A 72,089-nucleotide genomic window follows, 5' to 3' on the forward strand; every position below is an offset into this window, starting at 1 on the left:
TAAATCGTGAGAGGGAGAAATAGAGTAGTAATTGAACACTTGAAGATAGACCAAAATATAGAAACAATAAAGAGTAGAAAGAGTAATCCACAAACTACTTCTTAGTTTGTGAGAACATATTGTTCAAGTAATATTATTGTGAGTTGTAAGACATAAAAGAGTGTTGAGTAGTAGTCTTTTTACACTACCAAGTTTTTCATCAATATTACTGTATTAGTTATTCGGGAATCATATTTACCTCATTTAAATATTTTGTGTCGTTGTTACTCTCTTCCTATTGCTATTTAGTTTGGATATTATCCTGGGTGTAATTATCAGTTTGTCCAACAAGCTTCATATGTGTTTAAGAAAAACTTCTTGTTTATCCTCAAATGCCAAGGTATATTTGATTGATTTTTGATTTTTTTTCTTTCTCTTAGTTTATAATTTGATGGGTTTAATCCCACTAAGAAATTAACACCACTATCTAAATTTTAAGCCTTTAAATGTATAAACTTACCCAACTTAGAACTGTGTATTAGTAGTGACTGGGCAAAAATTGGGCCTATTGGCTTTGTGCTGAAGTTTGCACAATATTTTAAGAATGGTGCTCTTCACAAGTCTTCTAAGTGTTGGTTTTATCCCATTTGTACATCTCAAAGCTCTCACAAGGTTCGTGGCATTTATAACCAATAGAACTTATTTCCAACTCTAGAAGAACTTTGAAGAAGTATCACCCCTGTTACTCCTGCTTTCTTCTTGCTAAGCTAGTTTTTTGCCTGATAACTTTGCATGACTAGAAGTAATCATTATGTGTACTTGTTGATTTACATATTGACCTGATTAACTAGCATTGATTAACTAGATTTAGCTATATTGAGTATGGATTCTCATTTATAGAGTGTTACTCTTGTCTGATTTGATAATCTTCTTGTTCTGATAGGACTTCTTCAAAATTCTTTAACTCAAAAGAACCTGCAAAATTAAACACCCATTTAGCGAAAACATTAGCCAGAGCATTCTTTTTCCTTAAGAAATGTTGTACTCTCACTAATATAAAATATGTAACACCTCGTATTCTAGACAGACTATAAATGCAGAACTCCAAAAGTTGCAGGTGCCGCCAACAGTGCTACCTACTCATAGCCCCTCTGTAGAATGCCCAAAAACATTTGCGAAGTCAAGAAGCACGCTACAGACCTTAGGTTGGAACATGGTTCGTTGTCTAGGTCCATCGTTAAGACCCCCCAATCTCATTTTCTGAAGCCAAATGACGGTTGACCAGGACGAACTATAGGTCCATCCACGGTCCGTCAGCGGTCAACCCGTTGTTGGCCACGACATATTTAATTCAGAGTTTGTTTTGTCTTTTTTCCATGTGTTGGACACTTAAACTACGTTATTTAACACCTAAAATACGTCCTTTTGGTCAGCTTTATCCTAGTAACTAAATTAGAACTTACCCTAATCATGTAATTCTCTAAAATTCATCAAAGTTGAACAAAAAGGAGAAGAAAGCATTGACCAAACCCTCTCAAAGAATACGACAAGGTTTCCTCCAATTCCATCCCTAAAATCAAAAGATTTCTCCTTGAGATTCGTCACCAAGTATGTAAAATTTCACTAAAGGGTTCCTTTAACCCATTAGGTCTCCTAAATTCAGTTGGATTTTTCATTCTCTATATCATGTTTAGACCTAGGGTTTCTTAAACTTTAGAAAGGTGTTGTGATTCGTCTATTAGATTAATCCAAATCAAATTATCATTTTTTCAGGAATTGTTGCTTAGTTCCTTACATGAAACTGAGAAGTCTAGTCGTGTAAATTCCTTTAGTTCATGAATTACACTTGTTTGGTCTGTTTATTTAGATTTACATGCCCTGGTTAAGAATATTTCATTATCACTACAATAATGTTAAATTTTCAGTTAGCATATCAATGTTTTTAGATTTTTAGTATTACGTAAATTCAGATATAATGTGTTATTTAGATATTATGTTGGGAGTAGGCTTAACACCGACTGGACTAGGTTCAGTAGCCCTCATAGTCCCAAAACTACATGCCCCCAAAGCATAACTCCCCTTTGTTGGTAAAATATTTGGTGATCACGCTAGTCATGCCTTTACACCACCAGTATGGCACATTGGGTCTTCTCGATGGGGCATAAACATCGGACTTACAGAAAGCTCTCGTGGTTTTATGTCGGTTAATAGTAACTCCCACTCTAGTGCATTGAACAGGTTACCAATTACAGTTCAGTATTCTGTCTAAGCATGTTATGGATCAGTTCATATTATATCATTGCTCTTATCACTCTATTCAGTTATGTGTATATTGTTTAGCTTTATCCTATCCTACATGCTCAATACCTTTTAAGTACTGACACATACTCTACGCTACATCTTCTCATGTTGTAGTTTCATGTCCTCAACATTAAGATCACGAATAGATTGGTTCCCAATCTCTAGTTCAATATTATTAGTGGTGAGTCCTCATTCTTCGAGGACGACATACATGTTTTCTTTTACTTTGAATCTTTCGGTTCCACTTTTCTAGAGTTAGTTGAGGGAATTTCCCGTTATCAATAGTCAGTTAGAGGCCTTTTATTGAGACATTGTGAGATTCCATTTTAGATTTGAGTTTGATCTTTCAGTTGTTATTGACTCTTAGTCTTTTATATATTCAGATTTAGAATTGGCATTCCCCATCAGTTCATTTTATATCATGTTTAATCTTTCAAACAAAAAAATTAATTTAATAAATCTTTAAGTATTCTCATGATATGTCAATTCAGGATTACCTTGGGGTCACTCATGATCATCGGTCTTATGTTACTTCTAGGGGATATCCTCAGGACAGGACATAATGTATCGTCATAATAATAGAGTAGGCCTCTATTGTAACACTCCAAGTTGTTTCCCAAACTCCTTAAATCATATTCACCATTGCTAGGGAATCAAATTCTATTATTGTGTGGGAGAATTGATTCTCTAAAATGTATTTCACTCCTTCTCTTATGGCGATCGCTCCTGCAACTAGATTAGTCGAATCTGGAATTTTCATCCCTTTTGCCCTTAGAAGGTCACCATTGTAATCTCTTATCCAAAATGCATCACCACTAGGACCACGATTCCCCTTGAATGCCTCATCAGTGTTACATTTGAACCAACCAACAGGAGGGGAAGACAATCTATCTTTTGTTGAAAACTCGGACTGACATTTTCAACTAAAGATAGAATTTGAAACCAAGTGTGGAATGAGTTCAAATCCCAATTGAATCTTAGCCTGGAAAATTTGCTAATGTTAGAATTGATATAAAAAAAAAATAGCTTCCTCTTTGAGAAATTTCCTCCATATTAACGTAGCATTTCTCCTCTTCCATGTAGCCCATTTGATAAATCTCTCTTTGTCTTGAATTTCCTTGAGCATCCCACAAAATCATCATTGGTTGTCTAACTTGAATTAATAGATCACTAATACAAGCAACCCTATTGTAATACCCCAAGAATTTTTTGAACTAAGACTTGAACCATAATTCGTTCTGAGTAGAATTTTACGAAGGAATTTAAAATTTCTCGAGTGTTAAGTCACTAGATGTAGAATCTTGAGTTCCAAGAAGCACCAAAGAGAGTTCATTCAAGTCATTCTGAAGTTCCTTTAAATGTTTGGTGAACTTCAAATGACCATAATATTCTTTATAGTATAAATTAGGTGGTCCATAAGATCTAAAATAAACTTTCTTTGAATTATCTTTCCAATGCCAATGAGTTTTCTTGTTTTCGAGCTTGAATGAGGGAGAAATGCCCGTTTGAAGTTGGGTTGTCCAATTGAGGAAAGTTACCAATAATAGTGAGAGGTCTTTTGGTATTTCCCTTACCCAATCAGATATAATTCATTTTTAGTAAGATTTTATGTGTCCAAATGATCATTTTCAGTTCTATAATCCTAATATACACCTAGTGTTTTAGTTTAGAGTTCAAGAAGAGAAAATAGGAGCGAATCAAGATGTTCGAGATTCTTGAGTTTTGTTGTGGATTTTCTCCAAGGGTTTAATCCTTTACAGATATGTAAGTTTTCATAGTCTTTGTTTTTTTTCATGCATACACAAAACTTGATTTTCATATTTGAATATGCCCATAAAGATTGCAAGATTTAAGTTCTTTATATGTGTTCTTGAAGTTCATTCTAAATCTTGTCTTTTTTGGGTTTTGATGATTTATTGAGATCAAAGTGTGTGTTTTGAGGTATGTATTGAGTATATTAGTTTGTACCTATGTTTAGTAATCGAATCCAAGTTATTGGGGAAGAAACAGTTCGAATTTAGGAGATCTAGGGTAAGAAAAGGAGCAAAAAAAGTCATCGCATTCTCTACGTTGGGGACTGGTGCCCTACACTAGACAGTGCACCGCAACCACACCTTTGTAGGTAGAGGGTGGTTCCCTTGCACCATTCAAAGCGCAAGGGTTGCCTACTCCCACCAATTCTATGTCGTTTCATCCATTGGAGTCCTTTAAAAGGGTACCTTCAATCCCTATTGATTCTAAAAACTATAAAATACTTCTAGAAAACTATAAATCATTCATAACCTTGAATTTGTAATCAAACTCAAGGTAGAGTTCAGAGATAAGTCTTGAGATTTCTTCCTAACATATTGAGAAAGTCCCTTTGAGTCTTTTGAGGAGTCTTGTACAACTTCTATTGACTTGTTTCAAGACTTGAAAAATTGAGTATGCAAATGATAAAAATGTATTCACGAGTCTAAATTTTCATCACGAGATCATTCGTATCATGAACCATAACTCTTGAGTTGATAGTTCAAATTCAAGAGAGAATTAAGATTAGGGTTTAAGAAAATCTGAGTTCAATTGTGAATGCTTTGAGATCTTCTATTGATTTCGAGCAAAGTATTGAAGAAGTAAGTATGAGAATGAGAAAAATTCTATACTTGAGTTCCATATTGTTAAGGAGACCCTTGATTTGATTCGTTCATGCCCATAAATTCCGTATAAACTCCATAAGTTTAGTATCTTTGAAAGGACCAGTATTTTCGAGTTCTAATTCTTGAGTATTGTGTTCCTAACCCTATTGAGATTATATGCATAATCACAAGACAATTACATATTACCCATGAAGTCCCTGAGTTGAGTAGTTCATGCTGATAATTCAGCATGAACCTTATGATTCGAGCAGTCTCGAGATGAGTATTACCATTGAAGTTCTTGAGTTCCGAGTATTGAGTTCTATATATCATTATTGAAAACCTTGAATTGAGTCGTTCACGTCCATAATTCGATGATAACCCTATTTTAAAAAGTCTATTACAAATTATTTTAAAATTTGTTCTAAAGACTTAAGTATTGAGTTTGAGAAGGATAGAACCGAGTTCATTCTTTTCAAAAAGTTATATGAGGAATAAGTTTTTTCACATAGTAAATATTTTCACATTTATATGAGAGAGGAAACACCCATTACCAAAAGAGATTTTGTGCTAGTTTTTGAGAAATAATATCAAACTACATAACGAGTTATTATTTCAAATATATGAGCTAGTTACATTTTGGGTGTAATATTGACCACCAATATCAAGACGAGTTCGAGTTTACATAATTCAAAGTCTCTATAAACCGTGTAGAAAAAATGAGTAGAAAAGAGTCATACTTTTTAGATGATTCCTTAGCGCTTTTTATCATAGAGTAGTGGATCCACTTAGTGAGTAGGTTCTATACCCCCAACAAAGTATAGGACGGCCTTGACAGCGTGGGACAAGAGGTCGTATAACCTTTATCTTATAGTGAGTAGCTTTGCGATGTCATAGTCTTGGCCCAATATCTTTCTATAATAGTAGAGGCTTCATAGTTAGACAGTAGGGTTTCAGAAGTCTGTTAATTTATTTTGTTAATTTTTTTAAAGACTTAAGTTGCCTATTTTATGGTTATTTAAATATATTATTTTTATGCAGAGTTATTCGTTGGAGTTGAAGATTTGTAATTGATTTCAATAAATTTTACTCAGTTTTAAGGTTTGTATGCTAAAGTTAGTCTTCCGCTTGTAGTCAGTCAGGATGATGGTTCGCTTGGGGACTATCAATGATTCTCGAGTGCCGACCATGTATAGGGCATAGGCTCGGGTAGTGACACCTATTATAGTAATCTCAAATGTTGGAAGCTAGTTCACCCTTTAAAAAAGATGTTCTATAGTTTCTTTGGAAGGGTAGAACTACATAAGAAATCTTGAGAAATATTGGGATTCCAAACTTATAAAACCGTTGTAACATCGACCTTTACAAACCAAACTCTGTAATTAAAAAGGATATTTGAAAAGGAATTCCTCTTATCGAGATCTTTATAAAACATTTATAAGGCTCAAATCTCCTTCTAATAACTTCCTAGACACTTTTGACTGAAATTTACCATAACTAGTCTTAATCCTCCTACGTCTATCTCCATAATCAATTCTCTAACAAAATTCATATTTAGTCTTACAAATTCTACAATGGTGGAAAGAATAAAATCACGCATTGTAACATAATCCCACCCTTCTTCATTTAAAATTGCATCAATATCAGTTGAGGGATGACAAGAATGACATTTAGTTTGTTGCAGGTACAGTGGACCAAACATGGTCAACTTGTCATACCATACACAAGGAGTACTTCCCTTAGGTTCCCACCGTAAATGTTTTTCAATAACTTCTCTACTGTTCACTATATGCTTCCATATTTGTGAACCATTGTTCCATTAAACTAGAGATGGAATTTGTTTCTTGGAACTTTTTTCCAACAGTAGTCAGCCACAAAGATCTTTGTGTGCTATACTTCCACGATAGTTTAGCATGCATGACTTTAGAAACATCAAATGAAGATCTAAATCCCAACCCACCTTCATCATTGGGAAGACATATCCTAAGATACCTAATGTCTGCTCCTACTTGTTTCTTTATTACCCCAAAATTCTTTTGCAAAGACTCTATGTAGTTCCCAGATCAGACAATTAGGAGAAACTATGGCACAAAGAACATGAATAGGTATACTGTGCAATCATAATTAATCAAAACCTCCTTACCCCATACAAATTTCACAACAAACAAAGGTTGCTCAACTACTAGAAAACCTACCTGTAGCAACAATTAAATATGTGTTGTCATAGATACTCATTCGCAACGGTTATAAACTTTGCAATAGACAACTGGACGTAATGAAACACTTTAATAATGAAATTGTTGCATTAGTACTACAAGTGTTGCCATAGTATCTTTATATTGCAACGGTTCTTACGAATCGTCGCTGTAGGTACGATATGGCAACAATTCCGCCAATTTTTTCCCTCCTCTTATTTCACTAAACCAGCCAAAATTTTAATTTTTTAATTAATTGTAAAAGTAAAAGAAACGACAAATATCAGATTAGGTCATTTTTTTCTCGTACGTAACGACGCCAAGGTAACCACGCGATTCTCCCTTAAAAAGAACAAATAATTCATCATTTTCTTCATGGGTTTTTCTTTAACCATTCTTGTTTGACTTTCCTTGTAGGAATCTTAAACTTGTGGGTCTTCTTCTTCGTGGGTTGTACGTTTTTGCAGCTACATGTATGTTGTATTTCATCTTCATCAAAGTTAGAAATTTAATAGAAGCTAGGGTTCTTGACAAATGTGTTTATGTTAAGTTGATGCTTTTTCTAGAGCTTATGTTTATAATGTAATCTTATTGTGCATTTGAGTGTGTATCTCGATTTTGGTGAAGATTGAGAAATATCTGCAAAAATATTTTAGATGGAAACTCTAAGTTTAGGAAGAGTTGATGTTATGAAAGATGAGTTTCGATTATTCAATATGCATGATAATTCTTATCTATTGAAATTTTTTTATGAACAGGACAAACGATTTCTAAGAATAAAATCTTCAATCTGCATGATAGTTCTTATCTATTCAAAGTATTTTTCTACTCTAAATGTCATCGAAGTCGAGCATTAAGGGATTTTGTTTCTCTATTTCGATTATATTTTTTCAAGTTCTATGTTTATGCTTTCTTCCTTCTTGTCTGAATTTCTTAGTGGAAAAACTACAAATTGGTTATCAAGCTCAACTCACTGCTCAAAAAAGAGGTAATGTTCCTGTTTCTCTTTTTGATGTACATCTGTGTGTATGAATGAATCCTTTTTTTTTCTTAAAAAGTAAGTCTTTCCAACATTGAAATAACTTACCTTCACTTAAATGTAATTTGAAGCTACATTTGGAATGTAGATGCATCTGTTGTTTGAATGTTATAATACAATTTGATGGAGTACATGTTTTTGCATGTCTTATCATAGTATGATGTATGAATGCATCTTGCAACATTTGTTTTGAGTATAGACATATAAAATTATGAAAATAAATAGAAATGTAACGTCTCATTTATACAGTTCTGTTGGTGTCTATATTGGATACAACACTCATTTTTGTACCTGTGCTCCACAAGGTGTTGTGGTAGGAAGGAACAGAAAGCTACGTAACCGTAATCACTTACTCACATTTGGCAGTGACCTTCACATTTATTGATTTAATGTTCTAGAGTATGTTAACTTTGATGTAATGTTCAAGTTGGTAATGTTCTGGTTTCTCTTACTAATTTATGTTCGTTATCTCTTATTCATTATTAAATTAAATCATTCCATATGACTATATTTTTCAAATTTAAGGTCTGTATTGTAAGTTTAGAATGTTGGAAAATTTTCACTTTATGCTTTTACTATAAAAAAATCATGATAAATTTTCTTTGTTATGAGTTAAGAGCTTCGATAACCAAATGGTTCATGTTACTTTCTGCCTCAACGAACTCTAACTCGTCCATTCCTTTCCCAATGTACCAATGGAAGAAAGCTATTTTTCTGAACATAGTTTTCTAGTGTTAGTATGTATTCTTCTTGAAATGAAAACAGAAGTCCGAGGTCGTAGATTTTTTAATGATTATGATTAGGGTTGCCAGGTGATTTCAACAAGCATTACTGGTTCATGAATAATTTGAGCAAACCTCGCATCTAGTTGATCATAGAATAAGGCTTTGATTATGAAATTAACATCTTTAATTTTAAGCACCGATTGAAACCTAATATATTGAGTAGTTCTTTGTTTTGTTCTTTGATATCCTTTTTTATGATAACTATAATATTTTCTGTTTTAATATCATTTCTTCTTTTAAAATACAGTGAGTAGATCCTTGGTGTAGTTGAGCACAAAATAAGGCTTTAAGTATTAACAACCTCTCTAAGGCTGCTTCTACATTTGGATCTTCATGTCTACATTTAACCATACATCCAAGTTCTCTTAGTCTGCTCCTTGTCTTTTCTTATAAATTTGAAGTTTTACTATTAAGTTGCTTAGTTTCTTTAGTGAGGTTATTGACTTTGATTTTTTTGTCTTTTCATGTTTTTCTTTTACCTTTAAATTTGTTTAGAAGTCATTAATTAGAGACACAACACCCTCTCTAAGTCTGCTTCTAGATTTTGTATTTTTTATATGAAATTCATTAAATCTTGAAAGTGTTTAGATTTGTCATAATTGTTTGACTTTGTTGTCATGTCATATCATCTTTAGATTGATATTTATATTTTAAATCTTTTACTTTTTTTCTTTTTTAACTTACTTAAATTATAGTAAAATTGATATTGTTAAGTAGATAACTGATTATGTGTAAACAAATAGCTCAAGGAAAACACACATTTAAGTTATGTTGGTACATAAAATTAGATAGAGCCACTGATCAGAATCTTCCTTTTTATGTCTTATCTTGGTAATTTGATTTTAGTTTCATATAGGATATTCTATATTAAATGGATAGTGGAGAGAAAAGTTTGATGGGTCTCCGGAATTCCACCAATGAGTATATATGTGGTCTGAATAACTTTCTTGATACAACTTTTGAACTAGCTTCCAAAGGAGATGAAATATTTTGTCCTTGCAAAAAGTGTGCTAAATGTATGTAGCATCAATGGAATGTTGTAAAGGATCACTTTGTTGTATATAGGTTTGTACAAGGGTACACCAAATGGATTTTTCATGGGAAAAGTATTTCCTCGAGAAATAATCCAGATCATAATAAGGAAGGTTCCTACATGCGTGACAATATTGATGGCCTACTTCATGATACTTTTAGAGATGTTGCAGGAGATTTGGGGCTTGAAGGAGTGAGAGAAGGGTTATCCGAAGATACAAATAAATTTTATAAATTACTGAGGAAGGAAAACAAGAGTTATTATCTGGGTGTAAGAATTTTTCGAAACTGGATTTCACCATTCGATTATTCTTGTTCAAATGCATTCATGGTTTGAGTAATGTTGCCTTTGGAGACTTGATAGACCTGTTAAGAGAGGACTTTCCATTTACTCATATGCTCGAGTCATTTCGCAAAGCAAAAAATGTGATGAAAGATTTGGGTCTTTATTATGAAAAAATACATGCATGTCCTAATGATTGCATGTTATATTGGAAGGAAAATGAGAAGGAAAATAATTGTTCTGTGTGTGGCTTGTCTAGATGGAAGACTGTTAATGATCCCTTGACTAATGAAAGCACCAAAATTCCTGCAAAGGTTTTAAGGTACCTTCCCTTAAAACCTAGGCTTTAGATAATATTGATGTATCATGAAACAACTGCAAATATGAAATGACATGATACTAAACAACCCAAAGATGGGAATATAAGGCATGCGGTTGATGGGGAAGCTTGGAAGAAATTTGATGCATGCTTCATGAAGATTTTACTAGAGATCCTCGTAATGTTAGATTGGATCTTTCAAGTGATGGCTTCAACCCATTTCGAACCATGAGTATAACCATAGAACATGGCCTGTTATGTTAATGAATTATAATTTATCATCGTGGATTTGCATTAAATCGGAGTATATTATATTATCTAAGATCATTCAAGGCCCATCATCTCCAGGAAATTATATTAATTGTCTACCTTCAACCACTCATTGCAGAATTGAAAGATATTTGGAAACTGGGATGGAAACATATGATGTTGATTCTAGCCAAACTTTCCAATTGCGTGCAGCCTTATTATGGACAATCAGTGATTTTCCAGCCTATGTAATGCTTTCTTGTTGGAGCACAAAAGGAAGAAAGGCCTGCCCAACTTGTAATCATGGGACATGCTCTCAATATCTCAAGCATAGTTGTAAGATGTGTTACATGGGTCATCTGGCATTCTTACCTCCTGATCATCCATTTCGAAGATATAATAAATTATTTGATGGTAAAAAAGATCACATATATGAACCTACTCCCTTATCAGGCATAGAAGTATTGGAAGGGTTGCGTGGATTCAATAATGTGTTCGTACAGGGCCAAAAGAGAAAGCGTCGTGACAGTGAGGGTCCATGGAAAAAAAATCCATTTTTTGATTGCCATACTTGGAACGTAACAAACAGACACACACTCTTTATGTGATATACATAGAAAAAATATTTGTGATAGTTTGCTTGGGACTTAGTTTGATGTAACTGGAACATCAAAAGACCATGTTAATTTTTTATATGATGTGCAAGAAATGGGGATACGAAAGGAGCTTTAACCAGCAAAACATGATAATGGAAAAGTTCATTTCGCTAAATCTTGTTTCTCCATGAAACCAGAAGGGAAGAAGTTGTTTTGCCTGTTCTTAAAAATGCCAAATTAAAAAAAGGTTGTGTTATAAATATATCAAGATGAGTGGAAGTGGATGAGCTGAATATATAAGGTTACAAGAGCCATGATGCTGATTTCATAATGCATTACTTGCTCCAAGTTGATGTTAGAAAAGTGTTGCCTAAAACCGTTTTTATAGCCTTGATTGAGTTGGGGAACTTCTTCAAAGTCATAAGTGGAAAGGTGATAAGGAGATCAGATCTTGATAACATGCAGTCTAATATCAATGAGATCATATGTGACCTTGAAAAGATTTTACCCCCATTCTTTATTGATATAATGGTATATCTGCCAATCCATTTAGTAAATAAAGTTAAGCTTGGACGTCCGACACATCTTCGTTGGATGTATTCCACTGAAAGAAACCTATGTTTCTTCAAGGAGCTTGTTCGTAATTGATTTCATCTCGAAGCATCTATACTGGAGGGATTCGTGGCACTAGAGCGCTTGAATTTGTGTTTCAGATACCTACATGCTGGGGTGAAACAAAATCCAGTCGATACCAATTCGAGGATAAGCAGGGAACTAAAACAAAGGGAGATAATTTGTCACATTTATTCCCTAAACTTGGCCATCCCATTGGAAGGGACAAAAAAAGCAAAGGAAATAATTTTCACATGGATCTCAAATTATATCTTGATATACATTAATATGTATTGTTTAATGCTGGAGATGAAAAAATGGAGACCTTATCATGTAAGATTTTTCACTTTTATTATAAGCTTCAATATTTTTTATATGATAATAACTTTGAAACATGCTAATTTGAAATATGCTCGCTTGCAGGGAACATAAGACTGTAATTGACAATCATAGTAGATCAAATGCATGGATTAGAACACAGAATCATAGTTAGGAATTTAGCAACTGCTTTAAGAAGAATGTTAAATATGTTGAAGTGTCTGAACATTTACGACAACTTTCAAAATGGCCTAATACTGCGGCAAAAAGATATAGAACATATTTCATCAATGGGTATTCATTTCATACAATGAAACGAGATTTTTAAGGTAAGACTCAGAAATATGTAGTGACTTTATCAGCAACAACCGATAGTTTTGCTAGTGCTAAAGACCAAAACCCCATTGATGAAGATGTTGTCTATTATGGAGTTATTCAAGATATCATACAGATTGATTATTGAGGCTTCTTTAGTGTTGTGTTATTTAAATGTGATTGGTTTTGTTATGAATTAGATGAATATGGATTAACTCAGGTATACTTCAATAAATTATGCAGTACTAAAGATCCATTTGTACAAGCATCTCAAGTGCATCAAGTTTTCTATGTGGAGGATCCAATTGAGAAAGATGTTTATTATGCAAGGACTAAAGTCAATATTGATTTATTTGGTTCAGAAGATGATCAGAATTGCCCTAATGTTGTAGACACATTTTTTGGGGAGCCAAACAATGACATTGGAACATCAAATTGAATATCTGATGTTGATGTTGATCTTAGATGGTCGAAAGAATATGTACCTGGTGATTTCATTGATATGTCAACTCATGAACAATATTCAGAATACATGAAAGAAGATCATATTGACACATCAAAAGAAGATGAGGACTTTGATGATGTCGATTGAGATTGGATGGTGGGTGATAATTGATGAAGGAACTTTTTAAACTTCTTTTAATATATCTCTATTTAATTTTCTTATATGTACTATTGGTTTGAAAGTCATTTGAATGAATGCTGATTTTGCCTATTTTATTCTTATTGTGTACTTCAGTCTTTTTGGTTCTAAACATTATTATAGATTGCTTTAGTGCTTCTTTTGCTGAAATGAGTTGATTGATTTTGCTTCGGAAATCATATGTGAATTAGTTCGCAATAAGTGGTGATTCTGATTTCTGCTTCACTTTCTTGGTTTTACTAGTTCACTTTACTGCTACTATAATCTTTTTTTTGTTGATTCTGCTTTATATTCTTGATTCTGTTTTGATGTCTAACTCCTTATATGTATATCTATTTTTTTTACAGTAGGTAGTACTTGGTAGCCATGAAATAACAAGTTTCCTTAAGAATAAGGAATAGAAAAGCAAGAGAATCTGTTCTAGCTAGAACGCTCACATCTTTGGAGAATCAAAAGAAGTTGTTGCTAGCTAGAAAAACACAAGATTTAATCACTGAAAAAAGTCAACGTTTAACAGATGTAATTGAAGAACAAGATCTTCTAGAATCACACAGTCCAGAATAGGAGTTCGTATACAAGCTGACTTAACTAACAATCTAGTGGGACCAGTAGAAGAACAACTTCAATTGAATTCTACTACTCTTAAAGAAAACGAACGATGTGCAGAACAAGGCAAGAACCTCAATATTTTATTTATAATATTAATTTTCTTTTATTATTATAAAATCAAATTACAATACTACTTTGGAAGGGTTATCTTTATTTGTGTATTATTGTAGAGTCCTCCACTAAAAAGATAGAAAGGTCAAACTTAAAGATGATATCTGTACATGGAAGGCATGATCGTAAACTTATTATACTTAATAAAATTGGTCAGCCAGTTGGTCCTAGTAATGTCGTGATAGAGTTGCGCAGCTTCCTCGGTACACTTTCTAGGAATGCGACCCTTTGTCCTCTTGATATAGAAAATTGGAAGTTGATGGACACAAAAGATGATTTGTGAGATTATACCAAGGTTTGAAGTATTCAATTCTTTGATTAGTTAAATATATTAAAAAAAATTTGCACTAACTCAATGTTCAAAATTTCAGGAGAAATATGACATTCCAAAAATTGGTGTTAGATGGACTTTAAAAGCAGTTCAAGAAGTTTGGAGAAGGCGTAAGATTGATTTGAAAACACACCACTTTGATGCCTACGGTAATGATCAAATTCAGATGGAAAACAGGCCTGATGATGTTCCAACATCTCAATATAAGAAACTTCTTAATATTGGAACTCAGAAAAGTTCCAGGTAAGTCTTACTAGTTTGTAAGGGTTCAATTATGTTAAGTTGGAGTTTACATTATCATTTTTCCTTCCGTCCTTGTTGGATCCAAGAACAACCTGTAATAACATATTTCTTTGTTGAATTTTACTCCTTAGGGATTTAGTTAGTTCTCTTTTAGTAAGAAAATATTGTGATTAGCTGATTTGGAGGTTATTTTTGCTTTTCATTCCCAAAAAATGTTAAGTTATATAGAGAGCTCTTTTCTCTTTAACTGATCACTGATACTGTTTATTCTCTCTTCTTTTTTGGGAGCCACTAAGCTCTTATTTGTTTTATGAATCACTGGATAGAAACTTTCCTCTTCTATAAAAAATCACTTGATCATTGTGGAACTTCTCTTCTATTTTCAGAAAATGTAAAAAATCAATTGTGAGAATCGGAAAAAATTGAAGAATCCACATACTGTTTGCAAGAAAAGCTTTTCTTTAGTTCGCAATGATTTGGTATTAGCTCTTGCGTAGCATTTAATAAAAAGTTATCACATTTTAAAGAAGATATTTGATATCCACTTTTAATGTCTATAGGAAAAAGAGAGGAAACTAGTGATACTCACCAACAAAGGAATTTTTTGTGGTTACAAGAAAAATAAAGCCCAATAAATCATACAAGGATACATATGAATATACAACTAGTAAAATTGTGATATTTCTATCTAACTTTTATTTTGATTGATTTGAATTTGTTTTTCATATTTAACTCTTTATGTGTGTACTTGAATTCTGTTGTTTTTTTCAATAATAGAACTGCATTATAGGTTGAGATGGAGAATATTGAAATGCAACAAAAAGAATATAGAAATGAGACAATTGATGCATTTTCTTTTGTCATAGGATAGAAACATGTAAGACATTTGATATTATATGGAAGAGAGGTTACAAAAACTACTATGAAAGGGAAAGTGGAAAATTTTTAAACCTTGTCAAATGAAACAAATTACCTCGTGAAAAAGATGGAAGAGATAATGATGAGAGGAACATAAAGAACAATATGACCCACAAAAGACCACGATGCGACAAGAAATTGTAGAAGATGTCATAACAAAACTTTAGCGTTCGGGCCTACAAATTGATGCTAATGTTCTAGCAATATTACTTGATGTTTCATCAACACAAAAAACAAAAATTCAATCAGTCTATCGTTCATATACTTGTAGCAACAATCAAGGTCAGAATCTCCCTCCTTCTTCATTTTCTTCTACTACTGCTTTTGCAGTTTCTTGTTTGGTTACACTTTATCTATCGATTGTTATGTTAATATGCTTCTACTTCTTTTTCTTGTGCTACTAAACTTGCAATCTTCTTGCATTATTGTTGGTGCAACTGCGATGATCCTTTTATTTTTATCGAAGTTGATATTATTGAGATTAGTGTTATTGTTGTTTGCATAGTTCAGGTGTTGTTGGTTTTTAGTAACTGAGATCATCATTTTCCTTTGTGATTCATAAATTTTTCCTTATGTATATGTTCTTGTTGTATTTAATCTTGATGTAGCCCCTATTTGTTGCTTTTTCTATTCTGTTTAACTGTTATATTTTTATCAACAAATATCATGTTTATGATTATGTAATCTTTCTGCTTCTGATTCTAAGGATTGTAGTTTGTGATTTATTGGAATTCAATGTCTTCCATCCTTTGGTGGGGAGAGTTTGAAAATTGTGGTAGTGTATTGAGTTATCTTGTTCAAGTGCAATGCTTGTAGTGTAGTTAGCTAACTTATTTGTTCCTTACTTAGTTGTTCCCGATCAGCTTCTTCACATGGTGCTAATTCTTGTATGTGTTTGTTGTCTGCTAAACTGTCCCCATCCCGGCACACTTTTATAGCTATATTTTTCGAGTTGTTTCCTGATAGGTTTGGCTCCTCCTCATGAACAGTTAGAGCTTCTACCTCTATGTTAGTCTTGGTTTCCTCAGAGTTATTTTCATCATGGATAGAAAGAGAAAAAAATTAGGAATTGTGTGTCTTCTTTTACCTATTCTTTTTGAACTTCTTCTTTCCTAATTGTTGACCCTTTTGAAATTGTAGGTGAACAAAATAATGAGCAAAGTGGCAAATGAAAGCAGCAAAGACCTTACATAAAAGAATTGGTTTCTACAAACATTCTAGCACTATTTTACTTTTTGTCCTAATTTTGTTAACTTAAATGAATGTCAACTCTTTAACATTCTAGCACTACTTTTTACTTCGGGGCCTAAGTTTGTGGAGTTGAATGAATGTCAACTCTTAAACATTTAAAGACTATTTTTATGTTTGGGCTTAATTTTTGTGAACATCAATGTACATTAACTCTTGATTTGTAAATCAAGATCATATGTTTTAATCTATAATATATGAATGCTACAAGTTGATATACATATTGGTTTAATGTGTTCTATCATCGTATTATAGTTTATTTCAAAAATGACTATAATATCGTGCAATAACCATTAAAAAGGTCTATTGCAATAGCTTAATAACATTGTTGCAATAGTTAAGAATAACCGTTGTAATTTCTTAGGTCGAGTTGTATAATAAAGTTGTTGTGATATGTCATTTTTAATGATTTGCAACTGTTGCAGAAACTGCAGAAAAGTGTCATCCTAGACTAAAGAATAATTGCTGCTATATATTGTGTGTTGCAGTAGTTCACAATTGTTGCTATAAAACCTTTTGCAACGGTTCACAGCTGTTGCAACAACCGCAGAAAGTGTCGTCCTAAACTAAAAAATAATTGTTGTTGTAGACAGAGTGTGACAACAGTTTTTCACCGTTGCTATGAAATATTTTGCAGCGGTTTTGCAACTGTTGCAACAGCTGCACAAAAGTGTCGTCCTAGACTAAAGAATAATTGTTGCTATAGATTGTCTGTCACAACGACCTTCAAATGTTGCTAGTAAATTGTTACTATAGATATATCACAACAACCTTATATGCAACACGCCAGTTTCCGTTGCCATAAGTCAATTGAAACACTCTTTGAGTCTATGATAATAATTATTCTTGTGTTGCAATAGGCATGTTTTCTAGTAGTGCTCCCAATGACTTCCCCATGTATCCACACTTCAAACGATTACACAAGACATCTTATCCCTCAAATCAGAGATCAGATGAGGGAGAGATCACCTTTTGAAAAATATCAGATGAGGGAGAGATCACATTTTGAAAAATAAGAAATGAGGCAACAATTTCTTTTTTTATATATAAATCGCCGAGATATTGTCGCTAAACGTCCAATTCTGGTCGCAAAACTCTTATTTATGGTCACTAAAAACCTACATAAGATATTAGCACTTCTTCTGGTTGTTAAATTCCAGATTCTCCGATGCAGCGCCCAATATTCATTCGAACTCCCGTGCATGCAAACTAGATAGGAAACCTATCAAATTTGATAGTTCGGACTCAACCGAAGAGTTAAAATTCGCATACGAGATCATCTAAGCAAAAAGTGGGTCTGACACCCAAACTCTATAGTCATAAGTGGGCTCCGAAGCAGCTCGAAAGCCTTGGTTTCTAAACAAAGGGTCGTTTGATACCAAATACACCATTCTGCAGTTAACTACGTTGCGCTGACAGAATTGTCATATGATCTCTTTTACTCAAAATAATGAATAAAGTCAAACTTAGGCGTTAACTTGATTGTTAAGGTGCCTAATCACATAGATTCACACTAAAAGCTTGGAAATTAATTATATCTACCATTCTACTAGCCTAAAATAACCCTTACAGAACTTATGGGATCAACAAAATGGGATTTTTAGGCTGTCTTCTGGAAATTTTGATGAAAACCAACTATTCAAGGTTGTAAAGCTCCAAAACACTGAAACTCAAACAAAAACTAAATGAATGTCCAAGTGACTGAACTATCAGTCCCAACAAGTCATAAATGACATGGGGTTTCTCTAGAAAAGCACTAAACGATGAACAAAAGACATAAATAAAAAAATTACTTCGAGGTCATTACATAAAATCTCTTTAGTATAAGGTGTGAACATCTCCTGCTCATTAAGGAGATTCAAGTCAACTACAACAAATATTTTCATCGGTCGAGCAGTAGTGTTTTTGACTTGTCCCATCCAGGATAAAACAACTCTATCATAAAGTATAACTCAACAAACTCTGGAGAAGAGTTGAGTCCAAAGATCCAAAGAATACAAACTCTCTTTTCCACTAACTTTATGCATTCTATATTTTCTTGTACAAAAAAGAAATGACGATCACCACTATTTATAGTTCAGGAAGTCTTCTTAACAATGAATAAGAAGATAATGTGATAGTAAAAAGAGAGAAAAATGATTTAGAGGTTATATATGTTGGAAGGTATAATTGAGGAATAAAAAATAAAACAAAGTGAGAGGTAACAAATGGGTTCAATGGCTAATAAAGATGTTGCCCATGATTGTTGACACCAACATTCTTTGGAATGTTTATTCGTGTATAATGTCAATTAACACTTTGTTTAGATGATTGTTATACGTTGTATTATATCGTATTGTTAGTTTAAATATAGTTTTTATTTTGATTTTTACTTAATTTCTATTGTATCGTATCATTTAAATCCATCATTAGGTAACGACGAAACGACTCGGTCTAACCACCGATTTGGTGTGATTGTGTCATTATCTTAACATTTTCGGCTCATGTTATCTTTTATTTATTATTTAATAATCATATTTCATCTTTTATCCTATACTCTCATAATAGCTCTACCCCTTAAGCAATTTCTCTTGTAGGTGTATCACTCAAATTATAAATATGTGATATTATGTAATAACGAAGAATGATACAATCTATCCAAACATAGTAATCATTAAAACACCTCAATACGATACATTATAAAAACAATAGCTAATTAAAAACCATATAAACAAAGTAAAAGCCACTAAACTTTAAAGACAACAAAAGAGAAAGCCCACAAATGCCTGCAACAGTCCGTCTAGCACACACTTGCAGCTGTTAAGCAATCTTAATATTATTGATATTAATATTAAAATGCTAAATAAAAACACTTTGTTATATTTATAGGAGATGGCTAGCCAAATATACAAAACAAATAAACTCATTAAATATAAATTATATACATAAAAAATAAAATTAGTTGCAACTTGCAACTAATGTTCACACGAAATAATGGTTTTACCAATTGGTTAAAGAGAAAATTATTGCGACAAAAGAGGGTGACATAGTGATTGAAGTTGTTACTTACTAATATCATTTTGTATTCAAAATTATTACTCCATTAATAGAATTCTGAATAATTTAAAGAATTATAGCCTAACTCTTTCACCCTCCTCCTCTGGGGCTGGTTGATATTTTCATTTCTTCATGAGTCATACAATGACGTTTCTTGATTGCTGAAATCTCCGTCTCCTCGTTCCTCCATTCATATTTTCCATCTGAATGGTAAATAAATCTGATCACCCTGTTCTGGTAATTCAAAAAGATGAATATATGTTTTTTTAATATCGTTTTGGAATTTAAATTTGTAATTCAGATTACGCTTATTGTTCAATGTGTTGTATTTTTACCATGGATTTTCAATTTTACTTATAACCAATTATGATTTACAATGTTTTTATGTAATTTCTAAAAAATCAATCTAAAAATTCATATTAGTCCCTCATTCTTTTTACATTAACCTAAATGAATATATTAAGATAATCATAGTTGAGGAACAATGTTTAAAACACAATCGTTCTCTCATATAGAGATTTAGATAGTTAAATGTATATACAAGGATTTAATTCTTTAAACTTGAGACATAATTATTATTGTTATATACCTTTATTTAATTTCAAAATTCAATTGGAAATAAAAGTTTAAGTCATGGCATCTTTGTGCAGCTAAAAAAACATCAAATGAGTGAAATATTCCAAGAGCCTAAGGGCTTAGAATCAATGTCAGCTGGATTTTCATCTCATAATCAATCATGTCGCGGTAATCAAAGGAAAATGGATGAACATGGAGGAAGCAAGGTGACAGGCATCAAGCAGATTGTAAGACTAAAAGAGTTTCTGAGTAAATGGCAACATGTTACACTTGGTCCTAAGGGAAATGGTAACAATTGCAACAACAACAACAACAACAATAATAATAATCTTGGATCATCGTTGAAACACGGTAGCATTTCCCCTAGAGGAATATCACCTTCGATTAGTATGAGGTTGAGGAATTACAATATATATTGTGATTCAGATGAAGAGAGTTGTCAAAGTCCAGAGCCACCCCATGGTGTCCCGAGAGGCTATTTGGCTGTTTATGTTGGACCGGAGCTTCGGAGGTTTATAATTCCCACAAGTTATCTTAGTGATCCATTGTTTAAATTATTGCTGGAAAAAGTTGAGGAAGAGTTTGGGTTTGATCATACTGGTGGACTCACTATACCTTGTGAGACTGAGACCTTCAAGTTTCTCATGAAGTGCATGGAAAATCATCAAAGAGATCAACCTTCCTCTTCTCTTCATCAACACCATTGTGGTAATTAGGTTTCTTCTTCAATTTTGTCAACACAATTTCTATTGGTATCAACCTCAACTATTTGACCTCCTAGTGACACTGGTAACTATTTCAACAAAGATTTCGACACATGATAATAGAAGTCACTCTGCACTTTTGAGTGAATTTATCCTCTTTTTCTCATCATTTGTTTTTGTTTTTCACCACAAGTGCTACTGGTGTACACCTCAACTATTTAGGTATCTACGTACCTTTACCTTTTAGTTGTAGTAGGTGACTCTATCAATCAAAATTTAAGTAGATGACACAATAAAAGTCACTCCGTGCTTTTGTGTGAATCTATCTTCTTTTTCTCATCATTTCTTTTCTTTTTCACCAGTAGTGCTACTATTGGTGTATATCTCGATTATTTTGGTAGGTACCTTCAGCAGCTCTTAGTGGCAATTTCATGAGTAACTTTGTCAAACAAAATTCAGGTAGATGTGTGTTGAAGTCGTGCCACGCTTTTGTGAGAATTTATCTTTTTTGTTTCTCATCAGTCGTTTTGTTTTTCAGTACAAGTGCTATTGATGTATACCTCGATTACTTTGGTAGATACTTTTAGTGGCTCTTAGTGGCAATATAATGGGTAACTTTGTCAACCAAAGTTTAGGTAAAATGACAGTTGAAGTCACTCCACGCTTTTGTGTGAATTTATTTTCTTTAATTAGGCACTTGTCCAATACTCTTTCTTTTTTATGATGTATGTTGTGATTTTGATTGTATAATTATTTAACAAGAAACCTTGATATTTATTATGCAGGATCTAAGCTTATTGTTGAGTGAGTAACTACCATGATGTTAGTGATGATTGAATGTTTAGTGCTCATGAATGATTTTTTCTTTCCTATTTGTTTTCTCTTCTTCTGATTAAGAGTTTAGAAGGCCCTATTGTATTTTTATACAATTTCATCACTTGTATTTTTACACTTGCCATTTGTTTGTCATGTTTTTATATCTAATCTTGAAAAGAAAAAAAAAACACTGAAGGAAACAGAAAGTAAGGAGGGCCTAGGTAGTTATATTAAGAAGGTTTATCGGCAAAAAGGAGAAAGCATAAACATTTGACCCTTTCTAGGTATTACCTATAAGAAAATGTAAAGATCAAGATTCTCAAAAGGTTATTGTTTTTTTTTAGGTATTGTCAATTGTATTGGAATAACCCTGTCCAAATATATTGAAAAGCAATTAATTTTTAATTCTACAATGTTTATGTTGTGTCAATTCTACATTTCATTATAAGACAAGGGTCTTTATACAACTACTTGTATTTAATTAAAATAATGATAATCGAGTTTGAGCATTGCTCAGTTGGTTGAGCACTTTCTGCCCCTCATCTATTGTACGGATTACCTTCCCCTTATTTCCCCACACCCCCAAAAAAAGTTGTGTTAATTGATAATTTTGCAGTTAACATTCAGATTTTGCGCCAAGACATTTGTTTCAAGGAAAATCTCACAAATGTATAGAAAGAGTTTTTTTTTAAAAATCCAATATAGGTACAAAAAGTTCTAATTTAATGAAACATAGATTTGGAGCATATTTTTGATCTTTGTCTTAAGTAACATGGGTGCAGAAATTTACAAGAATTGTCATATCTACTAAAAATATTTTCTCTCATTTAAATTACTATCCCGTGTAAAAGAATGAAAGAATCTAATTTTTAGGATAATGTCACTCAAATATATAAGAATGATAACACTAGCCCATGAAATCACCTTATCATTTAAGTTTGAATAGGTCAATGTAATCACTCATACATTCATGAGGAACTTTCACATATAGCAACTAAAAAAATAACCTAATTACTCTACATAACTATAGTTCGATAAATACAATTCATACCTACATGTTATAGGGAGGAGAGAGGCAAACGAGACTGGAGAGAGAGAGGAGAGAGGGCAAAGAGTGGGAAAGAGGAGAATTGTATATGTGTATTAGTTAGATTATTGTATATTATACATATTTATTTCTATATATGGAAAGAGAGATTGAGAGAGGGAAGGAGAGAGGCAAGCGATATTGGGAGAGGGAGGAGAGAGGCAAACAAGAGGTCAGAGAGTGGGAGAGACGTGAATTGTATATGTATAGAGGTTAGATAATTGTATGTTATATATATGGATTTGTATATATGGCAAGCAAGATTAGGAGAGGAGGAGAGACGGGAGCGAGATTGAGAGCGAGGAGAGAGTGGGAGAAAGGTGAATTGTATATGTATATTGGTTAGATAATTATAAATTATACATACATACATACATACATACATACATACATATATATATATATATATATATATATATATTTGTATATTTTGGCGAAGTATGCATATAAAAACTTGCTAACTATAGAGACTCGAAGTTAACCCATGTAATTAATGTATAATGTTAGTCGCAAGTGGTAATTATATCAAATTATAGCTATGATGAGTAATTGAGTAGTATAAGTTTGATTAATTGAATATAATTAACCAAACCATTTTAACCCGGTCAATTTAATTCATCTAAAATTTCCTCCAATTTCTGTTAAATAGCTATCCCAAATTGACTACGAAGCAACCTCATCAATTTTATCATACACAGTAGGGATGTTGCTATGTTAACCACATGGTGGTCACTCAAACATACTTCATCAAAATGTTATATTGTGAACGTACAAAATCATATTTTGTATATAAATCAAAACATCATAGCGATATATACAAAAAATTAGGACATCCTTAACAATATACCTAGCTTCACAACTGATATAGAGCCTTGATTAAGATGAAGAAAATTTATTTGTTTTGTTTGGTAAAAGAGTTTGATGATTTAGCAACCTTCTGTAACACTTCGAAAAGTCAAGACCTAATCTAGATCCTCACAAGTTGATTTCATGTTGGTTATACTGTTTTAAGACCTAAAACAATGTTAATAAGTCATCTGGAAAGTTTTAGAGCCAAGACGTTAAAAAACGTCCATGATATTCGAAAAGTAGCTAAATTGAACTAGTTGACGTTGCTATGTTTGGTAAAGTTTGGAAGGGTCAAATGAAGTCTAACACTTGTAAAAATACTTTGGTTAGGTAGAGTGTGGTATATAGGGTCTAAACGTCCAATAACGTCGCCCCAAGGACCACCCGAAGGGTCCTTCAGGAGGACCCAAACATGGGTGGGCAGGCTGCCAAAGCAGCCGGCGTGAATCAAGATTCAAGAGGCTGTTGCTCGAAGTGCAGACCACACAAACGCTACTGCCACAGATCACTTTTTCAAAAATAAAAATGGGCACTAGCCTCGCGACGCAGAGCTATTTTCCAGATTCAGTAAAATCGTGTTTTTGAAATTGACTTCACAAAATGACCGATTCAAGTGAGGGGTATTTTGGATAATCTAGGAGGTGATTATATATATCATAAATATCATTTTTAAGTCATTTTTCACTCACCTAAACCTAATTCCCAAAATAAAATCCAAAATCTCTCATCTCTGTCTACTCTCTCCCCCTAATTCAACTATTGAAGAAGGAAGAAAGCTTGAATAAGAAGGTCAATTTCTCTAGGGTTTCGTTTCGATTTCGTGGATTAATTTTCTTTAAGGTATGAGCTCTTTACTCTTTGGATTCCTTTTCTCAAGAGGTCCTTTCAAAGTTGATTTCTAAAATACCCAATTCCATGGGGTTTCTCAATTCTAATGGGTTTTCTTCTAAACTTCAAATTGATGATGAATTATGATTGCCTTTGAATAGTTAAGTGTAGATTGTTGTTTAATTGATTTTAATTGATGGGATTTCATATAGATTATGTCCCTTTCCACAAATTCCCCAAATCTTGGATCTTGGTGATGAACTGATGGGAATTGAAGAATGTATTGATTGATAGATTGGTTTTATCTATTCTAATGCATTTATGAATTAAATAGGGTAATGTGTTGGTGAGATTTGATATAATTCTTGAAGAATTCATGTTGACCGTTCTCCCCTAACCCCAAGTTATAAATTGATGTTAATTGGGATAGTGATGATGTAATTGACCTAGATTCTTGTGTTAAATTTTATTGATTGATGTAACTACACCTATTATTAGATTTAAATGGTTGGTTGATGGTAAAACCATGTTGATGGATTTTGAAGTAGATTTGGTAAGGCTTCATGATCCTAACCTTTAGTTCAATTATGATGGCTTGTGATTGATTATGTAGTTCATTTGAAGTATGTCTTGTGAATGGCCTGAGTAGGTGTTGGTATGATGTTGAATTGAAATGTCTTGACTATATGATTGTGAGATCATGCTTAAGGTGAAATTACATAAGGTTGGTTATGAACTACCTATGTGCCTTATTATGACATGACGATGATAAAATTCTAATCTCAAATATGAGGGTTGCTTTGAAAGGATATTCTCATGCAATTCCTATTGAGGTAAATGACTATGACTATAAAAGGGATTAGACCCTACGACCTAAACTAAGTTGTAAATGATAAATAAAGACATTTAAAAAGGGACTCTAGCTTAGCACCGAGTGAACTAGTAGTGAGGAGTGTTCCCTTCCCACATAGTGAAGGTAGGTTCTCTATTGTACTTATCATATTAGAGAATATAATGCATTTATCATAAAGAGGGTCCCAACTACATCTCCTTGTTCTTGAACTTTGTTGACCCCATTGGAATACTAGCTAGTGGATCCACATAGATTCTATGTTCATGTTTTGTTAATACCTTGGCAAGTAGTCTGCCTTCTTCCGGTGTAGAATTTCATGACACCGGATTCCACATTAGCTCATGTAGTCTATGTCGGTTAAGGAAAGACGTTCCTAAAAGTAAAAAATAAGTACTGAAGTAAACACTAAGCTATTCCTCAATTGTGAATTGAAAGAACCCCAATCTAGAGAGGTTTATGATTGCATTGTGGTTAAGGCTTGATGGTGATCCCAATTTAGTGGGTAGCATTCAATTATGTTCATATGATTATTATGTAATGTTTTCATGATGTTTTAATGGTGAATTCTAGTAATTTATGTTGAAGATTATCATGGTGATTTTAGGGAAGATGAGGGTTTTAAGTTGATATTTTTAATTCTATTGTATTATGTGTTAATTGATCATGATTGAATTACCTAGATATGAATGGAACTAGGCCTAATTGAACTAGGATGGTCTTATATTGTAAACATATTATTGAACCTATGTGATCTTATATGCCTAGACTTACCTTCTATGATCCAATTGAATGAATTAAGCATGAAATTAAACATAGATCATAATGAATTGAAGGTAATAATCAATTACCGGATGTTATGACATTGATGCTCATGATTTGAGAGTAAAGTCATTATGAAGAGATTATGATGAGGTATTTGTATACCCCTAGATATGAGAATGATAGGGGAAGCAAGTTCTCTCACATAGATGAATTCTAGGTTCGCCTAAGAATATAAAATGAATCAATACATGATGAATTAGGTTAGCTTGAATATTGATTGTATGATCATTTTTTGTGTAATAGACTTGGTGAGACAAAACCAATGCATGATTGCTTGATATGTGAATCTCATGATAGCTTTAGATGGTAGGTTTCAATGGTAGGTTGGGATAGTAAATCTCAAAGAGGCTTGAGTTGAAATACTCATGGTATCTTGAGATGTTGAAATCTCATGAAACTTGAGTTGAATTAATCATGGTAGCTTGAGGTGATGAACTTCATGGTATCTTGAGGTGATGAATTTCACGGTATCTTGGGATGGAGGAATCAAACTCTCTCATGTTTAGCTTGGTCATGTGTTGCAAGGATGCTTGATCAGAGTAGCTTGGGAATGGTGGTTCTCATGTTAACTTGGGATGGAGGAATCACTCTCCCATGATTAGTTTGGTATTGTGTTGTAAGGATACTTGATCATCTTATCTTGACATGTTTAGTCAAGAATCATTTCAAGGTAGCTTTAGTGGAAAGACCTAAACTCTCCTAATGTTAGTTTGACTTGCATGCAAGATTCATTTCATAGTAGCTTGATTTTTAGGAAAATGCATTTCGTGTAATAGCTTGAGTATCTCATGATAGCTTAGGGTTGATGATTCATGATCCCCTATGATTAGCTTGCATCTAAATGATTGATTGCATGGTGGTTAGGATGGTTGTATCCTTCCTTAGTTAGCTTGGTTAGTAGGATGAGTCTTTCCATGATAGTACGTCTATTATGATATTATGTTGACCTTATTAGACAAATTTACAAGAAAAGTTAGCTTTGATTAGGTTAGTCTAGTTATATACTTAGTATGGATGGTAGTATGGGATGCCATCTATACATGGCATAAGTATGACTTGAAGCTGCCTATGACATGACCCTTCTATGATGTATGATTAGCTTGGATAGTGACTAGAGTTGCATTCCATGACTTTATTTACTTACGATGATAGTTCCTAGTCGATATGAAGTAGGTCTATTAGATGACTCCTAATATGATATGTAACAAGATAGGGTGATTTTAAGATACACTTAGTGTGTGAGGTATTATGGGATGCTTCACATGCATTGCACAAGTGTGCTTTGAGGTGGCCTATGGTCATAGTACTCATATGTTATGATCAACTAGCTCATAATTATGAAAGTGAACTATGATCAAGAATGACTAAAGAGAGTCACTTAGATTCGGTAGTAGTATTGGATGCTACTTTAGCCTTGCACAAGGATGCCTGGAGGTGGCTTGTGATGTAGTTCATTTAAGTAAGAAAGAACATTGACTTAAGAATGAACTGTTATATGCTTTATGATTCTTCAATATGCTTATGATATTCATGTTATTATTATATCTTTATCTCTTATGAATATGTCTATTATTGATTAATCCTTTGAGATATCTTATGTTTGGTATGATAGTTCCCATAATTAGCACCTATCGTACTAATGCATATTTCCTACATGTTGTCCATGTTTCTTTCAATGATAGAGTTTCCAAGGCTTATCAACAAGTGAAGATTTATGAGTCCTCATAACAGCCGAGGACATCACTACTATGCTATCTTTTTTGTTTTTTCATGTTTAGACTTTTATGGGTTATAACCCAAGCCTATTGTACTCATTATATCATTGATGGTTTTGAGACATATGTTAGAAGTTTTATAAATTGTTTCCGCTTTATGTTTTGAATGAATAGTTTTAATTCTGCACTTTTTTTGAATATATGCTATTAATGATATCAAAGCGCTTGAACAAGATCTCTGAGAGGTCAAGCACGCTGTATGACGACTCAAGAATGTCCTAAAATTCTATGGTGTACATGCGGGTTGTAACAAACTTGGTATGAGAGCATAAAGTTATGAAATAGTCAGAGGATGTCTCGAACCACGTTTAGAATAGTGTTATTCATCGGTGTGAGTTGCGAAACATCTATGAATAGGAGCCTGCGGGATGCATAGGAAAGCTTCACTGGTTCATTCTTCAAGTCGTGCCATAGATCTATAATCTCTGTCTTATTCCTTATTTGATGGTCTTTATTTTGTGATTATTAGAAGGGTTGGTAAAAGGAGTGAGGGAGGAAAGTCGGCTGAAATGCCAATTATGGCTTATGATAAAGTTGAGATTATGTGATGTGATGTTGCTTTTAGTATGAATGGATTGATGTGTGGTTATGTTGATTGTTGTAGAAATCCATGATGTGTTTTGATGTATGTTAATTGAATTGGTGGAACAGTATTTCCGTACTTCCTAGAAGGGGTGACTGAATAGACTCCTCTAAGAAGGGTAGAAGGGTAATTCACCATGGTTTAAGAGCCATCGTGGGTTAAGGATGTGAAATCTTAGTGATGTTTAGTGAGGATTTAGCTTAGGCTTTCTTCGAATGGGGGAATAAGGTAGTTATTTATCCTTGATGTCATCCACTAGAGTTACAAGAAGAGAAGTCAAGCAAGTTTCTTTTAGTCGTATAGTTGGTGAGCCTCAAAAGAGGCATATGTTCTACACTATCTAATCCAAGGGTGATCAAAAATAATCTCGTTTTGTCCCTCTCCTTTATGTTCTTCTTTAATTATTTATGAAAATTTTCAGAATTTCCTATGATTGTGAATTGTCTTATGAGTTTGCTGAGGAATTAATGTTAGAAAGATTTGTGTATCTTATTCCCAAGTGGGGTATAAGTAGCCTTTGTATGAGCCCTTATATGCTTATGTGTAGATATTTTTAGCTTGGAATTAAAATGTTTCCTTGATTTGGGTATGTGAATTTAGGTATAATGCATTTACGATGGGCTGCTAGTCTAGAGTTGGTCCTTTAGAGGAGTGTTTTGCAAGGTGTTATTCAAGGACGAATGTTTCCCAATGTATGGAATATTGTAAGGACATAAAAATGAACTAGGTCCAAATAGAGCCTAATGTGTGGTGCCACGAGCTTATGAGGTCTTAAAGAGGTAAAATATAGTGTTTAGAGGCAGTATATAGAGTTTGAGATATTTTGGAGATGAAACATCCAAAACGTCCGGTGACGTCTTAAAGTTAGCCTAAGACGTAGTTGTATGTTTTAAGTGAGTTTTGTGTATGTTGCGTGGGCTAATTGGTGTTCAAACTCACAAGGAGGCATTCTAGAATGTATATGAGTTTATTTGGGGTCGGGACGTCAATGTACGACTTTGCAAGAGCCCTGTAAATGGCCCTCAAAGAGAACCCCAACCATTTCCTAAACACTGCCTGGGCAATGTCAAGTGACGAGACCATTAACTCCTCGTGTGTTGGTCGACGCCCCGTCGATTAGGGGGAGTAGGTTGACACTTAGAATTTTGAGCTTAAGAACCATTTAGGAAATCCCTAACCAATATGATAGTTTCCAGTACGATCCGTCGTTTGGTTGAAGCTCCGTCGATGGCGTCCGTCGATGCAGGCATAAAATTCTCGCAGCTCACTATTAAATGAATGGGTAAATCAGGAAATTCACCCTACGTCGAAATAAATGTGTGGGCAGTTATTTTAGGTAGTTTTAGGTAGTATATGAGTGTTAAAACAATAAAGGACCCCTTTAGACTCTACACTCCATATCAAAACCTCTCTCTCACATTAGAACACTCAAGAAGACCATTAAAGAAGAAGAGAAGCCGGGGGCAGTAGCTTAGGAGGACCTCATTAAAGGTTAAAGAAAGGATTAAGGCTCTAATGGGGGCAGTAGCTTAGGAGGACCTCATTAAAGGTTAAAGAAAGGATTAAGGCTCAAATCAAAGGTTTGTGAGGGTTATTCGTCCATGGATTCTTCCTTTCATGGTGTACCTACGGAAGATGAGGGTTCTAAGTTAATCTTCTTAATTCTATTGTATTATGTGCTAATTGATCATGATTGAGTCACCTAGATATGAATTGAACTAGACCTAATTAATCTAGGTTGGTCTTGACTTGTAAAGATAGAATTGAACCTTTGTGATCTTGTATACCTATACTTATCTTCTAATGATCAAAATGGATAAAGTAACCATGAAATTAAATATAGATCACAATGAATAGAAAGGGATAATCGATTATGGGATCTTATTCCATTTATGCTAGGGCTTTGAGGGTAAAGTCTTTATGAAGAGATTATGATTAGGTTTTTTTCTACCCCTAGACAGTAGCATGATAGGGTAAGTAAGTTCTCTCACATAGATGAATTCTAGTTTGACCTATGAACCTAAAATAAATCAAGATGTGATGAATTAGTCTAGCTTGAAGATGGGTTGTATGATCACTTCTTGTGTAATATAATTGGTGAGACAAGACAAAGTTATGATAGTTTGAGATGTGAATCTTATAATATCTTGATTTATAAGTTCTCTCTCTTTTATTCCTTATCCGTTGGTCTTTAAGATGTGATTAGTAAAAGGGTTGCTACAAGAAGTGAGGGATAAAAGTGGGTTGAAATGACAATTATGTCTAAGTGACTGGATTGAGTTGAGATTATAGGATGCAATGTTTTTTTAGTATGAATGGATTGATGCGTGATTATGTTGATGTTAGTAGAAGGCCATGATATGTTTTGATGTGTAAGACCCTAAACTGAATTAAGGTGTCTAGAGCCTCACTTGCTCCGTATAAGATTGTTAATATGTTAATTAAGTGTTTTAAATAATGTATGATCGATTTGAAGTCATTTGGAAGTCAAACATTCAATGACGTTCAAACGTTTGAAAGTTAGCCCTTGAGATGTGCATGTGTGACTCGAGTGTGCCTAGCATGTTTTGATATGTTTATACTGTTGTTTGATGCTTAAACTTGTATGGAAGGTACATTGACATGTTAAGGTGTGTACGCCTCATGATTGAGACGATGCCCCGTCGATGGGTGTGTGTGTGTAGATCAACACTTATCCGTATGAGCAGGAGCCCCAAATCTGCAGCCTCAGTCACCATCAACGGAGCAACAGGACGGGCCATCATTGCGTCGATGTCCCATCGACCGACGTTCATAGGTGCTGCCTGAAAAATGCAGCATCCACGCTGGCATGCAAGGGGTGAATTGGGAAATTCACCCAATATCCTAAATTACTACGGACGGTTATTTTAAGTGCTTGGGTATTTTAAGTTGATTTATAACATGAAAACCCCACTACCCAATTCATTCTTCAAATTTGACTTTTCCCTCTTAAACCAAATTCACTCTAGGAACCTCCATTGGAGATGAAGCTCAAGAACACCAATGTGAGGGATTTTCAAGTTTTCGTGACTTATTTATCAAGTTTTCGTGGTTTATTCATCCAATAACGTATGGTGATCCTTCATCTTTAGATATCCATTCATCTGGTGAGCTCTTTCAAAGGTTTTCAAAGAGAAATTGTGAACACATTGTGTTTCTACCAATCTAGCCTTGAGTTGTTTCTCAAGACGTTTTCAAATGCTTTCTCGTGATGAATTGATGATAATGTACTGATTATAAAGTGAATTTCAATCCAATTGCATGATAAATCCATGCTCCCTCCAATTCTTTAATTAGCCTATGTATGGGCGTTGTGATCTAGATTATCTGTTGATTGAATTATGATTCTAACTTGTTGAATGGCTTATACATACTGCATATTATGTATATTGATGTTGAATTATTGATGAGTGATCCATTTAGATCATGGTTTGAAGGTTTGAATGAGATTAGCCTATGTTTTTCTATCTTCTTTTGATTGGTCATGTAGTGTATACAATGTGGTCTTGATCTTATGATAATTGAATTGTGGATTTCAATTATGTTAGTATACTTTTAGCTACTACCATATACATGAATTGTTGATGAATTATGAGTATTGATCATTGATGATCAAAGCAAGGTAGTTTTTGTAAGATTAATCTATGTTCTCCCATCCTCTATAGTGATAATGCAATGTACATAATGTGATCTTAATTCTAGGATAGATGAAGCATGTTTCATTTATGATAAGATACATTTATATACTTCCCTATATTGATAATATTTATGGATTGTGAGTATTTATCAACGGTGATCAAAGGTGATCAAAGGTTGATGAATCGGTAATATAACTCTATTTCTTTACTTTTCTATAATATTGTTGATAAATTTGGTCTTGTATGGCATTGTGTGGTATGGTCCACTTATGGTAGCATTTTTTAGTTTATTTTCATTAGATATGTGATATGATCATGTCCTTGAAGGGAATGTTATTATGAAGGTGTGGTGGTGATGATTACCAAATGTGAAGCATGCCTAGTCTTCCATTCTAGTTGTGATCTAGGTTGTATTGCTAATGTGATATGTATGGTAATGACTATGTTATGGTTGGTTTAGGTGATTCCATTGATGAGTCATAAATGAGTAGTAAATCGTTACTTATGTACCTATATGAATGTGTGATTAGCTGTGGTTACGAGTCTTGAATGCAAATGTTGTAGTTATTTTGTCACCTATGGTATTATGTGTTGTGTGGTCTACGCATGGATGTGCATTGTGTTCCTAAGAGGGTGGTTGCCTCAATTTGTTGTTAATAGTCATTAGATTATCATGTTGACCAATGTAAACACACTCGCACGTTATGCATGCTTTTTATTAGTATAGGTTCATGGTGTCTAATGAAAGGACATTCTCATATGCACTAATGTCTACTAATATGCATGTTAAGTATATGTGCATGAAGTATGCTTTGTAACTCTTAACTAGGATGATTGGATAGGTGTACTAGTATGGATGAAGATATGAGACTTTGTCCATGTATTGCACATGTGTGCCTTGATAGGATAGTTCCTTTGTGGTTATCTATGTTTATGGATATGAATGAATGGTTAAGTGATGAACATGTCTTATATGCATGAATGAAGTAAAGTATGAATGTGTGTTATAAAGGTTTTATGTGAATGGTTTGCTCACATGTATGAACATACACACATGTAAGATGATCTAGTCAATGGAGGGGCCTTAAAAGGTGTTCTCCAGTGTACCCTAAACTAGATGGTGCTTGAATATGCTATGTACATATGAAAGGATTCTCACATGATTTAGGTTGATGAACTCTCATCTAATACCTATGAGATAAGCATATGAGGAGGTAAATCTCCTAAGTCAACATTCTATAAAGTAATGATAATAATGACTTTTCAATAAAGAGAACTTAGTGTAGAACCGAGTGAACTTGAATATGAAGGGTGTCCCTCCTATTGTAGGAACATAGGTTCACCATAGTCCTCAGCAGGTGGTTAGTGGATAACTACAATGCCTCAATAGGCATATAGAGGGTTTCCATATATACCTCAAAGTTCCATAAACTATGCTTGCCCCTTAAAATCTAGTAAGGTATCTCATCTAATATGCTAGCATGTCTTAATGTTCTAATTTGGCAAGGTAGAGCACCTTCCCTTGGTGTAATTCTTTACAACACCGAATTCCTTGATAGCTCCCATGGTCTTAATGTCAGTTAAGGCTATAGTTTCCCTAAAGGAAAATGCACAATTGAAGTAAGGACCCTAACTAGGATAACCTAAGGAAAGTTTCTTTGTGTAGGTGGGATTATGGGACTTCACCTATGCATTGAACAAGTAGATCTTGAATAAATTTCTAGGAAGGTGTTCTAAAGTATGTGTTATGTCTATGTCCTTATGCATGACACTTTAGTGTTGTCTACTTATTGTGATGATATTTATGGAATGACTCTTAATGGGTTTATTATGATGAGGTATGTTCTTATGATGAAGGTATTACTTGATCTGTATGTAGTTGACTATAGTATTATAGTTGACGTATGAAATACATGTTAAGGCTTGTGGTCTCATGATAGGATTACTAAGTATGTGTGAGGTTATAGGGTTTGAGTATGGTCTTATGTGAAGTGAAGTTATTATGTGTACAAACTGAATATAATTTACTATAATATTAGGAGATCTTGACTTGAATGTCCTTCGTGATTGATAATTCTATGAAAGTGTGTGTTAGATTATGAAGGTAGTATGTATGAGTACCTTGTGGCCTTAAAGTGATGCTTTGCACCGAGTATCACTAGAGGGTTACTTGGAAAGATAAGATGTTAAAAGAAAGAAAGCTTACTGTAAAATGATCTCACTGTAATTGAAAATGTGCTTCATGTAAAGTGGTGTCTTAGATGCGTTAAATGCAATGTGTGGTTTTATGTGATGTTATGACTATTGTATATTCCTAAAATAAGTATACAAATGACTTGATGATTATTGTATAAAGTTTTTATGAATTTTTCACAAAAATGCATAATGTATGGTTTCAAGTAAAATGTCCCTTTTAAATGCATGTTTTTTCATGGTTGCCATACTTAGTGCATTCTTGTACTAACACCAATCTTCTTTGCCGTTTTACACAAAATTTAGGTTATGGATTGCTTAAAGGATATTTCTATGGCTAAGATCTTGATATGTGATTCCCAAATTCAAAGAAAGGAACCGTAAGTTCACGGATTTCATATGCCTTGTCTTACTATAAGTTTGTAATAGTATATCTATGATTTATGTTGTGAGGGTCGTGTCTCTATTATACTCTAATGAGGTTGAATCTAGTATGACAAAAAAGAGATTAGAGTCTTTCACTATGTAAATGTGATTCTTTATATATATAATGGAAGTGATGTTCTCGTATATGATGTGCTATGAAAGTTTTAAATCTTCCGCTAAATTTTCCTATGACAATGCGAGGAATGATAACTATGGGCTTGTATAAGACCACATAGAGGTCAAGTACACCATGTTAATTCTAGGGATGCTCCTCGGTCTTGACATGATGTATGTTGATAGAATTGGTAGAATAGAGTGTTTGAGTACTTCCTTTAAAGGGTGATTGAATAGACTCCTCTAACGAGGGTAGAAGGGTAATTCACCATGGTTTAAGAGTCACTTGGGTGAAGAATGTCAAATTTAAGTGATCCTTAGAAAGAATTTACCTTAAGCTTTCTCCAAATAGGGGAATAAGGCTTTTATGTATGCTTGAGGTACATCGGCTACTATTCAAGAAGAGAGTTCAAGAAAGTTTCTCTTAGTGGTATAGTTGATGAGCCTCAAAATAGGTATATGTTCTATGATCTCCAATCAAAAAGTGATCAAGAATGATCTCTTTATGTCCCTTTCTGGTATGTGCTTCTTTAATAATTTATGAAAATTTTCACATTTCCTATGATTATTAATATCCTACGATTTTGTTGTTTCCTTATGATGAGAAATTGATGTTATAAAGACAAGTATATCTTATTCGAAAGTGGGGTATAAGGAGCTTTTTGTATGAGGTTTTTATATGATTATGTGCACATATTTTTAGCATTGAATTGAATTATTTCCTTGATTTGGATATGTGCATTTATGTATAATGCATGTACAATGGGCTACTAGTCTAGAGTTGATCCCTTAGAGCAGTGTTTAGAAAGGTGTCATTCGAGGACAAATGTTTTCCTAGTGGAGGATATTGTAAGGACCCCAAAATGAATTAGGCCCATATAGATCCAAACATGTGGTTCCATGAACTTATGAGGTCCTAAAATGGTAAAATAAATTGTTAGAAGCAGTATATAGAGTTTGAGAGGGTTCATAGGTTAAAGTCCCGATGACGTTTGAAAGTTATCCTTAGACGTACTTGTGTGTTTTAAGTGAGTTTTGGATATGTTGCGTGGGTATTTTTGTATTCAAACTCACAAGGACGGACACTAGCATGTATATGAGTATATTTGGGGTCAAGATTTCAAGGAACGACTCCCCAAGGGCCCCGATAAAGGACCTCAAGGAGGACCCCAACCATTGCCAAGACACAGCCTGTGCAGTGTCAAGCGACGTGACCATCGACGACTCGTGAATTAGTCGAGGCCCTTTCAATTGGGGGTGTAGGTTGACACTTAGACTCCTAAAATTAAAACCCATTTGAGCAGTCTCTGACCAAGACGATGGTTGCCAGTACGGTCCGTCGTCTGCTCGATGCCTTGTAGATGGCGACCGTCGATGTAGGCCTACAATTCTCGCAGCTCACTATTAGTGAAGGGGTGAATCAGGAAATTCACCCCACATCCAAATAAATGAGTGGGCAATTATTTTAGGTAGTGAATGAGTATTTAAATAATATACCCCTTTAGTGTAACACCCCGTATTCAAAATAGACAGAAAATCAGCCTTTCAGAAATCTGCAGGTGCAATCGGCGGTTACCATCGACGGACCGTATCCTGAACCACGGCTCGTGCTGCACATCCGTCCATTGTGAAATAAAAACCCCCAAGATGTATCCCAGAATGTTGACTAAGCGTCGAACGACGGATGGACCGATGGTCCGTAGGTTGGACTACGATCCGTAGTTTGTATCCGTCGATCAAGACAACTTTTACTCGCTCTCTGACAAGAACCATTATTGACTAGCACTGTCCATAGAAGGAACTACAGGCCGTAGGTATGAAGGTAGGTGGAAATTAGCAGATAGTTAGGGGGAAACTGCAGTTGGGTCAACTTCAATTGATCATAACTCTTAGCAAAAAATTTATTAGGTGTCCCAAGGCATAGCAAAATATAGATAATTGAATTAGCTTTCCATTGCCACCGACTTTGCTAAAATCAGATCTCCGAGTAAAACGTTATGTCTATTTTGGTAAAGGCCTATCGAACATACCCAACCTACGGACCCAAATGACAGACCGCCAATTGAACGGCGGCCCGTCAGTCCAGGTCTTCGTTTGGTCCGACAACAATTAACTTAGGGGTCTTTTGGTCTTTTCCAATTTCTTTTAAACTCTAAGATATGTTGTTTTGAGCCTAAATCATCATATTTTAGTTAGTTTAAGACTAGAAGCTTAACTAAAACTTATATATGTCAAATCATTAAATCAAAACTTAGAAATTAGAAGCAACAAAGGAGAAAAAGGTCAAGAACCCTAGTTCAAGAACGCACAATATTACCAGCAATTCCATCCAAAAAATCTAAATATTTCTCCATGGATTTCATCACCAGGTATGTGGGATTTCACTAGTGCGTTCCTTTCACCCATTAGATTCCTAGTTTTCAGTCAGTTCTTGATTTTTTTATCATGAAAAAACCTAGGGTTTCTATAATTACAACAGGTCATCATAAATTAGTTAAATATATGTTCCAAATAAGATTGTTAAGTTAATATTCAATCTATCTCATGAATTTCATAACCCTAGCTATGTATTTCTTTAGTTATTGAATTACACATGCTACGTTAGATTTAGGTTACTTCAGATATACATGCCTCAGTTATAGATGCATAATTATTAGATCAAAATGTTTCATTCTCAGTTTGCATGTTCAGTTTTGAGCTATCCAGTACTTATAGAAATTAAAACATAATCAATTAATTATATAATTTATTGGGAGTAGCATAATACCGAGTTGGACTAGGGTTCAATGTACTTAATAATCCCAGAACTACTAGCCAAGTAAGTTGTAGGTCCCCTATGTGGGAATTAGTTTATTGATCACGCCAACATGCCTTTATACCTTTTGCAGGGTATATTGGGTCCTCTTGATGGGGCATATACATCGGACTCCACATTTAGCTCGTGTGGTTTTATTATCCGTTATTAGTAGCTCCCATAGATTAGCTAGATTACACTACATTGACCATTTAATAGTATATTCAATAATCAGTTTGAGCATGATATAAATTGGTCATTATATTCAGTTATATCAGCATTCAAAATATATATCATGTAAGATAATATACTTGCTTTTGTGCTTGTTCAGTTATGTATTATTTTAGCTTTATTCTATCCTACATGCTCAGTACCTTCAAGTACTGACGCATACGTGTGCTACATATTCTCGTGATAAAGATTCAGGTTCTCAGCGTCCAAATCACGCTTTCTGATCTCTAGTTCAGCAGGTTCAGTGGTGAGTCCTCATTCTCGGAGAACAAAGAGTCTTGAGTTCATTTCAGTCATTTAGTTTTAGTTTTTGCTAGACTTAGCTGGGGATTTTCCTAGTATTTCTACTAAGTTAGATGTTTATTTTAGACATAGATAGTTTAATCTTAGTGTTGAGTTAATAACTTCTTGTTAAAAAAGTCATTGTTTCAAATATCTCATTTATAGACTATGGGTATTCCCCATTTTTTCAGTTTGCATTATGATTTAGTATTGCATTCAGTTTATTATCTTTAGTATGCTCATGATTATGTGAACAGAGTTAGCTTGGGATCACTTGTTGTCCTAGGTTCCTTGTCCACGTCTTGGAAGTAGCTTGGGGTGTGACAATTAGACTCTAAATTCCAAATCAAAACCTCTCTCTCACATTACAACTCTCAAGAACACCATTGAAGAATAAGAGAAGTTGGGGGAATCCACTTAGGACAAATTCACCAAGGGTTCAAGTTGGGATTAAGGCTCTAATCAAAGGTATATGAAGCTTATTAATCCATTAATTCTTCCATTCATGGAGTACCCTAATTATTCCTCAATTATGAATTGAAAAAACCCTAATCTAGAAATGGTTAGACATTGCTATAAAGTCTTGATTGTGATTCCACACTAGTGAGTAGAATTCAATTATGTTCATATGATCATTATGTGATGTTTTCATGAGGTTTTCATGGTGAATTGTAGTAATTGATGTTGAAGGTTATCATGGTGATTTTAGGGAAGATGATGGTTCTAAGTTGATCTTATTAATTCTATTGTATTATGTGATAGTTGATCATGATTGAATAATAAGGTATGAATTTAACTAAGCCTAAATGATCTAGGTTGGTCTTGACTTGTAAATCTAGATTTGAATCTATGCGATCTTGTATGCTAGACTTACCTTCTAATGATCCTGTTTCATGAAGTAAGTATGAAATTGAACATAGATCATAATGAATTGAAAGTGATAACTGATTATGGTTTGTTATGCCATTGATGCTAGGGCTTTGAGGTTAAAGTCATTATGAAAAGATTATGATGAGGTTTTCTTCTACCCCTAGTAATGAACATGATAGGGAAAGCAAGTTCACTCACATATATGAATTCTAGGTTGACATGAACATGATAGGGAAAGCAAGTTCACTCACATATATGAATTCTAGGTTGACCTAAGAACCTAAAATGAATCAATACATGATGAATTATATTAGCTTGAAGATGGATTGTATGATCACTTCTTGTGTAATAGATTTGGTGAGAAAAGACCAACACATGATACCTTGAGATGTGAATCTCCTTATAGCTTGAGATGGTAGGTCGCAAGGATAGGCTTGATTTTAAATACTCATGGTAGCATGAGATGTTGAAATCTCATGGAAGCATGGGTTGAATTACTCATGATAGTTCATGGTAGCTCGAGGTGATGAACTTCATGGTGGCTTGAGGTGATGAACTTCATGGTAGCTTGGGATGGGGGAAGTAAGCTCTCTCATGCTTAGCTTAGTAATGTATTGAAAGGATGCTTGATCATGATAGCTTGGAAATGATGGTTCTCATGTTAGCTTTGGATGGAGGAAGCAAGCTCTCCCATGATTAGCTTGGTCTTTTGTTGTAAGGATACTTGATCATGTTAGCTTGACTTAGTTAGGTCAAAACCATTTCATGGTAGCTTTAGGGAAAATTCCTATATTCTCCTACTGTTAGCTTACCTTTCATGCAAGGTGCATTTCATGGTAGCTTGATTTGGATGCACATGCATTGATGTAATAGCTTGATATTAGTTTCTCATGATAGCTTAGGGTTGAGAATTCATGATCCCCTATGATTAGCTTGAATATACATGATTGGTTGTGTGGTAGTTAGGATGGTTGTATCCTTGATTAGTTAGCTTAGTTAGTATTATGAGATGCTTTCTATGATAGTAGGTCTATTATGATAATGTGTTGATCTTAATAGATAAGTTTACAAGACAAGTTAGCTTTGATTAGGTTAGTCTAGAAAAATACGTATTATGGATGGTAGAATGGGATGTCATTTATACATGGCACAAGTATGACTTGAAGCTACCTTTGACATGACCCATTTATCATCTGTGATTATCTTTACTAGTTAGTAGGGTTGCATTCCGTGACATAATTGAAATAAGATGATAGTTCCTTGTTAATATGAAGTAGGTCTATTAGATGACTCCTAAAATGACATGAAACTAGATAGTGTGATTTCAAGATATGCTTAGTGTGTGAAGTATTATGGGATGCTTCACATGCATTGCACAAGTGTGCTTTATGGTGGCCTAGGGGCATAGTGATCATATTTTATGATTAACTAGGTCTTAATTGCGAAAGTGAACTATTATCAAGAATAACCAAATAGAGATACTTAGCTTTGATAGTAGTATGGGAGGCTACCTTAGCCTTATACAAGGATACATGAAGGTGGTTGTGATGTTGTCCAATTAATGTAAGAAAGACATTTAGTTATGAATGAACTCTTATATTCTTTATGATTCTTTAATATTCTTATGATATTCATGTTATGCTTATGTCTTTATCTCATATGTTTATGTGTATTATTCACTAACCCTTTGAGATATCTTATGTTCGGTATGATAGATTCCATTCTTAGTACTTATCGTACAAACGCTTACTGCCTACATGTTGTCCATGTAGGGTCTGAGGAGATTCAGTTGTTTTCAACAGTAGAGTTTCCAAGGCTTATCAAGAAGTGAAAATTGGTGAGTTCTCATAGCATCCAAGGACACCACTACTACATTGTCTTTTATGTTTTTTCATGATTAGACTATTATGGGATGTGACCCTGCACTATTGTACTCTTGATGTCATGGATGGTTTTCGAGACATATGTTAGAAGTTTATAAAATGGTTCCACAATATATTTTGAAATAAAACATTTAATTCCGCACTACTTTCGTATATATGTAATGTATATATGCAATGAATGATGTGTAAGGTCTTGTACAAGACTTCCGAGAGGTCAAGTATGCTGTGTGATGACTCAAGAATGCCCAAACTTGTAGGTTGTATATGCGTGTCATTACAGCATCAACGGCTATACCGCCTACGCCTCACTAAGGATCTTCCCAAACACGATCACCACAGTTCAACGGAAAGTATTATAGATGGTGGAAGAATCACATTATGGACAATCTTATAGGAGAAAACCCAAACTTATGAGGATTCATCCTGGACAGACCAACCATTCCCATGAAGACTGGACTTGATGAAATAACCAAGGTACCAAAAGAAAAGAACGAACGGGATGTAGCGGATAAGCTAGCAATACACAAAAATACCAAAGCCAAGAAGATGTCTATCTGTTGTGTAGGTCCAGATAAGTACAATCGAATCTCGTGGCATGATGCCAAAGGAATATGGGGAACTCTGCAAACTGCTCATCCAGGAACAACCCAGGTAAATAAGTCCAAAATTGATAATCTAAAGGGACAATATGAGTTATTTAGAATGGTGGAAGGTGAAACAATACAAGACATGCATACAAAGTTCACCACAACCATCAATGAAATGTACTCTTTAAGAGAAATAATTCCTAATGGAAAGGCAATAAGAAATCTCTTAAGTGTCCTTCCAAAGTCATGGGAAAGCAAAGTAGAGGCTATCACTGAAGGATGTGACTCAGATTTTCTAGTGATGGATCAACTCATCGAAAATCTCATTGCATATGAGCTTGAGAAAAATCAAGAAAATGAAATCGGATGAAACATAAAGAACAACCTGGTTTTTAAGGCTACAAAACCAGAATACTTTGAGGATGAGAATATTACACTACCGACTAAAAGGTTCTCAAAAATGCTAAAAAGAGGAAAATATTTCAAAGGAGAAATCCTAAAGAAAAAAGTGAAAATGAAAGAGAACAAGTATTTCATAAGTGTGGAAGTCCAGATCACTTTATCAAGTTTTGTCCACTAAATAGTTCAGAGAAAACAAGGAGTTCAATACTTATTAATACATTCCCACTGACGGATGGATGACAAATCAAGAAGTTGGTCTGTTAATGAACAAATCATTTGCTGCGATGGAAACTTATTAAAAGAAGAGTTTAAGGATGGTGAATTTGAATTTGAGTCATTACATTCAATTGAGAAAATGCATATATATGACTCTCTTGCACTGATTGCTATAATTGAACCAGAAGAAGAATGAAATATATGCCATTCATAATAAAAAATTCAAACACTAATGGCTGGATAATATTCTGAAGAAGATGAAGAGGAACACATGCACTATAAGGTAAGACTTCATCCCTACTGCACACTCTCATGAATACATATCAATCAACAAGCTCTAAAATGGAACTAATAATAAACAACTATGCATCCCTAAGGGAAGAACATGAGAACATTGAGAAACAAAATCATTGACTCCTTTATAAGCTAAAGGAACTAAGCAATCATTTAGATTTCATGACTAAAAGGAATAAAGATCCTTAAAACAATAATTTATGACTAGGATGGAAAAAGATCATAGTATGTAATGGATCAGGTCTTTAATTCTTCTTGAAAACATTCAAAAGAGCCAATCTCCTACTTTAAATGGAATAGGTTTTGGTAGGAATTCTGAAATCAGTAATCCTAAATTATATTGTTTATGTGCTCATTGTTGATTGACTAGACATAAAAGTCATGCTCTCCATAAAAATTTAATAGCTCATAACAACAATCTATGTTTTCTTAAAACACAATATAAGGAAGCAATCAGGAAACTAGTTACTAAAACAAAACCTCTATGGGCCAAGAAGAATGTCATACATTCTTTTCCTAAAAATTATGGACCCAAGTCAATCTACGTACCAAAAACTAATTTGTGAATCATAATTACATGGATTAGGGGCTGAAGCAATGGTAATTAGATTGTGCGTGTTTTAGAAACATGATTGGTTATAAAAGTAAATTCCTCTCATTGAGAAACTTCAAAGGTGGAAATGAAGCCTTTCAAAATAAGGAAAGATAGAGAAAAAAATGGAATTAGACAGATGAGACACATGACACATTAGAAATCTTTTCGAAACTGGTTCATATGAAATTCAATTGTGAAATAATAATCATTCATTTCAATCATGGATTAATATTTGACAATTTGAAATTCCTAGAATGTTGTGCCACAAATCACGTTGATAACAAATTCTACGCACCAAGAACACTACAACAAAATTGTGTAGTTAAATGCAACAATAGAACATTGGAAGATATTGCACGAACCATGCTTCTTTCAAGTAATCTCCCGAAATCCTACTAGGCTAAGGTTCTAAATACTTCATGTTATCTCTTCAACATGTGTAGAATCAAATCAGTATTAAGCAAAACACCCTACAAGCTCTTGAAAGACAAAAACCCTAACTTGGCTGTCACGACCTAAGGTATATATACCCTAGGTGTAACGTGGCCTACAAGACCCCAAGAGGCACCATTCAAGCCACTTAGATTTGATAATACAAGATAGTAGAATAAGGAGATTTAAGATAGTTTCAAGATATCAAAGTTTTATAAAGCATAGGTTAGATCTAAACATTCTCGCAAAGTGATTGATCGCATAAAAATTAATTTTTCCCTAGCCCATACATTTTGTTTTAAAACTAAAAGTAAGGAAGGATTGAAGATAGTAAATATACGATCCTCGAAACCTAAGGACTCACAAAGCTCTAAATATCCTCAAAAAAATCTAGTCACTGATGAGTCTGATATTTGGACTCATTTAGGACTTTGTTTTGATAGTTTTAGTGTGCTCAATGTCTTATTTATGCTCTAAACTTATGTTGAATTTTTGATTTGCAGAATTTAATGCTATGGAGTAAGGCATGGACACTACGGGAAAAAAAGGAACAAACAAGCTAAAGAAGTGAAGAAAAGTAAGCCTGCTGAACGCCAAGAACACTCGTCGAACCTCCGAGTCGCTCTCTTACTTGCCAAAATTTCAAGCATGCCATCCCTGGGGAAAAATGAAGTTTCCAATAGAAATGGCTAGTCGGCAAATTGTCGATCCACTCTGCGACAAAAAGTTTGATCGCGATGAATGGGAGAAAGGAGAGGATCGCCGAACCACTCGGCGAGGAGTGACTTATCCCCCAAAATTAAATTCTAGGCCAAAAATGGGCAATTATAAATTGTAATTTAAAAGAAATTTTGAGAGATATTCCAATTCCTCGATAATGTTGATCCCCAAGTTTTTGAGTATTGACCTTTTCTCTTAGTTTTTGACTTTCAAGTGAAGACTTTAAGGATTTCTATGTGGGTTTTTAACTTAACCAATATGGACAATTGTAAAGACTTGAGTACCTTTACTCAACTCATTGCTAATGTATTTTGTAACCAATTATCTACTTTTAGGATGCGTAGCTAAAATCCCAATTTTTGGGTTGTGTGTACTAAAAGGAAAGAAATCTGTATAAAAGGGAAATATGGTCTTGAAAGTCAAAATCTTGACCCAAACGAGTATTTGCAACCTAAGAATTTTTGTCGCCACCTTTCCTAAAATCTTCCTTCGCTATAGCTTAATGATGATGAAAAATAAATCAGTCGTTAAAGGAGTTTGGGACGGGGATCCTATCTCGTCGCAAAAAACCTTCTAAGATTGTATTTCCGTTGTAAATTTGACCAAATATATTTTGGGAAATACTTTTTCCAGGTCAATAAAATACTTAGTGACCACCAAAAACTAGTCTTAATAATCTTTAGAGACAATATAGATCTGGTCCTAGTAATCTTTAGGGATCATTAAAGACATGACCTTAGAATATCTTTATAGATGAGTACAGTCTGGTCATAGAAATACTTTAGCGACTATCACTAATCTCTTCCTAGAAATACTTTAGCGACTATGACATACCCCGTCCTTGAAAAACTTAGGGATGAGCAAAAATTCTTGTCCTGGATTGACCACTCATATACATTACAATAAATATCAAAGTGATACTAAAAATATTTCGCTATAAAAAGATGATGTGTGTGTGTGTGTATATATATATATATATATATATATATAGAGAGAGAGAGAGAGAGAGACAGAGAGAGAGAGTACAAAGAGAAGAAGATGTATGCAAATAAAGCGATAAATTAGAATAAACTAGTTTACATCCATCATATTAGTTTCGATACTTACCAAAAAAATAGCTAATTAATAACCGAGTTAGACTATGCCATCATGTTTTGCATAAGAATTATAGAAAACTAATAGTGAGCTCATTCACGTTCTTCAAAAGTTGTATCGTGCATTGGAGAAGGAACTAAAGATAGACAAAAAATTTAAAGTCTTGATCTTTATCGAGTGTTATCCAAAAAACATCAACAAAAGCTGCAAGCAAATAAGAAAAAATCTACTATAAAAATTTGCAATGCATTAACCTAGAATATACTATCCATATTGAAGATTTACAACATAAATACATAACATTTATCACACAATAGAAATGTTATGTTCGGATGTAATCTTCTACTATCAGTCAATGAACCATGTCCCTTGACACAACAATAATAAGTAGTAAACAACAAAGCAGTTTATGTGAAACCCTCTTGCTCAAGGGCGGTGAAAACCAAGATAGGTACTCACAGGATTTCAACCCAAGCTCCATTTATCTCAAAAAAAGAAACAATTCTGATTATCGACTCTTCTAAACCTACGAATTTAACTCGAAATCCCTCCCTCCTCTAAGCAACAACTCTGTTGCCCGAAATAACTCTAATTGATTCAAACTTCTTTTAAAACTGAGCAACAACTTTGTTGCCCACGAACCGAACTAACTCTAGTTGACTTAGACTTCATCCACTAGCCATAGCTGACTCTAGCAATGACTCAAGATTAACACTGAAATGAAACACTGATCTAATTCCTTTATAGTTTAGGACTAGATATAAAAAGATAAGTACTGAAGTATAAATCCTTAGACAATTAACATGCTAAAAACTCTATTAGGTCCTTGGTGTTCTTGGGAAAAATACTTCTCGAAAGGATGGTTTTTTGCAGTGTTCTTGAACTTTTATGGAATGCGAAACTGATGTTGTACGAGAGACAAACACAGACGGTACAAGTGATAGACGTTGCCATGTACTTTTTTCAGTTGTCCCTTTCTCCCATAGAAACATCGTTCCATTATGGGATTAAGTCCCCTTATTAGATCTTGTTGTTTGTGAAATCATCAAAACTAAAAATTACATTGTACTACAAAAGTAGTCACCTAGATAGTATCAGCAACATAGATGCGAGTGGATCATCATTTCTCAGTATAAAAGGATGCCAGTAATGAAATCGTAAGCAACACTAAATTGAAACTCTAACTCAACATTGTTCGTACCAAATTAGACCAACGGTCTATAAAAAATGCTTTTGAAACATGTATATTGTTAAATATTTATTGCTTTAAAATTACAAAAAATATCATAATTGACAATAGAGGACAAAAGGCAATGCATGTGTCAATAAACTAGTAAAGAAAAAAAGAGAAATGCTTACAGGAACTACGAGCTATACAAGAAAATATATTCAATGTTGGGTCTCGTTTTCAAGGAAAAACATGTTCAATGCCTCGTCCTATATTTAAAAAAAGGGCAAAAAGTGAATACAAGCTAAACTAAGCAGAATTCTTAACAGTAATCGGAAGGGATTAACAATGCTTTCTGCGAAGATTTCTACCGGATCACATCCCACGAGATCAACAGTGTGCTCTAGCTTTTTTATTGAACCATAATATCAGTAAAACTCCGGGAAGGGAAAGTAAATTGTCGATCGTGGTTGAGTGGAGATGATGTGTAGAGAATGGATAAGTGGTTGGAGAACCCATATGTATCCCAATATTTTTAGGATATTCAATACTGAATTGTTTCGTCCAAGCTACATGTAAGCCGCTATTCTTCAAAATCCAGACATCTGAAGAAGTAGCAACTAAATTAGCTTTGTAAATCAGAGAAAGGTCACTTCCAACAGCTTCTAATTTGAAATTCGAATTGGCATCTCTACAAATGGGAAGTTCCAAGATACCACATGTCTGGGAAGCTACATCAAAAGAAATGATCTTGTGCACATTCATATCACAAAAACTGCAGTCCAATAAAGCTTCCCATTGACAAATTTAGCACGAAGATTTATTAGAAAGACATCCTTAAGCTGATCATGAAGTGTTTTCCAAGAATCTGTCCTCATACTATTAATGTTGACCACATAACTCAGGTCGTATTCATCATCAATAAACAGAGCTTTGTAATCATCACATCATTCATCATATCCAAAACCATATTTCATATAGCAATCGAAACTCCACGGCAAATTAAGTAGTTTGTCCGACTTGGTAATGGTGGTATTCCATATATTTATCTCACATTTGTAATTGTACGTATAAATTAGCCTACTGGCAGTACCCACTACGAAAAATATTGAAGTGGTAGAATTCATTTGAAAAGTTGAAGGGAGGAGAGAAGTCTAGTTGAAATATCCATTCATGTCTTGAAACACAATCATTTAATTTGTAATGTGTATTCACGAAATTAGGGCTAGATATGATTTGATGTCGTGATTTAGAAAAGAAAGTACATTTGAAGAGAGATTTAGGGGGAAGCCTTAAGAGTATGTCTTTTACGATCTCATTTGGAATTTCGGAATCAGTTGTTGTACAAGTAGCCATATGAGTGAATATAAAATCATACCATGAGATGAATTTGAGAAGAAAGATGTGAATCGCCTGATGAATCCAATCCTGAAAAGAAACAAACAGAAACATAGTCACTGAATGATTTTCTGTCAAGTGAAGAAGTACAAAGCAGAAATTAAGGCAGCAGAAGCAGAAGAGCAGGAAATGAAGTAGCACAATTTCCTAATATTTTTACCTACGCCTACCTAAAAATAAGATTCATATTTTTCTCATTATCCCTTACAAAACTTCTCTAAACATTTTTTTCGCGCCTATAAAATACTAAGAAACAACCTTTAGATCCCCCGCTTCGTCAGCCTTCATGTATACATGTTGACTGAATTGATTGATAAAGACGGATCCAAAATTTGATGTTTGTAAATTTTTATCCATGTTAAAAAAAAGATGTAAAATAAATAATTTGCCATTATAATTCCAAATTACCATTTGATAATTTATCTAAACTTAAAAATCTAAAGGAAAAATGTATCAGTACCCCCAAACCTATGTCCGAAATTTCAAAGACATTTATACTATACTAAAGTATTATTACTTCCGAGATTTATTTTATAAATAATTTTCTATTCTTTTTCGGCATATGTGGCACTAGCTTGAAAAAATGTCAACACGTGCTGGGCCCACAAGATAGTGTCACATAGGTTTAAAAGGAGTAGAAAATTATTTATAAAAAAGTTCAGGGGGTAATAGGATCTTAGTATAGTATAAGTGTGTTTCTGATATTTCGGGCATAGGTTGAATGAGTACTTGATCATTTTCTCAAATCTAAATGATCCATTGTTTTGTGTAAACCTTTTTAGTGCAATTAGATATTTGAATTCTGCTAATTATGTATTGAATAAAACATGTATAATTGAAGCAAATTGGTTAAAACATGTATTTGTGGGAATCGAATATGTGTCTTAGACATGATAAGTAATTCGTAGTTCCATACATCTTTTTTTGTGCAAACTAGTAATTTTTTTTTGCGCGAACTATTGACACTTGACAATAACTATTTTTTGTTATCTCAACAAGACCCCATACAACTTTTAAGAGTACTTTTCAATTGGGGTTTTTGATTAAATGAACTTTTCTTCTTTCTTCTTGTCTTTCTTTTATCAAATTTTAGCAAGACAATAAGATGATGCAACTTTTCTCTTCCTTTTGGTTTTGGTCATTTAGCTTATTTTATAGGTAATTAGGTGTTAGTTAAAGACTTTGTTGGCTCAAACAGAAAATCGAATTCCTAAATCGTCTGATTTGATGCACTACTTTTTGAATAGTTTATACTTTCTGATTTGGGAAAATGCACAAGTATCCCTTCAACCTATATCCGAAATTCCAGAGACACACTTGTACTATACTATGGTCCTATTACCCTCTGAACATATTTATAAATAATTTTCTACCCCTTTTTGGCCTACGTGGCACTATTCAAAAAAAAAAAGTCAACCACCGTTAGACCCATAAAATAGTGCCACGTAGGACAAAAAGGGGTAGAAAATTATTAATAAAATAAGTTTAGGAGTAATAGGATCTTAGTATAGTATAAGTGTGTCTCTGAGATTTTGGGCATAGGTTGAGGGGATACTTGTGTATTATCCCTTATGATTTTGATATACTTACATTACCAGACTTATTTCTATCAAGTTGTCTCTAGCATGTGTATAGAACAAAATATACTACAGCAAAGCTAATACTACCGTAAGAATGATAGAAAGCTAGATGCTTTAAACTACCGCCAAGCCTATCCCCTTGACAAGGCTTGACTACGTAAATTCTCGTGGTAATCTCATTGTTGGCGGAGCAGGGGGAGTCATCAGAAACCAAAGGGACATTCAAAAATAACAAACTTTTTGGCATAAATCATGGCATTAGTTCATGGTGCAAGCAACACAAATTTTGATCTAAGTGGTAGGGATCAATTGTATGAATCCTCAATCTATTTTGCTTCATTTGGACCTGTTTCGTTACTCAACAATATTTGGTTCTCATCAGATTCTAGAGACATTCAAATATCTCATTATACAACATAAACTTGTACCAAACCAAGTTTTTAACAATTCTTGTATGATGATATTATCACGATTCTGGTACTAAACACAATAGAGAAGGCAAAACAGATCTTTGTTCAACTTGGCAAGCAAGAAAAATCAGTTATGTGTCATGATAAACATCAAAACAACAGATATTTCAGCTTCATCGCTTCAATCCATGCAGTCAGAAAGTACAGATCGATGAGTGTTCAACATTAGCTTCCACTTCTTGAAATTCAATAGCACAAAACAAGTTATACTTGCATCTAACAAAATTTGAACACATGACTAGTAATAAAGGGAAGCATAAATGCGTGCGAATCATTTCTCAATGTAAACAGATATTCAGTTAACTATTTAGCAATGAAAATGAACAGATACATTCAGCTGAAGTCCTTAACAACTGACATCTAACTTACCACAATTTCCATATATAAACATCAGTTCTGTTGTTTTTCTTTCCTCTTTTTCTTTTTAGTTCAAGAAATAGTGCTTAAAACAGTACAAGCAAATATGATGTATGGATATATATTCATTGTTTTACCACCTTATCAGGATAATAATATTCAATGTCTTGGCCTATATTTGACAAAATAAGAAAGTGCAAAAAGAGCATACCTGCTAAACTAAGCATTATTCTTAGCTAAGTGATTCTGAATATGACGTCCGTGGTCGATATTGCCAGGGGATTAGGATTGCTTTCTACATAGATTTCTATAGCATTGCATCCTCCATCATCAACAGATTCCTCCACTTAAACTCTGTGCTTTACTCGTCTGGTTGTGCCATAAAATCTCATGATCAATGGGGGAAGGAAAAGTAAAACGTCTCCGTTATTTGACTCATGAAATCATACAGATAATGCATGAAGGAGTGTAAAATCCATAAATTGCGACAGATTTGGATGATATTTGATGGTGAACAATTTCGTTCAAAATCCACAATTCATGAAAATCCAGACATCCGATGAAGTATTCGTAAAATTACTTGTATTAATCAACGGAAGATCATTTCTCACGACTCTGAGCTGATATTTACAATTTTATTGTCTAAAAACGGAAGCCCCAAAGTTCCCCATGTCTCGTCTGCTATATAAAAATAAATGATTTTGTCAATACCAAGACGATTACATGAAATCCACTTAATCCTCCCATTGATATATTTACCCAAAGTATTTTTGAGAAAGTTGCCCTGAAGCTGGTCATGTACTATTGTCCAAGAATCAGTCCGTAAACTGTAAATGTAGACCATAATATTCGGATTGGACACATAGCCCATACTATTATAGTAACTAGGACTAGAATAATTGATGAACAAAACTTTAAAATCGTCATGAGACTCGTCATATCCAAAACCAAGTTTTGTATTGGAAGAAGAACGCAATGGCGAATCATGTATTTTCTTTGACTTTCTAATAGCTTGGTTCCATTTATACGTCTCCAATTCGTAATTGCAGAGACAGAGGAATCCATCAACAGAACTGACAGAGAAAGCTGATAAATTGAGAGGATCCATGTGAGCACCTCATCAGTTACTTCTCGTTTTTGGGCCCAACGCTGGTTGACTATTTTTTTTAAGGTTAGAACTACTTAGATCGAAAAAGGGTTGAAAATTACTTATGAAATAAGTTTAGGGGGGTAATTGTACCTTAGTATAGTATAAGTGTGTCCCTGGAATTTCGGGCATAGGTTTTGGGGGTACTTGTACATTTTTCCTTTTGTAGGAGATAAACTGCACATTTTGTAAAGATAAATATATGATTTCACAAAGGATAATAGTTAAAATATGGCAGATCAAGAGTCAAATCTCTTTTTTTTAAGCCAGCAAATAATAACATAATAATTTTTTGCATGGAAAACAATAAAGTGACAAAGTCATGTGAATTGGCATTTGGCTAGTTCACGTTCATAGAAACACGGTTAATGGATAGAAGAAATGAGTTTCATCAGCAGCCATTCCCTTCAGAATCTTACCTCGAAGTCGAAGACTTACCTATTTATATACCACATTTATTTTACACTAAAACTTGTCATGTGCAATTGTAAGTCATAAAAACACTCTTTCTATCTCCATGAGCTAGAAATAAGTCTGAGTACACTCTATCCTCATGATCTACCTCATTATGCAACTGTAGTGGGTTTGTTGATATTGTTGGCTCAATGTGAAGATGGGTTATATGGAGGTAATTCACTATTAATTGTAGCTAAAAGTAGTAGCTAGACAACCGACTGGTATGTCAATATGAGGAAATTAAGCAACCTCAAATTAACGAATAGTAATTTTCTTGTTAAATTACACTAGGTAACTTATAGTGATTTTACTTTTAGTAATTTGGGAGGATTGATATCTCATCTATTTGAAGGTTCTTTATTTATTAGTGAAAAAAAATAGAATGAATGAAAAAAAATCATCTCGTCTATAAATTGCTCTGGATCAAGGGTAAAAGGTGTCATACAACACATTTACATATTACAAAATCTAAATCTATTTCAAATAAAAACTTCATAATTCAACAAATGCTTTTGAAACAAATATAGCACGAATCTAGAAATCCTAACAAGAAAATATGATGTGTGGATTCATATATATTTTAAACTAAGCAGTACTTTTACAATGTTAGGGGATTAACAATGTTTTCTCCATTTTCACAATATTACATTCCTTAACAATATCAGTTTGCTTGAATTTTGTAGTTCAACCATTATATATCATGATTTTTCCTGGAACCAAGAGTAAAATGTCATTGTTATCTAACTTATGATGGTATATAGAAAATGTAAAACCGGGTGAATCAAACCCATATAATACAATATCTTGAAGATATTCGATGATGAACTGTTTCATCCATGACACATTAACTCTGGGATCTGTAAAAATCTCGACATCAGAGGTAGTACCTGACTTACAAGTACAGAGCATAAAATTTCACTATCCACAACTCCTGTTTTGATATTAAAAACATCGTTTCCACAAACGGGAAGCTCCAAGATTCACCATGTATCGTCTGCTACATCAAAATAAATGATGTTGCAAACATTGTAATCACGAATCCTCACATAGAAGCAGCTCATTAAATCTTCCATTGATAAATTTACCTAAAAAATTTAATACAAAGATTTCCTGAAGCTGGTGATGGAGCGTTTTCCAAGAATCATTTCTCGAACTGTAAATATTGACATAAGCCCTCAGGTTGGAGAACACACCATAGTTAGAACTACCACAATGATCAATAAATAGGTCTTTATAATCGTTACTTGAGCCACCGTATCCAAAGCCATATTTGGTATAGCGACAGGTATCACACTACGACTTAAGCAATTTCTTAGACTTTGTAATGGTGGGGTTCCATACATATGTATACCTTATGCGATTATAAACACAAATCATCCCATTGACAGAACCCACAAATAAAGGTGGTGAACATGGAGGATCCATGCGATATAGGCTCTTGAGTGAGTTGTTGTTTGTTAAACAGAGAAGGAAGTGAACAAAACCTGATTTTTTCTAAGTATCATGGAAATAGAACAGTATGATGTTTGTTTATTTTGAGATGGATGCTCACAAAATCACCGCTAGATATGAGTTGATGCCATGATTTTGGACATACACATGCATTTCAAGAGAGACTTTGTGGCAGCCTTAAGAGAATGTATGTAATAATTTCATTTGGGAGTATCGAATCATGACTTGTAGCGAAAATGAAATGATGATTTGTAGTAAAAATTAAACGATGCCATGAGAGAAGGAGTTTGAATAGAAGAGTCCGATGAATATAATTCCAAAAAGCAAGAAACAAAAACATGGCGGGCGAGCAGAGAGTGAGGGGTGAAGGAGTAGTAGTATTTTTTTTCCAACGGCTCTTAGACTTATATAGAGACTGCTAAACCTAACTAAAAGATGATGGAATACTAAATATATGTTAGAATAATTTTAAGTGTGATCTAATATATGTTATATATATTTTGAATAATTTTAAATGTGATCTAATATGTGTTATATATATTTAGAATAATATTTATTGTGATCTAGCTAGTATCTATTATATAACTTAAAAGTTTGAAATATCATTCTAAATTTATTTTATCCCTAAACTAAATTAAATATTAATATAATTAATTTTATTTAAATTCATGCATCTTGAAACAATCAATCAAATTCTTTGGGGTATTAAATTTTCTATCTCATCGTTTTCTACTTATATAATTTTTAATCAAAAAAGAATAAACATACCCATTTACTTAATGCATTCTAACTAATAAAATGTTAGCTTAAATTCAACAAATTTTATAAGAAAATAGACTAATATGTCTATTAGTTTTGTGTAGTAAATGTTTGAGAAAGTTATTCATGTACAAAATGTGCATAACGAAGAGTCAAAAAATACCATCTTTTAGTTTTAGTTTATAATAATTAGGGGTGATGAAGAGTCTATCAAACATACTCACTAACGACATTATATCAATTCTCTTCTTTCTTCAAAATTTGCGATTATATTGATTTCTGTAGATTAATATGCACCATTTGTAAAAAGATTGATTATCAAGTTGTAATTGTAAGGATCCTTACAAATTCTTATATTTATGTTCTTTATAATTTTATTCATATATATTTATTTATTTTTTTGTTGAGAAATATGTGAATTCGAATGGTTACAAGATAGATGTTTATCAAATACTAAATTGTAAGTACACTTTGATTTTTCATATCTCCATCTTTTTGAATTTTCAAAAATAACTTTGTTACGAGTTATTATATATATTTTTGTATTCTTTATTTCTTTATAGATATAATAAAACAAGTCCCAATTCATATTTATTAATTATTTTTTTGAGGATAAGAGCTAATCATCTTGAATCTCTCGAAACATTTTGATAGTCTCCATCGTTTTTGATTAAAGTAGCTATCTTAAACCGCCACTAAAATAAATAACGGTTGCCGCTAAACATAGGCAGTTTTTGCAACTAAAACCACCATAAAAACAAATAACAGTCGTTGCTAAAGGAAAGATTAGTGGTAACTAACCAATAACAGTTGCTGCTAAAGAACAATTTTATTGGCAACTCAAATTGCCACAAATACAATAAGAGTTGCAGCTAAAGGTAAATTTTTGTGGCAACTTAAACTGCCACTAAAACCAATCACAGTCGCCGCTAATGGAAAGTTTTATAAGCAACTAAAACCGCTAAATCAAATAAAAGTGGCCACTAAAGGCAAGTATTCATGGCAACTAAGGAAATGTTTTAGTTGCAACTTACACTAAAACAAATGACGGTCGCTGCTAAAGGTATGTAGTGGTAACTAAAACTGCCACCAAATCAAATACAGGTGTCGCTAAAGAATAGTTTTAGTAGCATTTTAATAAACACAATCACCAAAACTAATAAGGGTCGCCGCTATAGATAGGTTTTTTTGTGGCAACTAAAACCTCCACTAAGTCAAATAAAAGCGGTCATTAAAACATCATTTTTAGTGACAATACAAACATCCACTAAACATTAAAGTGATTTTAATTTTAGTATATTGTGTGGAATGATATCTTGTTTATTAGAAGGTTCTTTTATTATTAATGGAAAAAATAGAACGAAAGAAAAAAATCATCTCGTCTATAAATTCTTTGGATTAAGATGTAGAAACAATAGTTTGTCTTGAATACATGTGCACTTCCTTTTTCCTTTTTTGTTTTGTCTTTTTAGCATAGTTGGTGCATATTGTAGTTAGTTTTTTAGCATATAAGTAATTTAGTGTTCAATGATAGAAGGATCTTATATTCACACTCACACGAAATTGGTAAAAGGTGTAATAGAGCACATTAACATATTACAAAATCCAAATCTATTTCTAATAAAAACTTATTAATTCAAACAAATGCTTTGGAATACAAATATTTCTCCATAGATTTTTGCAGTATTGCATTCCTTAACAATCCGTGCTTGAAATTTTTAGTTGAACCATCAAATATAATGATTTTTTCGGGAATCAAAAGTAAAATGTCACCCTTATATGACAGGTTGAGGTATATAGAAAATGTGAATATGGGTGAATCAAATCCATACAATATAGCATATTGAGGATATTCTATGGTGAACTATTTAATCCATGATACATTACCTTTGCGATCTTTCAAAATCCAGACGTCATAGGTAGTACCTGGATTACAAGTATAGATCACAGAAAGTTCACTATTCACAAGTCCCATTTTTATATTTAAAATTTATTCGCCACAAATGGGAAGCTCCAAGATTCCCTATGTATTGTCTAATACATCAAAAGAAATGATGTTGCGCACATTGAAATCATGAATACCCATAGTTGCAGCCCAATAAATCTTACCATTGATAAATTTACGAAAAATAATTTAAAAAACAATGATTCCCAGAAGTTGGTCATGAAGTGTCGTCCAAGAATAAGTTCTTGCACTATAAATATTGAAAACAACCCTCAGGTCGGACAACTCACCATTGCATGAATTACCATAATAATTAATAGATAGGACTTTATAATCGTTACATGAGTCATCGTATCCAAAACCATATTTGGTATAGCAAGAGGTACCCCACGACGACTCAACAAATTTCATAGACTTCCTAATGATGGGGTTCCATATATGTGTATCCCCTCTGCGATTGAAAAGACAAATCAACCCATTGACAGAATACACAAAGAAAGGTGGTGAACAGGGAGGATCTATGTGATATAGCTCTTCACTGAGTTGTTTTTTAAACAGAGGAGGGAGTGAACAAAACTTCATATCTTCGATGGGTATTCACAAATTGGGGCTAGATATGAATTGATTCCATGATTTTGGCACACACATACATTTAAGAGAGACTTTGTGGGCAACCTTAAGAGAAGTCTGTTATGATTTCATTTTTGTGGATCGAATGATGATTTGTAGTGAAACTGACATGATGATTTGTAGTGAAAATGAAATGATACCACGAGAGAAGGAATTTGAATATAACAGGTATGAAGAATCTGATTCTGAAAAAGAAGAAACGAAAACATGATCGAATATTAGTGAGGAAGTAGCAGAGTAGTAAAGTAGAATTTTGGTCTAAAATTGTGTTCTCTTAAATTGACTTTATCTCTCTCATATATTTTTATTCATACATGAAAATAAGATAAAGAAGAATTTAAAGATATTCAACATGATCCAATTTTATAAATTGATTCTCTTTAAAAGAGAATTATGTATAAGGTATGAAATAGTAGGAGTATAGTAACTGTTTTTCCATAAAATATCATAAATAAGAAAGGACAATGTTATTAACTTACTATTTATACATCAATCCAAATTGACGTTAGACACAAATATGTCATTTAATGGTTCTTACTTATATATTAAAGGTGTCGGAATGTCAATTAAAAGAAGAGACTGTTACACCTAATTAAAAGATGATGGAATATTAAATATATTAAGAATAATTTTAAATGTGATCTAATATATGTTATATATATTTAGAATAATTTTAAATGTAATGTGATCTAGGATTTTTCAAATGTAATCTAGTATTATTTATTAATAATAATAATAATAATAATAATAATAATAATAATAATAATAATAATAATAATAACAACAACAACAATAACAATAATAAATGTGATCAAATATGTATTATATCATATCAATATCAAAAAAGTTGAAAATTTAAATATTAAAATATCCCTATAAAATTAAGTTAGTACAATAATGTCATTAAAAAAAGGGAAAATGCACAAGTACCCCCTCAACCTATACCCGAAATCCCTGAGACACACTTATACTATACTAAGGTCCTATTACCCCCCTGAACTTATTTTATAAGTAATTTTCTACCCCTTTTTAGCCTACGTGGCACTAGTTTGAAAAAAAAAGTCAACCATCGTTGGGCCCACAAGATAGTGCCACGTAGGCTAAAAAGGGGTAAAAAATTATAAATAAAATAAGTTCAGGGGGGTAATAGAACCTTAGTATAGTATAAGTGTGTCTCTGAGATTTCGGGCATAGGTTGAGGGGGTACTTGGACATTATCCCATAAAAAAATTACTCTACACTAAAATGTCATAAAATATTTATTTAATTATATTTAAATAGTATTAATATATTTTTATATTATACAACACTAGAAAACCAAGAAGTTGTAGTATATACTATTCATACGATTAATCAATCCGGTAATAGTAAGTGAAAGAGGGTCAATTTTTTTTTGTCAAACACCACTTCTAGGAAGTCGGCAACCGTCTATAAACTTTAGACTATCTTACTCACTCTTTTGACTAAGTACATAAATACATAAAGGCATCGAACTTTAATAATGAACAGACACTTTACAAGAACGCTTTGCAACATTTATTAATTATAAAATCAATACAAGCGAAAGGCTTCACAAATTTGTCTAGGGCCAGAATCAATCTCCTAATGTAGTTACAACTGACATCTATCCAACACTTATCACTCTAGAATTCAAACTAAGTCCCCAACAGCTACAATTTCCAATAAACTTAATTTAATTTTGAATTAAATTCTATCCTAACTGAAAAAAAACAATATTTTAACACTTAGAATATTTCAGCCCGCATTCTAACACTTACAATATTTCAGGCTACTTCTAACACTTAGAATATTTCAGCTAGTTTCCAAGACATAGTTTTATTTCAGCAACTCATGTAAATGTCTTCGCCTGGCCATTGTTAATTTCCACAACCTTGCCTTGTCAATCCAACACACTGCCTTGCCTTACAGACGACTGCTGCCCCACGTAAGTCTTGCACATCAAAGTTGCGTTGCCAATGCCCAAACACCTGGAAGCTTTGTTGCACTGTTTTACCTCATGCATGCCAAGACAAATGCCCAAATCCTTGTCATTTCTTCACGTTGTTATATTAAGTAGTTTACGGGTCTAATATACAATCGCACCACTTCAACTCGATGTCCTAATAGAGACTGTTTTGAGATAGTCATTGATTTGAGCATCGAACTACCTTAAGTCCTTGCTTTCTCCTATACTACATCAGCTCCACTCTTTCCTTTCCAATGAATAAAAAATTATGTCTTTGTATTCTTCTTACTTGTGACTAGAACCCGGTGATCGAGAATCTTCTCAATTTCAGCATCTAACTGTGTAGGTATTGATAGAGGAGCCCTCTTTGACCTTTTCCTGTCCGGATCATCTACATCTACAAAGTAAGATTTCAAGAAACTCACATGGAAAGTGGGATGAATATTTAACCTTTCTGGTAACTTCAATCTGTAAGCAACTTTGGCCACCCGTTTCACCACTTCAAATGGGCCATCATACAGAATCATACCCCGATGTCTAGGCTTACTTGCAATCTATTTCAAGATTTGCTGAGTAACTTTAATCAACACTTTGTCGCCCACATTGAACTCAACTGAGAGACGATATTGGTCAACATACTTCTTCATGTGCCGGTGAGCCTTGCGAAGGCTGTCTTGAGTCTCACATAACATCTCAATTTTGTCTCTTTCAAACTCTATACGTTGCTGGACACTTCCCTTGATTTTTAGACTTATCAACATCCACAGGAGTCATAGGTTGTTTGCCTTAAACAATTTGATAAGGGCACATTTTTGTTGTAGATGACTTATGCAGATTATAACAAAATTGCACATTGTCTAACAATCCAACCCAATTCCATTGACTTGCTGTCACATAGTGCCTCAAGTACACTTCTAATAAGTGATTAGTTATTTCTGCTTGTCCGTTTGTTTGTGGATGACTTGCAGTGGAGAATTTTAACTCAATTGCCATCATATTGAACAAAGCTATCCAAAACATTCCAGTGAACTTTGTATCCCTATCACTCACAATGTCACTCAGAACACCAAAATATTTAACCACATATTTATAGAACAAATCAGCAGTATCTCAGATGAATATAATTTAGGTGTAGTAATGAAAATAGAATATTTCAAAAACATGTGTACCACTACAATTATGGATGGTTTTCCATATACCTTTGGAAACCCAGAAATGAAATCCATGCTTACCGACAACTAAGGCCTTCCTGGAATAGGAAAGGGATGCAATAACCGATCTTCTTTCTTAAGTTCAGTCTTTTATACTTGACAAACATGACAAGTCTTTACGTATGCCTCTATATTATCTTCCATCTTTGGCCAGAAAAAAACACGAGACAGTAAAACTAACATCCTTTCAACACCATGATGTCCAGCCTATCATCAAGTCTTTGCGCAGTCCACCTTGATTTGGTACAACGATTCTCTCCCCTTTGAAATAGAGTATATCGTCCTCGATCCAATACCTTTTTTTGTGTCATATTGCACTTGAACCATCCACTTAAAATACAGTGAATCATTTGTAGCACAGAACCTGATTTTATCAAAGAAATCATTTTCAAGTTCTTAAATTGAAAAGACTGCAATAAATACCCCTTTTTGACTCGATGCATCAACAACTTGGTTGTGTTTATGTTCCCACATAAATTCATATTCAGCCAGAAATTCCTAGCACCATGCCTGTTTAGGACTCAACTTTTTATGTGTCTTAAAAAATTTATTAGCAACAGTGTCAGTCCACACCACAAATTGACTCTCCAAACCTGTATGCAAAGTACAACAACAACCATTTCTTTTTCATGAGTCGATACCTTTATTTTACATTATTCAATTTTTGACATTCAAAGACAACTAGATGACCTTCCTACAATAATACGCATCAAATAGCATTATAAGACGCATAAGTGTGAACTTCAAACAGTAACTCAAAGTTAGGCAATTTTAATATTGGTTTAGATATTATAGCTTCCTTAAAATTTTGAAATGATTCTGCACATTGTTTAGACCACACCCATTTCGTATCATTCCTTAACAAATCAGTCAAAGCCTCTTACCTATTTGAATTACCCACAATGAACTTCCTATAATAGTTACGAACCCAAGAAATGATCTTAAATCCTTAACATAACGAGGTCTCTGCCAATTGACAATGTCCTTCACTTTCTTAGATACATTCGAACTTGGTTTTTACTGCCAAGAACGTAATCTAGACCCAAGATGATACTGGCATCGTTGACCTCTCTGAGGTCGCAGACAAGCCTACATACGTCATTCTTACTTTATCTAGGTTTTTTTTAGTGGAAAATCTAAACTTTTTGATTCCTAAAATGCATGTAAGTCATTCTACTTAAATTAATATATGTTCACCATCAACCATGTAACATTAAAAACATCTAATGAAAGAAATAGTTCAATAGTAGCATTAAGTGTATACTTGTAAAAATGGAATCAATACAATGTCTGGAATAAAATGGGAAAGAAATGCTAGTGGAACATAATCCACCATCTCAATCATATAACTAAGCTAGAATATAATGGGCAAGCGTCCTCGAATGAATGAGGGCCAACCAAGTCCATATGAATGCTCCACGTCCGGATAACTTCAGCGTCAATCTGTTAACTCTAACGTCCACCTGTGTCTTCACAAAAAAATGTACAGTTGTATGGGATTAGAACACACTTGTACTAAGTAAGGGTATATTCAAGCACACACCAAGGACATGCATAAGTAAGAATAGCTCTTTCCTAACAACATGATTCATGGAAAGTCAAGTCAGTGGACTTGCCAAATTGGGATTAGGAAAGTCAGGGGACTTGCCAAATTTAGTTCAGGAAAATCATGACAAGAGAGTAAAATGCATCATCATACGTATCATATTGTACACAACACATAACATCTTACACATAGTACATAACATACTGCATATAACAAATAACATATTTCATATCAAATCGTTCATATGCCATGAGACCTTGGAATCATGGACTGGACATTAAGATATTCCAAAATGAGGGCTCAACATATGGCACCTCAATTACGGAGCCTTCTTTAGAAAACGCTGAGTCTGCTTCATTTATTCATACGTACTTCATTTCGTTCCTTCATAAGCTAGTGTAAATAATAGCCATACCTAGGATGTAGTTTAAGACTCTCATCGAGTTTGCTGTGCAATGATCAAGAATAATATAGTGTCATTACTTGAGTCTAGATCACTTCTTGATCCTGTCCTAACACCTTTAGTATCGTTCATATCATTATGTGCATCATTTGAGGCTAACCTCCTTCATTCATTTTGGAACTTTAATTTTAACCGACATAGATCATGTGAGCATCATGAAATCCAATGTTTGCCTCACAAGAAAAAGAGGTTGAATTAAAGGCCAAAGTGACCCAAAACATTCTTTAAATAGGGAATTGAACCCTGCTGGATCCCGATATTGGCAATACAGGTTCAAAAACTAGGAGATATAAGGAGAATCCTACTTGGCATGCCAGAAAGTCTCATCTCATGAGAGTAATGTGAAACTATGTCCTTCCCGAAAGAAGGCATCACCGCTCATAGCAAGCCTATCGGTTCTTAGTATAAAGCCCCATTACATTCAACTCATACATCATGGAAGCTAGCTTCTGGTATGAGGACATCATATCTCAATAGATGATTTCTCATCTAATCATTAGTATTAAGAATTGTTAGAATATATGCGTCAACTTGTCAGTCAATGGACCAGGTCCCTTGACACACAAACAAGTATGAACAGAAAGTAAATGCAGTTTAACAACACAACAATTTTATGTGGAAACCTCCTTGCTTAAGAGAGTAAAACCACAACCTGTCTCACAGGATTTTCACAACTGTTTCACTAATCTTTGAAAGCAAAAGTAAAACCAGTTACACATATGTGAGAAAAAGTTTGTAATCTCACGTTCAAGCAATAACTATATTTCTTGATAAGCTTGAGTAGAAGTTATTCTACCCACTAAGCTATCCTTTCTAGACAACTTAGAATTTCAACACAACCACACTGAAACCATTATAGATTTAGGAATAGTTTAAATGTAAGACTCAAAGATATACTCTCAAACAACTGCACGATATTCTTCTGAGTTTTCAGTTGTTGTTGAATAATTCTTCACGTTGATTTTCTATAGCCTTTGCAAGTGTTCTTGAGAGTACTTTTTCAAGTTGCAAAGACTAAGGAATGATTTTTAGGAAATGGACATTGTATAGACAAGTCCCTTTCCTTAAAATATTGCCATTGATTGGAAAGGTCTGAATTTTCTGATGCCATTGGGAAAAGTGAACCCACTTTCTGTACCTTCTCCAGCTGGCAGTCAACAGGCTATTCATGTTGGGAACCTGGTAACTTTACATGGTCCCTGAGTTTATCACATTATCAAAACTCATGTTGAGAACCTGGTACCTTTACAAAGTCTCTAAGTTTGTCACATCATCAAAACTACAAATAACATTTTCCCCCTTTTTGATGATGACAAACAATACTACAGGCACCACTCCAGCTTCATAACAAGTGCCCCTTCAATTACTAGTTCATTCTCTGAAAAAGAAATTCTCCAGCTACGTAATAGGTTCCCCCTAAATTACTTGTCCGTTATCCTAAAAAAAGTTTTTTGTTTGTTTTTGACTCTATTCCCCCTTACTGTTTTACAACTTATCAGTTAAAATTCCCCTTTTTGGCATTATAAAAAAGAGATACAGTAAGCCAATAGTATCAACAATAATATCATAGAAGACCAAAGCTTGATAGCAATCAAACAAAAAGAAAAGCATTCACAAGAGATAGTAGCTAGAAAACCAGGGGAATAAGATAAATAGCATTCCATGATAAACATTTAATACATTAATATCAAATTGAGAATCCAATGACAAAAAGAGACAAGCCACACAAGGAAGACACAGAAAACGATTGGTACAAATTAAGAAGGGGGAGGTTGATGAGAAAGGGATTGAATAATTATCCTTTAATGCCTTTTCTTGCAAGGAAATAACCTTGGCCCTCAGCTCTGCATTTTCCCTTTCCAAGGCTTGAACCACAGAAGTAACAGATCCCTCTGTCCGTGCAGTGAGCTGCTCAGCTTTGAGTATAGCAATTTCAACATCTTCTCCAATCAATCGCATATTTAATTCTTCAACTTCATGCTTGATTTGGTCCTGGTCTTCTATGAGTTGAGACATTTTGCTCTTGGGATTTCCTTTCCCTTCAATACACTCACATTCAACTAGAGAATTCTCTCAAAAAGCTTGTTTCACTGTACTTACCTTGCCAACGCTAAGAGGAATGTTAAAGTGTTTGAATACTTTAGTAAGAAAGTATCCATAACCAATTCCATGTATTCCTTTACTCTCAATGACCGTCTTTTACATGTGTTCAAGCATGAGCCCTCGGAGATTCAGAGGCTCAAATTTGCACAACAACTCCATCAGAAAAAAATCAGCAGAAATAGCTGAGGTCCTCTTTTCAGTTCGAGGAAGTAGAGTTTTTTGTACAAACTCAAACACAAACTGAAACTCACTTTTCATCACCTTCTTGAAAAACCCTGCACACTTTGTTGTGGGAAGCTTCGAGACCAATGCCACAAACTCAGCCGAACATGTTTTCCCAATGATTGACCTTGTACCCTCTCTAAATACCTTAAGAATTTTTCCAAACAGAGACTCATCCAGATGCACTGCAATATCATTCACTGTGGTTTGGACACTCCCATCTTCCTTAAATTTAAAGTTGTAGTAAGATTCACGCACTTCCTCTTCGTGAAGAATAGGAGATGTTTTGTTGAAGAGATGCATCCATGACTGAATTTCCACCATGTCATGAAGAGAGTCCATTTCGGGAAGGTTGATTATTCCCATGTAAAAAACTCTCCCAGCTAGCACAGACTGCTTTCTCAAGTTTTTAACAATTTCTTGTTTGTCGACCTCCGATTAAACTTTTCTTTTGGTAACAAGTCCCTGTGATCTTTTCTGTTTCCCTTTAGATCTCTCCTTTGTGGATTTTGCTTTCTCAACCATTTTGGGATCTCTTGACTTTGTTTTTCCTTACCTTTTATTCCTCTGCTTCTTTTCTGTCCCTTTAGCAGACACCTCTATGACACCAGATTTAGGCATTTTGAAGTTTGACACTTTGAATGTTCTGGCACTCCTGATTTTTGCCGTAGACCTTTCACTAGCCTTCAAAGCATCAGCCAACAACTTCCTAGCATTAGATCTAGTAGTGGGTATCCTTCTAGTCACCTATTCCACTACCTTTTCTTTTCCCTTTGTTTATAAACTAACATCCCTCCTTTCAACCATCAATTGGATAGATTCACATCACTTTCAGAATCAGAGGAGTTAGAATATAGATACCTCCCTAAATCTGGTGTTTTATCAAAATTAGGTTGAGTCTCTCTGATCTCTTCACCTTGAAAAGGTTCATTTTGTTCTACCCTGGCTTCTTCTCTCATCCTTGTAAGACTTTCAATTACCATCTCTTCACTTGCAGCCAGAATGTTTGACTCAGAAGATTTGTTTCTTGGAAAATCTACTTCAAATAAAGCGTCTGGCAGCATTTCATGATGAGGACCAGGTCCAGTACGGACACTAGAGCTGTTCATATCTATGGAGTGAAACAGATTTTAAGGAATATCTTTGTGAGAACTTGAAGGAACATTAGACCTAGACCCTACTACTGAAGGAGAATAAAATGCAATAGGTTTAATATCACTAAGAGTAGTTAGCATTTGCTTAGAGGTTGAAGAAGGATCAGACATCTTGACAAGAAGAAGAGAAGAGCAGTTTTTGAAGACAAAGAAAGGGGGATAAAACCAGATTTTGTCTTTTCTCTTCTTTCTTTTTCCTTTTAGAGTGAAGGAATGTTGATAGACAGATTAAGAATTTAACGGAAATAAGGAGGGTTTAAAAAAGATTTGAAACGGTGCAAGGTTTCTTGATTTGACGCGTCGCTTGAAGAATAAGCGATGGGACTAATGGTCAGAATGACCGATGACTGACACGTGGCTTTATCAACGGTCATATTTTTTTCCAGTTTAGAATTAATATAAAAATTCTAACCTTTACTGGGACCAGGTCCCATAACATAGCTTTATCATCATTTCTTCAACTGTTCTAGCCATGTCATTGCTTAGCTAATCCTTCCTGAATGTATACCTACAATAGGTACCAAAATTATCTAATCCAGATAATAAATTATTGACACAAAAGATACCGGCACTACAAGTTTAGCCATCAAAGGAATTCAACTATTGAAACTCTGGAAATCAGTTAGAGGTCATCATGCCCAACTTCAACCTATTACTTTCAAATTGATCTTTTTTGAGAGCCTTGGTGAAGATATCTGTAATTTGTTCCTCTGTTGGACAATATGTAAGCACAATATTCCATTTTTCAACATTGTCTCTCAAAAAGTGATTTCTAACATCAATGTGCTTGGTTCTCTTGTGTTGAACTTGATTCTTTCCAATACTAACTGTACTAGTATTGTCACACATAAGAGGAATAGCTTTGATGATTATACCAAAATCCTCTAAATGTTGCTTGATCCATAGCAATTGTGAACAACATGCAGCAGCCCCTACATATTAAGCTTCAGCTGTTGAAAGAGCTACAAAATTCTGTTTCTTAGTTCCCCAAGAAATGAGTGAAAATCCAAGGCAATGAGCCATTCCAGAAGTACTCTTCCTGTCAACTTGATAACTCAAAAAATCAGCATCTGCAAAACCAACAAGATCAAAAGTGTCACCTGTTGGATAGAAGAGGACCAGGTCCCCTGTCTTCTTCAAGTATCTTAGAATACGTTTTGCAGCCTTCAGATGTGAATCACGAGGACATTCTTGGAATCTAGAAAACATTCCAACATTGTATACAATATCAGGTCTGCTAGCAGTCAAATACAACAAGGACCCAATGATTCCCCTATAAATGGTTTGATTCACAAGAGAATCAGATTCATCTACTATAAGCTTGGATTTTGTTCCCATAGGAGTATCAATAGGTTTGAATCAAACATATTGAATTTCTTCAACAACCCTTAATGTACTTTTCCTGACTGATCGAGATTCTATTTGATGATTTCTTGATTTGTAGACCAAGGAAGAACGTCAATTCACCCATCATGCTCATCTCAAATTCCTTTCCCATTAATGATGAAAATTCTTCACATAGATATTCTGAGGTATCTCCAAAAATTGTGTCACATATATTTTAATAATAAGCAGTTCTTGTTCTTTTTTAATAAGAACAAGGTATTGTCTGTTTTTCCTCTTTTGAACCCATTTTTCAATAGAAACTTTGACAGCCTTTCATACCATGCTCTAGGGGCTTGTTTCAAACTATACAGAGCTTTATTCAATCTGAACACATGATATGGTATCTCAACATCTTCAATCACAGGAGGTTGTTTAACAAACACCTTCTCTTTCAAGTCTCCTTTAAGAAATGCACTTTTGGCATCCTTGATACAACTTGAATCCCATGAATGCTGCAAAAGATAGAAGAATTCTAATGGCCTTCATCCTTGCAACAGGTGCAAAAGTTTCATCATAGTCTATTCCTTCTTACTTATTGTATCCTTGAACATCTAATCTGGATTTGTTTCTAGTAACTACACCATTTTCATCAAACTTGTTTCTGAAAACCCATCTAGTTCCTATCAATATTTTGCCAACAGGTTGAGGAACCATGTACCACACCTTACTTCTTTCAAACTGATGAAGTTCTTCTTGCAGTGAATTGATCCAATCTGTATCACCTAATGCCTCTTTCACATTCTTAGGCTTAATAGATGATATGAATGTTGAGAAAGCAACTAGATTCCTTGTTTTTGATCTAGTGTGAATTCCAGAATTTAAGGGAGAGATAAGATTATCAAGAGGATGTGATGAACTATGTTTCCATCCTGACCTCAAAGTAAACTGGTTCAGCTGATCAGCATGTTCTTTTTCTTCAAGAAGCTCATCATTTTCTGGAGAGTTTGAGGTATTCTGACTGGATTTCAGAGTAGTACCAGGTCACTCATCACACTTTTCACCTTCATCAGTCTTTTCAGATAGACTATGATTATCATTATCATTGTCATTCCTCAACTTATCATTTGCACAAGCCTCACTTCCTTCAATTTTCTGTGAATTAAACCTCTTAATCAACTCATCTTCATCATTTGATGCATCACTTTTCAAACTTCCATCTTCATCAACCACGACATGAATATTTTCTTCAATACATTGAGTTCTTTTGTTGAAAACTCTGTATGCTTTACTTAATAAAGAGTATCCAACAAACACTCCTTTATCACTTCTAGGATCAAATTTTCCATTGTTCATCACAAACACTTGCAACCAAAAGCCCTAAGATAACTTAACATAGGTTTTCTGTTGTTGAGCAACTCATAGGGAGTCTTATTCAATAAAGAGCTTATCAGACACCTGTTAGTAACATGACATGCTGTGTTGACAGCTTCAACCCAGAAACTTTGAGGAAAATTTGACGAAATAATCATGGTCCTAGAAATGTTCACCAAGGTTCTGTTTTTTCTTTCCACTACTCCATTTTGTTGAGGAGTTCTTGGAGTAGAAAAATTATGACTAATACCATTCTCCATGAAGAATTGATCAAGTTTTGAGTTTTCAAACTCAGTTCCATGATCAGATCTAATTCCAACAATCACATGATTCAATTTTTTTAATCATTTTGAAGAACACTACCAATTCTTCAGGTGTTTCTACTTTTAATCATAGGAATCTTGTCCATGTGTACCTTGAGTAATCATCAACTATCACCATAATGTATTTCTTTCCATTTCTACTTTGAACCTTCAAAGGTCCACATAAATCCATGTGTAACAGCTCCAGTACTCTTGATGATGTTACTTGCTTCTTTGTCTTGAAGTATGAACTGATTTGTTTTCCTTTGACACACGCTTCACAGATTTTGTTTTCACAAAACTTTAACTTTGGCAAACCTAGGACCAGGACCTTAGAAATAAATTTATTCAATAAAGATGAGTTCACAAGCCCTAGTCTTCGATGCCACTAATCAGCATTTTCATTTTGAGCACTAAGACATGTAAGATCATCTTCATGAGAAGTTTCTAAGTTAGCCACATACATGTTTTTACTTCTAAAGGCAGTAAGAATCACTTTCTTTGTTGTTAGATTAACCACAGTGCACTTCTCAGATGTAAACTTCACTTCATTTCCTTTGTCACAAATTTGAGATACACTCAAATGACTGTACATCAATCCATATACATTATCAATAGATTTTCCAAGAGATTTTCCCACTTTACCAACTCCCAAAATATAACCCTTCGTTCCATCACCAAAAGAGACACCTCTTCCTTGAAGTGTCTTGAGTGAGAGGAAATTTTTGATATCACAAGTCATATGTTTAGAGACTCCGCTGTCCATATACCAACATTATTTGCTGCTCCTCTCACTCACCTGCAACAAGAATCACTTGTTAGGCTTGGGAACCCATTTCAATTTGAGTTCCCAGAAAGGCAGACAAGGGAGTGATCAGATTGTTTCTACTCTAATGGGATAGTTTTTGAATCTTTTTGACAAAAGATTTTGGAGCAGAATCAAATCATTTCTTTGAAAACCTTTTCGTTGAATTTTTTTGGGGGGTACCCGGTCTCTCTTTTGATACACTTTTCTTTTCTGTATACTTAGAAAGTATTTCTCGAGGCAGTACACTCTTCATTTAAATGCCCATTTTTACCACAGTGAAGACAAAGCAAATTGTGAAACATAAAGACATACTTACTGTGAGGATTAAAGGGAGGAGTGATATTCAAACTTCCTAGACACTTCTTATTGAATTTACTCTGACTTGTTACACTAGACAACAACGTAGAAGATTTTGTCCACTTAAGATATTTTTCAAGTTCTTCCTTCAGCTTGACAATATCCTTTTCTAAGTTTTTGCTCTTCTCTAAAGCCAACCCGAGATTTGTCTCAGAGGTTTTCAGTTTTTCTTTAATTTCAACTTGTAAACCGTTTGACCTTTCATTTTGCTTTTCAGCTTCTTCATTTATCTGCTACAACTGTTTTTTAAGTTCAGTCTTGTCAGATTCAAGAGAAGCCACTTTATCTTCCATTTTCAACATTTTCTCTTCAATTTTATCTTTGTTTTTCAGTTAAACTATCAAGCTCAACATTCATAATGTCTTTTTCATAGGTTAACTCAATTACTGAATCAATCATAACCTTTGCTAATGTTCTCAATTTTTTAAGAGAATTAGTATTCAGATCATGTTTCATATCAAGAAGAGTTACCTTGTCCTCCTCTTCTTCATTTTCTAAATAAGCCATGAAAGCAAACATCTCATTGAATATGGTTTCCTCTTCATGAACCACTACCATTAACACATTGTTTGGTTAATCAGGATCTTTTGAGTCACTTGAAGAGTCTCCTCATGCAGCAAGAGCCTTTTTGACCACATAATCAGCAGCAACATTCCGATCATTTTTAATGAGTACCAGGTCCCTTCTCTTCTCTTTATCTCCTCTTGATTTTTTATATTCTTTATTTTCAGCCTTGAATAAAGAACACTCTCTTATAAAATGCCCAGCTTTTCCACACTTGTAACATGTATCATTTTGAGTGGCAGTTCGAGGACCATTTTCTCCCCTTTTAAAACCTTTGTTCTTTCTCATAATTTTTTGAAATCTATTGATGAGATAAGCCATATCATCATCACTGGAGTCCTTTTCAGATTTGTATTTCAGCATCAAGGACTTATACTTTTTGACTACCTTCTTTGACCGATCATGATTTTGATTCATCTCATGATTCTTCAGATTTGCAATGAGAGCATCCATTGTTAACACTTTCAGATATTTTGCTTCAGTAATAGCATCAACCTTACTTTTCAAAGACTTGGGAAGGATTCGAAGCACTTTCCTAACTTGCTTGCTCATACTGATAGGTTCTCCAAGGCTTCTAATCTCATTTGTGATTGATGGAAATTTTAGTAAACATCTCATGAATGGTTTCACCTTCTTTCATTTTGAAATTTTCATACAAAGAGGTGAGCATATCAATCTTTGAATCTTTTACTTGTTCAGTTCCCTCATGAGCTGCTTTTAAGAAATCGCAAATCTGTTTTGCAGACTCACAGGCAGAGACACGATTGAAATCATCTGGCCCTATCACACAGACAAGAAGGTCCCTTGACACACACACAAGTATGAACAGAAAGTAAGTGCAGTTTAGCAACACAACAATTTTACATGGAAAACTCCTTGCTTAAGGGAGTAAAACCACAACTTGTCTCACATAATTTTCACAACTGTTTCACTAATCTTTGCAAGCAAAAGTTAAACCAGTTACACAAATGTGGGAAAAAGTTTTTAATATCACGTTCAACCAATAATTCTATTGCTTGATAAGCCTAAGTAGAAGTTATTCTACCCACTAAGCTATCCCTTCTAGACAACTTAGAATTTCAACACCACCACACTGATTCCTTTATAAATTTAGGAATAAATTACAATGTAAGACCAAAAGAATATATTCTCAAACAACTACACGATATGCTTCTGAGTTTTCAGTTGTTGTTGAATAATTCTTCACGTTGATTTTTTAAAGCCTTTGCAATTTTTTTTTAAAGTACTTTTTCAAGTTGGAAAAACTAAGGAATGATTTTTACGAAAGTGACATTGTATAGACAATTCCCTTTCCTTAAATCTTTCCATTGGTTGGAAAGGTCTGACTTTTCTAACGCCGTTGGGAAAAGTGCACCCACTTTCTGTACCTTCTAATGCTGGCAGTCAACAGGCTATTCATGTTGGGAACCTGATACCTTTTTAAGGTCCCTAAGTTTATCACATCATCAAAACTCATGTTGAGATCCAGGTACCTTTTTAAGGTCCCTGAGTTTGTCACATCATAAAAACTACATATAACAAGTATACATTAATCTCAATATTTTCGTTAGAGTGTTGATAGAGACAGGTCTCTTCTTTAACTTTACACTCTCAAAGGTGAGTACGTGTTGGTAACATTTGCTTAAGCTCATTTGAGATTACTCTCATCTTTCACATTATCCTCTTATCATGTTGTCACCACATTCATTAGCTTCAACATATTTTCTCTTCAAAATTACTGACCCATTTTTACGTGAATGTTCATTTCATCATATGTCAATGTACTTGGCCATTTAGTGTGTTTCACACTCTTACTTGACCCTCGAAATGTTTCATCATTTCGTTACATACATCTTAGGTTCACTTACTTT

At 33.9% G+C, this 72,089-nt stretch overlaps 2 protein-coding genes across 7 annotated transcripts; both read left to right on the forward strand.

Annotated features, from left to right (window-relative positions):
- Positions 1 to 19,769: 19,769 nt before the first annotated feature.
- LOC101264326 (uncharacterized) lies at positions 19,770 to 44,471 on the forward strand. 6 transcript variants are annotated; one of them, XR_011221328.1, is made up of 5 exons: positions 19,770 to 20,014; positions 20,428 to 21,061; positions 34,829 to 34,902; positions 41,012 to 41,076; positions 44,152 to 44,471. XR_011221328.1 is itself a non-coding variant. In XM_069298053.1 (4 exons), the coding sequence occupies exons 1-3, from the start codon at positions 19,985 to 19,987 to the stop codon at positions 34,861 to 34,863; spliced, it is 699 nt and encodes a 232-aa protein (XP_069154154.1). In that variant the 5' UTR covers positions 19,770 to 19,984; the 3' UTR covers positions 34,864 to 34,902; positions 41,012 to 41,250. The 6 variants fall into 6 exon arrangements, 5 of the variants coding, with proteins under 5 accessions (XP_069154154.1, XP_069154153.1, XP_069154156.1 ...); XM_069298053.1 differs by lacking the exon at positions 44,152 to 44,471 and having other exon boundaries at positions 41,012 to 41,250; XM_069298052.1 differs by lacking the exons at positions 34,829 to 34,902; positions 41,012 to 41,076; positions 44,152 to 44,471 and adding exons at positions 21,420 to 21,516; positions 21,596 to 21,869.
- On the forward strand, positions 41,567 to 42,079 carry LOC112941458 (uncharacterized). Its single transcript, XM_026030944.2, has one exon. The coding sequence runs from the start codon at positions 41,567 to 41,569 to the stop codon at positions 42,077 to 42,079; it is 513 nt and encodes a 170-aa protein (XP_025886729.2).
- Positions 44,472 to 72,089: the final 27,618 nt, after the last annotated feature.

Source organism: Solanum lycopersicum, chromosome 5 (genome assembly GCF_036512215.1).
Source record: "Solanum lycopersicum chromosome 5, SLM_r2.1".
Taxonomy (NCBI): Eukaryota; Viridiplantae; Streptophyta; class Magnoliopsida; order Solanales; family Solanaceae; genus Solanum; species Solanum lycopersicum.

Coding starts and splice junctions, on each gene's coding strand:
- LOC101264326 (XM_069298051.1), top strand. CDS start 19,985: ATGGTAAATAAATCTGATCACCCTGTTCTG. Junction 20,015..20,427: donor AATCTGATCACCCTGTTCTG/GTAATTCAAAAA, acceptor ATCTTTGTGCAG/CTAAAAAAACATCAAATGAG. Junction 21,062..21,419: donor TCTTCATCAACACCATTGTG/GTAATTAGGTTT, acceptor CTTTTTCACCAG/TAGTGCTACTATTGGTGTAT.
- LOC112941458 (XM_026030944.2), top strand. CDS start 41,567: ATGAAGACTGGACTTGATGAAATAACCAAGGTACCAAAAGAAAAGAAC.